This window comes from Pelophylax lessonae (genome assembly GCF_965119305.1).
Source record: "Pelophylax lessonae genome assembly, chromosome: 4".
NCBI lineage: Eukaryota > Metazoa > Chordata > Amphibia > Anura > Ranidae > Pelophylax > Pelophylax lessonae.
This window is the reverse complement of record NC_138771.1, coordinates 569533754-569605842: the sequence shown is the minus strand read 5'-3', so window position 1 is coordinate 569605842 and position 72089 is coordinate 569533754. Positions and strand designations below refer to the sequence as shown.

General features: G+C 44.9%; 1 protein-coding gene across 1 annotated transcript; it reads right to left on the bottom strand.

The window, feature by feature from the left end:
- Window positions 1-19505: 19505 nt before the first annotated feature.
- GPAT4 (glycerol-3-phosphate acyltransferase 4) lies at window positions 19506-66325 on the bottom strand. The gene is made up of 12 exons (XM_082255599.1): window positions 66094-66325; window positions 58172-58241; window positions 54675-54966; window positions 52937-53011; window positions 50468-50557; window positions 45169-45262; window positions 40543-40658; window positions 35427-35482; window positions 34201-34286; window positions 33990-34118; window positions 20594-20673; window positions 19506-20510 (listed from the first exon to the last, which is right to left on the bottom strand). Exons 1-12 carry the CDS (start codon window positions 66256-66258, stop codon window positions 20402-20404), a joined length of 1362 nt encoding a protein of 453 aa, XP_082111725.1. The 5' UTR covers window positions 66259-66325; the 3' UTR covers window positions 19506-20401.
- Window positions 66326-72089: the final 5764 nt, after the last annotated feature.

Genomic DNA, 72089 nt, shown 5'->3' with positions numbered 1-72089 from the left:
ATCAAAAATTATAAGTGAAAAAAAAAAAAAAGTTCATACAGTTGTGAAAAGTCCTGTGAATAAAAAGTGTCCATAAGATTCCACTCGTGGTCTTGCGGCTCCTTCTAGTGCTACCAGTGGGGCACCTTGTGTAATATTGTTACACTCAGGTGTAAATCACAACATGCAGTGATCCCCGGTATCTTCACTCGTGTCCCCCAACCAGTATCTCACTCACCCAGATATCCTACCCCTTGCAGCAGGGGTGTCTCGCTGTATAAAAGTGTGTCTGGTTGGTGTTACTTCTCCACAATCTCCTTATGCTCCCCCTCATATGCAGTGGTATAGGGACATCCTCCCAAGTGGGTCAATAAGATAAGAAAGATCTAGCCCCCATAGTGTAAAATTGTATGGGCAGGATTTATTAGTAAAAGTATTGCACTTACATAAGATAAACAGTCACTCTCGTTTAAAATCCAGGTGGTCTGGGACGCCGTGTGCTCCACGGACACAACCCACAAAACCGGAAGTTGCGCAATGACACTTGGCTCTGCCCTACGCGTTTCATCACTCTGACATCATCGGAAGCGGCGCCATGTTTTGCTTCCTCCAGCTTATATAGTGTAGGTATCCTGGCAACCTGGTATACATGACCCGTGGCCATATTGAAAACCAATTATAGTCACGCCAATAGAATTCGTCCCAATTTGCTTCTGTTGCTTTTTAACCCATTTTCTACCAAACCAGTGTTAAAAAAAAAAACCTGGATAAGGGGAAAACTAGTTTAAGAGGAAATCAAATTAATGGAAGAACAGGAAGAAAGAAACCCAGGTTATCATGTTACCCTTCTCATTATCAGACCTTTAAGAACCACTACAATATCTATACATATTGATACAGTTTACTAATGCAAAACCCATACACACTAGCAAATGAAGTGCCAGTTAGCCTATAACAGTTTGGCAAATATATGTGGATGTATAAAATAAAACAAAATTGTGCCCAAAACGAAAAATCAAAAAAAAAATCTAAATCCAAAAAATAAATGTAAAAATAAATATGTGTGTATTCCACAGGCCATAATGGGCCTAACTAGGAGAACCTCAAACACCGGGGGACATAAAAAACATAGAATCATATTTGACTCCACGTTTTCAATACTATACCCACACTTAATTATTAGAAATTAAACAGTTCAGGTCTATATCAATGTTAAGACCCTCAGGCTGGAGGGAATTCAAGAAAACCCATTTTGTTTTGTCCTGCAATGTTTTAATTCTCTTGTTATTCCCACTCCAGTGTCCTATAATTAAATCAATGCCATAAAAGGTAAATTAAAATATTGCAGATATGTATTTCCTGCTTGTGTGATTGGCTCACTGAGTTTCCCAGAAGTCTGCACTAAGATACAAGTCAGATTTCTGGCATTCCCTGCAACAAAAAAAACTGGATTTTTGTCTTACCGTAAAATCAATTTCTCTGATGTTCATTGACGGACTCAGCTCCTGATTCTTCCTAAAAATTGGGTTATAGTACCCCCTACAGGAGTAGTACACTAGGCAGGAAAAAGCTTGACTACGCCTATGGGAAGTCCCAGGGGTATCCACCCACTCTCAGCTATAGGCACTCAGCTTTGTTACAAGCAATGTCAGAAGAAAGCCAACTCCACGGAGGGGTGGGTGTTGTGTCCGTCAATGAACATCAGAGAAATAGATTTTACGGTAAGTCAAAAACCCCATTTTCTCTTTCGTTCATTAACAGACACAGCTTCTATTTCTTCTTAACCATTGGGACATCCCAAAGCAGTGTTAAAAACATCAAAAAAATTCCCAAGGCTAACCATAGGCAATCAGGTAACAGAGTTCTACCAAACTACTGGAGCATATCTGAAAAACAATACACCCTCAAAAAGGACCAGGTCCTCTAAACAGCAGCCTGCAAAACCTTGTGGCCAAAAGAATCATTCACAGATGCGAACACATCCACTTAAAGTGTGCACCGATGATCAGGTGGCTGCCTTGCAAACCTGCGTCACTGACGCATGATGACAGAAAGCCCAGGAGGCACTAGGCGCTCGAATAGAATGTGCCTTGACAGGGAATGGAGGAACCTGACCCTTGGTGGAATAGGCCTGAATCACCGTCTGTCTAATCCATCTGGAAATGGTCGCAGAGGAAGCGGACAACTCTGTGAGGTCCGTCCGTGAGCACAATAGAGTCTGACTTCCTAAAAGACTCTGTAGCTGCCAAGTACACCCTAATTGCCCAGACCACATCCAAGGCATACAAGACAATTTCCTTCAGATGTTTAGGCCTGGGACACAGGGAAGACAACACAATGTCTTCAGTCAAATGAAAGTCAGAGACCACCTTAGGAAGGATTGACGGACAGGGGCGAAGCATCACCTTATCCTTGTGAATCACCCTAAGGTGAATGACAGGATAACGCCGCCAGTTACGACACCCTGCGCGCAGAGGTGAAAGTCACCAAAAAAGATCCCAGGGTGGCAACGGAGCCCGCACTGAAGAAACCAAAATATCAGACGCCCTGAAGAAAGGTACGCACCAGGGAGTGTGTGGCCAAAGATTGTTGGAAAAAAAAACGCCAAAGCCGTTACCTGGCCCTTGATGGTACTCAAGGCCAATTGCTGTTTAACCTCCCGTGGAAGGAAGGTTAAGATCCGATCCACTGAGGAGCGAGGATGAACCGCAGAAGACTCACACCATGCAATGTACCTCTTCCACGTACAGCTGTGGATCTTCCTAGAAGTAGATTTCCTAGCTTTCCACAGCATAGGAATCACCGACTCAGACAGACTGGTGCTGTCCCCTGCTCCAGTTGCCCCCATAGCAAACCAGCTGCTGAGGGGGCACTCATGGAGGTGCACTCCCGAGCTGGGCTGTGTGTATCAAACGGCATCTCCTGTTAATACAGGACAAGGAAGCAGCACTGCACTCCATTTAAAAAGAAAAAAGAATTGCCAGGGCCAGATATTCCAGCAAGGAACTAGATCCTTACTCTTGACTAGGCAAAAACTGAGTGCCTATAGCAGAGTGGGTGTATACCCCCTGGGACTGCCCATAGGCGTAGTCAAGCTTTTTCTTGTCAGTGTCCTACTCCTGTAGGGGGCAGTATAACCCATTGGTTAAGAAGAATCGGGAGCTGTGTCCATCAATGAATGAAAAAGAAATATTATTTGTTGTGAGATACTCCCAATAGGAAAGAACATCTAAAGGGATGCCGACCCCGAAATTGTCCTCAGAGCTTTGCAGGTGCAGCAGCTGGTTCATAATTATGAAACCACTCCCATTAGACTCACTTCTGCACATGGGCACAGGCGCAAACAGGGATTTCTTCAGAACAACAAAAGGTAGGAATCTGCAACAGTTTGTCAAAATCCTTGTAATATACATAGATCACCAAGAGGGGATTTTTTTTTTTTTTTCAACAAAAGTGGAGTTATTCTTTAAGCAAGTGTAGGTTGCCACCCTCAACTCCTTGGCATATTTCTCACAGGGACTCCAGTGGTGAGATTTTTCCAGAGTTTGTTTCCGTTAACCTCCCACCATAACCATTGTGCCAGTTTCCTTACTTCCCAGTTCTTTGTGCTCTTCTGTAATCTGAGGAATCCACTAAGGAAATCATTTTGCTTTAAAAATGCGAAAGAAAATAAGGCAAGCATCCTGCCATATATATCTTTACTAGAAACTAGAAAACGATCTAATGTGTTACAATACAAACAAGGTATTTATTTTACCATATATATTTTAAAGGGCCCAAATACCGTGAGACAACTTAAAGCGAAACTAAAGGTTTAACCACTTTCAGACCGGAGGATTTGGTTGCTCAAAGACCAGGCCCCTTTTTTCAACTTGACACTGTGCGACTTTAACGGACAATTGCGCGGTCGCGCAATGCTGTACCCAAACAAAATTTACGTCCTTTTTTTCCCACAAACAGAGTTTTCTTTTGGTGGTATTTGATCACCTCTGCGCTTTTTATTTTTGCGATATTAATAAAAAAAGAGCGAAAATTTTGAGAAAAAATGACATTTTCAACTTTGTCTTTTAAAAAATATCCAATATACTCAATTTATGTCATATATTTTGGCCAAAATGTATTTAGCTACATATCTTTGACAAAAAAAATCTCAATGAGCATATTTTTTTTGGTTTGCGCAAAAGTTATACCGTCTACAAACTATGGTGTAAATACTGGAATTTATGCAGCTTTTACTTTCTGACTGCCTATCTCATTTCATGAAGTGCTAACATGGCAGGGCAGAACATCCCCCCCAAATTCCCTTTTTTTGTAAAGTAGACATCCTAAGGAATGTCCTGAGAGGCATGTTGAGCTCATTGAATATTACATTTTTTTGTCACAGGTGTTTGAAAAATGACTAAAAAAAAAAACGTTTTTTACACAAATCGAAATGATATATTGCTCACGCATGCCATGGGTATATGTGTAATTACACCCCAAAATATATTCTGCTGCTTCTCCTGAGTACAGGGATACCACATTTGTGAGACTTTTTAGGAGCCTAGCTGTGTACGGGACCCTGAAAACCAATCACCACCTTCAGAATTTCAAAGGGCGTAAATTTCTCATTGCATTTTCTCACTACCTATCGCAGTTTAGGAGGCCCTAAAATGTCAAGATACCACAACCCCCCCCAAATGACCGCATTTTCTAAAGTAGACACTCCAAGCTGTTTGCTGAGGGGCATGGTGAGTCCATGGAATATTTTTCTTTCAAATATTTTATTTTAATAATGCAAAAGCAAGAACATAAAGAAGATAACAATCGAAACATTTGCAATCTGGGTTACATAAGATTGTTGTACAATAAAGCAGATCCAACATTGATGACAATGCGTAGATGAGGCTAGAGTGAGAAATACAACAGAGATGTATCTGGGAGCTGTGATACCAAGTACGCACCAATTAAGTTAACAATAAGGAGAAGGACTGACTGCATAGAGTAATTACAGTCTAAGTTATGGCTAAAGAGTCCAAGCTCCCTCATAGCTGAGTAGGTGGGAGGAATCTACAGCATCGTCGGGTGGGTCAAGGACTGCATTGAAATATGGTACAAATTTGGACCTATCTAAGATAAAACTGACCCAGACTGCTGAACATAAGGAAGAAAAAAAGAACAGAGAGAGTGAAGCTAGAAAGGAAAGGTGAGGGAAGTAGAAAAAGGAAGAGAGAAAAGGGGGGAGGGGGAAGCAGCCGAACTCCAGAGAGGCACGCCCCAACCTCATGGCCTAAGTCAATCCCGGAACAAGGGATATTCCCACATAAGCAGCCCATGGTTCCCAAATCTTTTCAAACGTAGTTACCGTGTCTGTCAGGGATGCCACCATCTTTTCTTGGGACATAATCCACGTGATTTTGTTTCTGATTTGTCTCATGGGCACCTTTCGTTGCTTCCAGGCTGCGGCAATAGTCATTTTTGTGCCCAGAAAAATAAAAAATATTAGTTGTTGCAGGTGTTTAGAAATCTTGGGCACTCTAGATCCCAGCAGGGCATAAGCCGCTCGTCTGGGGATTCTAAGTTCGGTGACTTTGAATATCATGTGGTGTACTCTATTCCATGTGCTCCGTAACCTCGGGCAATCCCACCACACGTGGAGCATGTCGCCAGGAACCCGGCATCCTCGGAAACATAGTGGAGAGGAGGAGGGAAACATTTTATGGACTCGCGCGGGTACTAAGTACCAGCGAGTTAAAACTTTTATATTTGCTTCTATCAAGGATATGTTTCTGATGCCCCTGAAAGAGCGGAAAAACATGTTTCCCCACTCCTCCACCCCCCACGCCTCCGCCAGATCCCTTTCCCATGCTTCCATGTAGGGTAGTTTGGAGTCTTCCGACATTAATGCTAAGTATATCAGAGATATGCCACCCCTTTGTGCCGCTGAGTTTCCGCACCACGTCTCATAGGCCGTGAAAGTAAATGGGGGAGTCATCCCTGTAGAGATCGAGCGCAGAAAATTAGAAATTTGCAGAAACCTATATGCTTCCGAGGTGGGCATCTGCAGTTTATCGTGACAATGTTTCAGAGTGTATGGGCCATTAGTGGTGAAAAACTGCCCTATGCGGTAGAGGCCTTTGTCGAGCCACCATTGAAATGCTTTGATGTTCAGGCCCGGAGGGAATTGTGGATTGTTGAATATATGTGAGAGCGGTTGGAGAGAGGATGTCAGAGCCGGCAGGGTTCGCAGAGAATCCCAGAGTGCAAAAGACGCTGAGAGTGTGGGGGACAGTATGGGTGGTCTTTGTCTAGGGGAGGCCCAGAGGAGGAAGTCCAGAGTGTATGTCGGGACCGTCTGCCTCTCCATTTGAACCCAGTCCGGTTTTTCGTATCGGGAATATACTATTGAAAGTTGCGCTAGCCTCGCCGCCCGGTAATAAGCCCAAAAATTGGGTACGCCCAAACCCCCTTGTTTCCTAGGCCGGAACAAAACTTTGCGGTGCAGCCTATGCCCCGTTTTGCCCCAGATAAATTTAATTACTGTGTTTTGAAATTTTTTGAGCTGGTCCCTGATTATGGGAACAGGTAAAGCTCTAAATAGGTACAGGAGTCTGGGGAGTACATTCATCTTAATTGAGTTAATTCTGCCAAGCCAGGATAGGTTATAGGAAGACCAGTCCGTCAAGTCCCTCCCCAGGGATTGATAGATTGCTGTGTAGTTCAATTTGTGAAGGAGTTCAATTCTGGAAGGTAAATTTATGCCTAAATATTTAATGTGAGAGTTGCTCCACTTAAACTTAAATGAGGGCTGGAGTCGAAGAGCTTCTTGGGGATTGATGGATACATTAAGGATGGAAGATTTCGCGAAGTTCACCCGTAGGCCTGAGATTTTTGCAAATTTGTCTAATAAGGAACAAATGTTCGGAAGAGAAGTAGTGGGAGACGTAACGAATAGCAAGAGGTCATCTGCGAAAAGAGCGCACTTATGTTCTGAGGGTCCGCAGGAAACCCCTTTGATGTTGGGATCCGCTCGGATAGCCAACGCCAAAGTTTCTATTGCTATTGCAAAAAGTAATGGTGAGAGGGGACATCCCTGTCTCGTGCCTTTGGAAATAGGGAAGGGGTCAGAGTAGAACCCCTGGTACCTAATCTTGGCTGTGGGTGTAGAATACAGGGAGTGCATGATACCTATGAATTTGGGACCAAAGCCCCATTTGGACAGTATCGCAAAGAGGTAAGGCCACTCGACTGAGTCGAATGCCTTCTGTAGGTCCACTGAAAGAAGGAGTCCTTCCTGACTCCCCAAGCCGTCCCAGCCTGATCCAAGTAGGGAGACAATGTCTATCGCCCTTCTAATTTGATCCGGGCCTTGCCTGCCTGGCATAAAGCCAACCTGGTCCTTGTGAATGTACGTTGTGATAAAAGAAGCCATCCTATTAGCTAAAATTTTGGTTAGTATTTTCAAGTCATTGTTAATCAATGATATCGGTCTGTAATTGCTCACCTCTCCAGGATCTGTGTCGGGCTTGGGGAGCACTGAGATGAAGGCTGAGTTACTATCTTTATCCAGCGGGTTGCCTGAATGAATCATGTTGAAGTACCTGGCCAGGTGAGGAGTTAAAGATTCTCGGAAGGTTTTATAGTAGATATTAGAAAACCCATCCGGACCAGGAGCCGAGCCCAGCTTAAGTGATTTAATCACCAATGCAATCTCCGCCTCCGTGAAGGGTGCATCTAGTAAATCTTTATGTTCGGTGGCAATGGCAGGGATACGGAGATCACAGAGGAAACTTTCTAAATCAGGGTCAGCCTCTGTTCTGTCAGAAGTATATAGTTTTTTGAAGAAATCCGCAAAGGCCGGCAGTATGCGTTTGGGATTCTGTGATTTCTGGCCCCCCGCAATAGAAAATTTAGGAATGTGGATCGAGCGAAATTGGGGACGCAGTTTAGAGGCTAGCATGGAACCTATTTTATCCTTATGATGGTAAAATTTGGCTCCCTGCCATCTCAGGTACTTTTCGGCCGAGCCGGTGAGAGCCAGGTTAAGAGTAGCTCTAGCTTCGTCTAAGACGCGCAAGGAGACCAAGGTAGGATCAGCTTTGTGATTGGAGAGAAGGGTAGAGTACTCTTGTTCCAATTTAGCGATATGAGCCCGTCTATCTCGTTTAAGTTTGGAAGACATTTGAATTAGTTTACCCCTAATAGTGGATTTGTGAGCCGCCCAAATAACCTCTGGGGAAACATCTCCTGTGTCGTTAAGAAGAAAATATTCAGAGAGCGACTTTTCAATCTCTGAGACTCTGCAAGGTTCGCTAAGTAGAGATTCGTTGAGTTTCCAGTGGAAGGCTGTATTAGTGGTGTGGGGTCGAGTTATCGTGGCCGCCACCATCGAGTGGTCCGACCAGACCGTGTCTTTAATGGAAGCGGACTGAACATACGGGAGAATAGAAGAGGATACAAGGATGTGATCAATACGCGCATACGTCTGGTGTGGATGGGAGAAGTGAGTATAGTCTTTGGTCGTGGGATTCATTTCCCTCCAGCAATCTATCAATCCCGTTTGGTTAAGCAATTTTGCCAGTTTCACACTATGTGTTGGGGGTCTTAGTGACTGGGAACCTGGCGGTCTGGACTTGTCCAAGCTAAAGTCAAAGGCCGTGTTGGAGTCACCACCAAAGATTAAGTGGCCCTCTAGATGTGGGAGGAGCCGTTGGAACATGGATTGAAAAAATTTAACCTGATTGAGATTAGGGGCGTAATAAGATACAAAAGAGAATAGTTGCCCGTCGATCGTGCCTTTAACAAGCAGAAATCTACCGTCCGCATCTGCAAATTCCGAGATCAGGTTGAATCTACAAGATTTAGCGAATAAAACAGCCACGCCGCGTGTTTTGTTGTTTGCATTTGCTAAGAAGAATGTGGGAAACTTGGCATGGAGGAATTTGGGTCTATACGTCTTCGGGAAGTGCGTTTCCTGAAGCATAAGAACATCAATTTTCCTATGATGCATTTCCTGGAACGCTTTCCTGCGTTTCACAGGGGAATTAAGACCCTGAGCGTTATGAGTGGCTATGCGGAGACGTGGAGCGGGAACCTTAGAAGAAGACATCCTGTTTGGAGGAAGGAAGCCCATGGAACAGTAAACCACTTACCCCCAGCGTGTCCACAACATGAGAGACATTGGGAATCCGAAACGGAGTAGCTTTAGGGATGTTGAAAGATGTTGGCCCATCCCTCCGGAGCTCGGCTGCAATGGAAGAAGGGAAGAGGGAGATGAGAAAAAAGTGGAAAAGTGAAAGTAGAGGTGGCAGACCATCGTCCAAAAAGGACCTGAGTGAGCGGATTGTGGTCTGCATCAATCCGCTCCGAGGCATAGAAAAGTGCCCGACACCCAGTCCTGGGTGACGGGGAGCTGTCACGCAGGAGACAACCAATAAAGGGAATCTCCCGGCGACAGGTGGAGGCGGCACGAGACCACCCCGACAGGGCTCCCGCCCATCTGAAACATGCTGAAAAAGAAAAATAATACCAAAGTATGCATGCAAGGTGACCAACATTACATTAAAGTGAACTTGAAGGCAGTACAAACTTATAACAAGCCTGGAATGAAAACAATAACGGCTTAGCCAAAAATATGGTTACTGCGAAAATGTTAAAAGGCAGTAAGAAACTCGACGGGAACATTAGACGTTCCCGGCCCCTCATAAAAATTTGTGACCAAGGGAAAAAGAAGTCCAAAAACAGGAGTCTGTTTCCAAAAGGAAGGGGAAAAAAAAAAAAAAAATAAAAAAAAAAATAAAAAAAATAAAAAATAAAAAAAAGGGCGGGCAAGATAACCGGTATAGCAAGTCAATTGACTAATTGGGAAGTCAGGTGGGACCTGAATGATAACAAACTTCAGAGAGAAGTAACTGTAGAGAACCACGTCCTCGTGGATGGAAGATGTTGAGGAGTAGCTGGGGAGATCATGGAGGATTACAGTCTTTGGAGCGTTTGAACTTGGCCTGGGTCCACACAGGTGTCAGAGGGCTCGTCGGGATCGGGCGCTTAGATGAGCTTGAGCTGGTGGATGGACTCTGTCGTTCCGGCGGCTGTGGTAGAAGATTAAGGTGAAGGAGTAGCCTTTCACCCTCATGAAGACTGGAAAAGGAGTGGGTTTTGTTCTTGTGGGAGAACTTAAGAGCAAATGGGAAGGCCCACCAGTACTTTATTTCTTTTTGCGAAAGGACGGTTAGCATTGGTTTCAGTGCTCTTCGTCTTTGAATAGTGGATGGGGCTAGATCCGTAAAGATTTGGACTGAATGACCCATACAGGTAAGCTGAGGGGCATTCCTGGCCCTTTTGATGATCTCCTCCTTCACCGAGTAGAAGTGTGGTTTAACAACCACATCTTTAGGGCTGCCGTCCTTTCTGGGGGGGCCTAGGGCCCTGTGGGCTCTGTCCAGTTCTAGCTTGTGGTCCGGGATCCCCGGAATAAGGTCCTTGATCAGGCTGTGAATAGCTGCGGGAATGTCAGTGACCGTGTCGGGAAGACCCCTCAGTCTGAAATTTTCCCTACGCGATCTGTTTTCCAAGTCTTCAACTTTGAATAAGGCAGAGTCCAATTGTTCTTGGAGTGTTTGGATCAGACCGGTATGCTGGTTGGTCTTAGCTACAGTCATGTCTAATTTGTTTTCAATCAGCTCCATGCGCGACCCCAGGTTCTGGAGGTCTACCCTAAGGTCAGAAGTGATTTTGAAAGCTACCTGAGCTAGTCCTGAATCCAGAAGGGCCGCCATCCTGGAGAGGATATCATCTGGCAGTGGGGATGCAGACCTGGCAGCGTCACACAGGCCGGGGCGGTCCTGGCACGCAGTGGGTGAGACACAGGCCGGGGACAGTGAGTATTCTTCCGCCATCCGTCCCAACAGGGATTCTGTGGATGCTGGGGATGGGGTGAGGAGCAAGTGTGTACTCACTGTGCCCCGTGGAGTGAGGTGCTGAAAGCCTTCTGTGATCGGGACGGCCGGAGTCGGATCTCCCTCCTCCATGTCTGTCATCTGAGGCGCCGGATCCGCCATCTTGAGAGGAGCGGTCTCTGCTATTGCTGCCTGGTACTGTGGTCTGAGGTCCCTCTTGGCTCGGTTATGGGACATGTACTGGGTCCTTAAGTCTAGGGGCTGCCGATCCTGCGTTTCTCGGCGCTGGGAGTGGTTGGTCACCGGCTTGGGGCGGGAGACAATGTCGGGGTGCCACGCAGCTCCGGGCCTAGTCGGCCATCTTGGAGGGCTCCATCCCCTGGGTAAGTTTCAATGTCATGGGTGGGGCGGAGGTTGCATCGGCTGGCTGGCCTTTGGTGGTGTCTTGGGGTAGCCTAGAGTATATGTGAGAGGAGGCCTCACCAAATCCCCAACCTCGGCTGGCTGCTGCTCCGTGGAGGTCCGCGGCCGGACGCCGCTCTAAGCGAGACCCCGGCTTCTAGGCCCGACTAGGCCGCAGCCACCGATCCGCTCCTGGGGGTCCGTTTGGGAGGATTTTTGGCCAGGCAGGACCCTTAGGGCCTAGGGGTGCTTGGTAGCTGTCGATTCTTTGAGGGAAGCTACCGGGCCAGCCGCTTCTCAGACGTCCGCGGCCGGATGCCGCGCTAATCGAGGCCCCGGCTTCAGGTCGCGACTAGGCCGCAACCCGCCGATCCGCCCCCGCTGGTGTAATGTCAGAAATTTTTGGCCAGATAGTGTCCAACAGGGTTGGGGAAGCTCTGTGGGTAATGACAGCCCCCCAGATGCAGCCAAGACGGAGGATTGACGTCGATTAGAATGTGGAACCGGCGGAGCTCCTGTTCCACACGTCCGTCTTGGTTCCCTTCCGGACACGCCCCCCGTCCATGGAATATTTTATATTTTGCCACAAGGTTTGAGAAAATTACATTTTTTTTTTCAATGTTTTTTATTGAAAAATTTGCAGAATACAAATATATAGACAATAAAAGATGACATCAAACAGTGGTATAACATTGTCAATAGTCAGCTGTAACAGCCCTAGAGAGGCCAACAAAAGAAATACACCAAAGATCCATACTGCATTTAATAAGAAAATTGTTGAGTGTATAGTGCCGAAAGCTTCCATTCGAATGGAAATTCTAAAGCAGTGGTCCATAATACATTGCAACACTAGGTGCGAGCTCTAAGGCCAACTGCAGATCATCAATCTTACGGCCTGCTACTAGAGAATCATGCTGAAACCAGAACAAATGTATATGCAGCAGCGTGTTTCCACTGAGAAAACCTTAGGTAACATTTGTCAAGAAATGAAAGTTAGAAAAAAAAGAAAGCATAGAGAGAAAAAGAAGGAAAAGCAAGAGAAAGCAGAAGTGGACCCAACCCCACGCCCCGCCCCCAGACCCATTCGGATCCCTCAAGCGTTCCCAGTTAGGTAGCTGAGCCATGGTTCCCACACTTTATCGAACTTGTGCATCTTGTCGTCCAATTGAGCCGACAACTGTTCATTCACCATGATCCGGGTCAATTTATGCCTAAGCTGCTCAAACGGTAGAGTAGGAGACCTCCAGGACCTAGCAATTGTAATTTTTGCTGCAGTAAAAATAAATGTGACGAGCTGCCTTCTGTGCCTTCGTGGCCGTGTCCACCTTCCTGCCCAGTAGGGCCTGCTGAGGGGACTTTGTCAGGTTTACTTGCGTAAGGGTGTATATGAAGTTATACACTCTAATCCAAAAGCGTCTCACCTTGGGGCATTGCCACCAAATGTGGAGCATTGTACCGTCCTGACCGCAACCACGAAAACACCGGGGAGACGCCCCAGGCACAAAGGGTGCAATCCTGGCCGGCACCATATACCGACGCAGTAGTACCTTGTAATTTGCTTCTATGATTGGGGTGTTGATTAGTGATCTGGAGGCCTCCTGAGCCATGGCATGCCAGTCCACCAAGTCAGTGGTTTCCTGGACATCAGCTTCCCAACGCTCCATATAAGGAAGTTTCAGAGGCGAATCAGAAAGCATATTATAAATCATGGAAATATAGCCCTGTTTGTCATGTTTGCGGCACAGAAATTCCATAGAAGTCATAGTGGTCAGATCAGAGAGGCGAGATAGGGACCACAGATAATGTTCGATTTGTGTGAACCAAAAATATTCCGATATAGGCAATGCATATTTATCAATCAACTGCTGTCGCTTCAGGATACCCCTATGATCACAAAAGTCAGCTATGCGAATCAGTCCCTTATTCGTCCACCACTGAAAAGATCTGGGGGAGAGACCCGGGGGGGAACCCGCTGTTGGTGAGAATGGGGGCCAAGGGGGCATGCAGAGACCTAAAGCCATGTGATTTGGACAAACGATCCCATATGGCCAGGGAGTGGGACAAGGCCGGGCAGAGAATGGAAGGGCGATCTCTAGGCGGCAACCACATAATATTGGAGACTACCTGACGAGGAACGGAGCTCGCCTCCATCCTCATCCAGGCCGTAGGGGACTGATGAGTATGAAATCTTACCAACTGGGCCAGCTGTGCAGCATAATAATATTTCATCAAGTCCGGCACCCCCAGACCACCCCTGGTTTTAGGAGTATAGAGCGTTCGCTTGTTCACCCTAGGTCTCTTGTTCCCCCAGACGAATGAAAGGACATGACCCTGGAATTTAAGCACGTCAGACCTTCTCAGAGCAACAGGCAGAGTGCGAAATAGATACAACACTCTCGGAAGGACGTTCATCTTGACCGAGTGCAATCTACCAAACCATGAGGGGGGATGTATCGACCACCTGTCCATGTCAGCCTTCAGACGGGCAAAAAAAGGCGGATAATTTTTTGTATATAATGTGAGCAGGGATGGGGTCAAATGAAAGTACGATAGTGATTCAGTGTGCCAAACAAATTTATAGGACTGCTGTAGCGTAGTTACTGTCTGACTATCAAGGGAAATATTCATTGCTTGGGATTTCGCTTGATTAGCATGCAACCCTGATATGTGTGAGAAGGTATCTAACAACGCAAACAAATTGGGTAAGGTTGTGATAGGTGAGGAAACTATAGCTAAAAGGTCGTCCGCAAAAAGGACGCACTTATGTTCGATGCCCCCGCATACCACCCCCCGGATGTCCCGCGATGCGCGAATTTTGATCACCAGTGGTTCTAGCGCTAAGACAATACATATTTTTTTAACACAAAGTTGTCACTAAAAGATACATTTCTCACACTTGACATGGGTATATGTGGAATGACACCCCAAAATACATTCTGCTGCTTCTCCTGAGTACAGGGATACCACATGTGAGACTTTTTGGGAGCCAAGCTGTGTACGGGATCCCGAAATCCAATCACCACCTTCAGGTTTTCTAATGGCGTAAATTTTTGATTTCACTCCGAACTACCTATCACAGTTTCGGAGGCCCTGAAATTTCAAGATAGCACAACCCCCCCCCCCCCCAAATGACCCTATTTTGCAAAGTAGATACTCCAAGCTATTTGCTGAGAGGCATTGTGAGTCCATGGAATATTTTATATTTTGCCACAAGTTCCAGGAACATTATTTGTTTTTTCTTTTTTTACACAAAGTTGTCACTAAATGATATATTGCTCACGCATGCCATGGGTATATGTGAAATGGACCCCCAAAATACATTCTGCTGCTTCTCCTGAGTATGGGAATACCCCATGTCTGAGACTTTTTTGCAGTCTAGCCATGTATAGGACCCCGAAAACCAATCACCACCTTCAGGCTTTTCAAGGGCGTAAATTGTTAATTTCACTCCTCCCTACCTATCACAGTTTCGGAGGCCATGAAATGCCAAGACAGCACAAAGCCCCCCCCCCCAAATGACCCCTTTTCGGAAAGTAGACTCTAATCTATTTGCAGAGAGGCATGTTGAGTGTTTTGCAGATCTCACTTTTTGAAATTTGGAAAATAAATGAGAGCTGCAAAATACTCACCATGCATCTTAGCAAATACTCTGGGGTGTCTACTTTTCGAAAAGTGGTCATTTGGGGGGGTTTTGTGCTATCTTGGCATTTCATGGCCTTCAAATCTGTGATAGGTAGTAAGGAGTAAAATCAACAATTTACGCCCTTTCCAGGTTAGGGTCTCTCAAAATGTCGATAGCCATCGAACATCTTTCGAGACCCTGTGTTAGTGTGCTCTACCTTCATTGTGTTGCGCTGTACCCTACGCTAATACTCCACTAATGTGTGATAGCGTTGGAAACAGTCCCCGATGCAAAGACCAGGTTGGTCAGGACAGAAGGGACAATAAAAACGGTGTCACGCTTAAATGCCTCTCATGCAGCCGGCTCACTGCATCTGGTAGGGGAAGTTGGGCAGGAGCACCTCCTGGATACAGGTAGGCTCCGATGATCTCTTCCTGGAATTCTAGGAAGGATCCGGTTCGTCCTGACGCCCTGTATAGCACAAAGGTGTTCAGCATAGCCAATTGGAATAAATAAACATACACTTTTTTGTACCAGCGTCGGACTTTACAGGCAATTAAGTACGGCGCTAAAAGCTGGTCGTTGAGATCCACCCCTCCTACATTAAGGTTTTATTCGTGGACAAAGAGGGGTTTCTCCAAAACGCCAGTTGCTGTGGGAATTTGGACCATCGTGTCTGCGTGAAGGGAGGACAGAACGAAAACATTCCTTGTATCCCTCCACTTCACTGCAAGCAATTTGTCAGTTTTAAAGCAGGCTCTCTACCCCCCACTAACGCGGGAATTTGCAAGCCATTGGGGGAAGCCCCAGCGATTAGGTCGCATGGTGCCACATGCGCCAATTTGTAATTCAAGCAAGTGACTAAAAAGTGTCACGCTTGTATAAAAATTGTCCACGTACGAATGGTACCCCTTTCCAAATAAGGGTGACACCAAGTCCCAAACTATCTTGCTGCTGTTCCCTATGTAGTCTGGGCAGTTGGAGGGCTCCACAGTGCTATCTTTTCCCTCGTAAACCTGGAAACTAACTGTATAGCCTTTGGCCCTGTCACACATACAGCTTGACCCCCCGTATCTGGCACGCTTGCTGGGGAGAGATTGCTTGATAGCAAGGCGGCCAGTAAACTTAATCAGGGACTCATCAATGCAGACAACTTGTTGGGGGGTAAACAAGGCTGCATACCGCTGATTGAAGTGGTTTACGAGGGTCATATTCAGTGTCTCCCCGAGGACGACAGATTTCATTGTCGTTGAAGTGCATGAACCGCAGAATTTGCTCGTATCTCGCCCTGGACATGGAAGCAGAGTACACGCGCGTATGGTGAATTAGGTTAGTGGACCAATATAACCGCAACTCACTCCTTTTGGTTATGGGAAAGGCCCAGTAAGGTTTTAAACTGGGAAACCGTTCTAGGTTTCTAGCTGAATTGTCTGGCAAGGGACAAAATTTGGCTGGCGGCGATGTATTGACCAGCGTATAAATTGCTTTGGTTCACAATAGATCTGAAAAGATCTTCCGTGAAAAACAGCTCATAAAAATTCAGGGGAGTAAAATTGGCTGTTTCCACATGAATTCCAGGTTGGGCAGTGAATGGTGGTGGGGGGGGGGGGGGGGGGGGGAGTACGGGCGCTGTAGTATAAGTGGGCTGCCAATTAGGATATGCCAGCGCATCTGGGAGGGCAACTATGGGCTCTTCAAATTTGCGATGGCTGCGGGCCAGTACTTGTGCTAGCCACCGCACCAGCTTCAACTGCACTTATGGGACTCGCCAGGTCACCAAGTGATACTGCAGTGCTGTTTTTTCTAGGTCCAGGGTGTACTAGGCCGCTGGGGCTTGCCAGTTCACCAGAAGCGTGAGCAGCACTAGTACTACATACAAGCACCCTGCGATTCCTGCAGCTCAGCAACTCCAGAATGGGGTCGGGTACGCCTGATCTTAACAGGGACCCAGCCGTCGTCAGAGCTATCTGTCAGGGAGCCACTGTTCCCTAAAGGTTCGTATACTGACCCTGATTCTGCCAGTGAGGCTTCCCCATCGCTCTCATCTGACATGGTCAGTATACTGTAGGCCTCTGCAATACTGTACCACCGTTTTGACATTTTAGCAACTAAATTTACAGGTACAGTAGTGTGACTCACAGGTTAAAAAAAGCACCTGGTTGTCAAGGACTATTTCAACCGCTACCAAAAAACTGCTAGTACTAGCAGAGATCAGGCCTGACTCTGCTAACACGGTTTTGTGTGTTTTGGAGGTGACAGTAATCTATTGATTACTGCACTTGCCTGGGTGGGGTGGGCTGGGCAGAGGGGCTAAATGCAGGTGCTGATCGTGGAAACACCGCGTTTTGGGAACACTAAACTATTGGGGACGCTAGTATAGTTCTGATCAGATATTGATCTGTTCAAACACTATACTAGTAATGGAGGTGTATGTGGTAATCAAGGGGTTAATTAATATTTCTAACTATGCGCCCGGGAATCTGCGCTGTCCTAGACTGACGCTAACTAATGTCACCTGTGACACTAATAGTGATAAAAAAAAAACTGTACACTAAAAAAGTGACAGGGCAATGAAGAGGTTAACTGGGGGGTGATCGGGGGGCGGGTATCCTAAGCCTAAAAGTAATGGTCGCAAGCACTAAACCAAGCCACACTAATACAGAAATATAGGCAAATGCTATATACAGTGTGCGATGTGATAGGGGGTGTAGGGGTTAACTGGGGGGGGTGATCGGGGGTTAAGTGTGCCTAGCTAGGTGTGTGCAGTACTCACAGTTTTGATCCTCTCTCTTCTCTCGATTAATCCAAAAAGGATTTTCGGAGGAGAGAGCAGGTCATTTCTGTGCCTGTGTTTACATTACTGAGGCACAGGTCAGTTTCTGATTGGGCAGGACCGATCAACAGGTCCAGGCCAAAAATCATTGGCCTGGACCTGATGACTGATCGGTTCTGAACCCAATCAGATCATCAGCGGGGCCGGGGCGCGCCCCAGAGCGAGTGACGTTATATTACGTCGCTTTGCCCAGCAACGGCTGCCCGCGGCAGCGGTCGGTATGTGGTTAAACACTCACCTTTCCCATTGTCCTTTGTCAGCATCTTCCGTGTGCCAGTTTTTGCCCATCTATATTGGCCAGCAAAAGATGACTTCACTCCTGCACATGTGCACGTCATTCTGGCACACAGGGGTTGAGCAGCTGCTGTAATGTGTAGCTCAATTTACAATCCTGTGAGCAGGCAGGTAGGTGTAGTTTATTGCATGTCTTTTCAGGAATAAAAAAGTCTGCCTGGTCACAATAGGTAACTGCAGAACTTTAGTTTAAAGTGACACTAAACTCAATTTTTTTTTTATATTGTGCACAGGACAAAAGATATTAAAATATTAGGTATACCATGGCTTTAGGTGCGTGTTTATTTTGTTTGTTCAATACATCTGTTACCATTGTTTTCAGTCTTTTGTCCTGTACAGGCTCCCTATCCTCCACTGATGCACCTCTTAAGTTACTAGTGTAGAGCAAGCAGTGCTGTTATCTATGGTTACATGATCTGCTCTATGCATGCAACAATTTCCATAGAGCTGAATGAGCCTGCATGTAGCAGTATAGTCCATCTTGGGGCAAGCAAGAAAAGGATGGCCACGTTCATATACACAGGGAGGCCTGGAAAATAAACGTAGCCACTCTAGAACAGAAAGTCTGAAAATGGCAGAAAATGCTTGCATTTAAGAGATGAGACACCGTAAGAAAGAGCTAATACTTATATTTAAATATTTTGCATTTATTTTATTAAAAAATGTCAGTTAAGTGTCACTATAATATTTCCTGTTCTTTTCACTGTGCAGCTCAATACAGCTAATTGGTTTGAATTAGCAGTGCAAGTCTTAAAGTGAACCTGTCAGTAACAAGATATGGATGCAGCTGTTGCTGACTTAAGACACTTGTTTTGAGGATGTATGGAGACTGCCATTGAAGACCTCACCTTTAAAAAAAAAGTTTCCAGTTTGCGTGCTGATCCGAGAGCTTCAGTACTTTGATTCTCTGATCTCAAACAAGTATGTAGCTCTGATTTCACCAACTTTCCTGATCTGAATGTCTGTTCCAAGTCAGTATTTTAGGTTCCATAAGTACCTAAAGTACGTTAATGTGGTTGTAAATTCAGAAGGTTTTTTATCTTCAAGCATTATATACATTAAAACAAAAAGCCTTCTGAGTGCAGCAGCTCTCCTAATACTTACCTAAGCCCCATCTCTATCCAGCGATGTCCACGAATGCCTCGGCTGTCCGGGACTCTCCCTCCTGATTGCAAAGACAAAGCAGCGGCGCTATTGGCTCCCGCTGCTGTCATACTCAGTTAGCCAATGATGAGAGAGAGGGGGCGGGGCAGAACCATGGCAAGCTGCTTGCTGTTGGGTACTCAACAGGAGGGAGGGGCCAGGAGCTCCAGCCAGTGCCCCGAGAAAAGGAGGATCCGGGGGAGCAGGCAAGTATGACATGTTTGTTATTTTAATAGAAAAAAAAAAAAAAGACAAGACTTTACAATCAATTTAAAATAAGTCATTACCGACTCTTACATCAGTGCAAACATATTGGTATTCAGATAATTCACCAAAAGAAAGCAAAACGTTTTTTGTTTTTTTTTTGCCAAGATGTTTATTTCATTAAGTTATAAAAACAAAATGGGCTGTGGCCAGTGGCCCATGCAGGACAGTGTGTAACAGATAAAAAGGGAGGCACATGTTTCAGTATGGGATAGGAGAGGGTCTCAAACATTGTGCCATCATTAACCCCCATTTTTGGCTTGTTGAAGACCGCCACCTTTTTGCCTGCAAATGCAGAGTTGGAGGTCATTTAAAAGCAGCAAATGGAAAAAAAAAAAAAAAAACTAAGAAAATCCTAAACTGGGTATGTCTGTCTGGAGAAAAAAAAATGTTGGTTTGCAGAGGTCCAAGCATTGCTGGCTTTGTATGAATTCCTGCAGGTGATTGGGGCCTGTAACCTGATCTGATGGAAGCTATACGGACTAAACAGCTTGAACCAGAGGTCTGTCCTGTCTAGTCTTTGGTAGAGCCAACCTTGATATCAGATATCTGGTTATCAGCAGCAGTGTATAGTTTAGAAAATGTAACATATGTTCTGTATGACCTTTCAGATTCTATAGAACAAGTTCTGTGGATCTGTAACATTCAAAAGACATTCTGGCCAAATGTGGATTTGCAAACACAAGATTATCATCACACATCTCATTAGGTGGGTGCATGGTTCTACAACAGTGACTATTCCTGAACTTGTGAGCCTGTGGTACAGGTCCAGTGGTGGCAGGTACTTGTCCTTAGAAGGACTTGCTGCTCACCATGGCTCTCACAGTATATGTTCCTCAAGTATAAAGAAATCCAGAGTGGCTCCAAGTTCTGGTGTTCCCTCATTTCCCGCTCCATGGCTTATATTCCTGCGGCTCAGAGTCTTCTTCCTGTGGATTTGGAGCAGCGGCTTGGCTTAGGGCAGAGCTTGCTCCCCCGTTCTGGAGTTCAAGAGCGACTCCGATTCTCCTGGTTGCCAGAGATGATGCGGCTGTACAATTTCTGCTGCTCTTCCTTGAACGCGTCTTTGACCTTTTCTCGTTTTAGTCCTCCATCCCTGCAGAACAACAGAATCAGCAGTGTGATACAAAAGGTAAATGTGTGACTGATGTAAAGAAAAACAAGCACTGCAAGGCTTACCAAAGCAGATCAACAAGACCCCCTTGCCGAGCAATGGCAGACTTCACTCGGTTTGCAAATTGCACTGCGTCTTCATCCTCCTGTAAGTTGTAGATAAGACATGGTGTTTATACAAAATATTATGAAGGTTTGAGGCAATAACAAATAACTGGCTGCCAAGAATGTAATACTCCACCACTTTTTCTACTTTATCTGTAGAATAATACAGGCCCTTCCTAGGGAAAAAAAACTGGACTTGTAAAACACACGTCAAGGGAATCCCTCTGTATTGATGCTTACCCTGTATTTTGATGGGGACAGATGATGTTCAACAGTTCAACGTTCTTTACTTAAAAGTACGTTTTTACGTGTGCATGGGGGAGCCACACAGGATCACATCAACTCAGAGCTTTGAAAACCACCATACATTTCTTACAACCCAAAGCAGAAAGTCAACGTGAAAAAAAAAAAAAAAAACAGGTCCAAAGTGCTCAATGCTCAGTCTGTCTTAATTGGGGGGGGGGGGGGCGCAAATAGGGTGTACTTTAAGACTCTGCTGTATAATGCCTCTTTCTGAATCATGTCCAAACTTTCCCCATGGACCCTGTTGATTTGTTGTTGGCTTGGTATTTTGAGAATTGGTAAGGTGTGGTAAATGAGATATACCTCTGCAGCATTGGATGAGGAAGCCAGTGGCCTTGGACCCTGGTAATTTGTTGTTGGCTTGGTATGTTGAGAATTGGTAAGGTGTGGTAAATGAGAATTATCTCTGCAACATTGGATGAGGAAGCCAGTGGCCTTGGACCCTGGTAATTTGTTGTTGGCTTGGTATGTTGAGAATTGGTAAGGTGTGGTAAATGAGAATTATCTCTGCAACATTGGATGAGGAAGCCAGTGGCCTTGGACCCTGGAAATTTGTTGTTGGCTTGGTGTGTCGTGAATTGCTAAGGTTTGGTAAATGAGAATTATCTCTGCAACATTGGATGAGGAAGCCAGTGGCCTTGGACCCTGGTAATTTGTTGTTGGCTTGGTATGTCGAGAATTGGTAAGGTATAGTAAATGAGAATTATCTCTGCAACATTGGATAAGGAAGCCAGTGGCCTTGGACCCTGGTAATTTGTTGTTGGCTTGGTATGTTGAGAATTGGTAAGGTGTGGTAAATGAGAATTATCTCTGCAACATTGGATGAGGAAGCCAGTGGCCTTGGACCCTGGTAATTTGTTGATGGCTTGGTATGTTGAGAATTGGTAAGGTGTGGTAAATGAGAATTATCTCTGCAACATTGGATGAGGAATCCAGTGGCCTTGGACCCTGGTAATTTGTTGTTGGCTTGGTATGTTGAGAATTGGTAAGGTGTGGTAAATGAGAATTATCTCTGCAACATTGGATGAGGAAGCCAGTGGCCTTGATAACAGCAGCTTCTGAAACTTGACCTAAGTGGAATCTTAGTGGCCAATACAAACACATGACACTGAGCTAAGAGACAGCAGTGTAGCTAAGGGGTCATAGCTAGGACATTAGGGACTGCCAGTAGGGTGCACCTGAACTTATGGGATAAGGTAAATATGTTTTTTTTCTCAAGCATACAATTAATCATGTGAGTGACTTTTGTAACTTTAGAACCTTGCACAATGTGAAAAACAGCTGGTTGACTACTAGGTTTGCAGATAATGAATGCATGCTTCATGTATAATTTATATTAAATTCCCTTGCTGCTTCATTTGCCCAATTACATATAAAATACAAAGTGGTATTTTTAGTACTGAGCTTGTATAAACTTGAATTACCTATTCATTCTCAACCATTTAATGTAACTCCTTACAAAGAGAATCAAATTACCCCTCCCTATTGTATCAAACAACAAAGATGCAGCAAGGTGTAGACAGCATTGCAGCAGGCAGATGAGTGCCAGAAATAGCTCTGACATATGCTAACTGTTCAGGTTCTGAGGCCACCAGTGCGCGCAGGACTGAAAAAGTGCACATGCACCTGGTGTTCTTTTTTTAAATAATTTCTGTGCTAGGCAAGCTTAAACATTTATTTATTTTTTTCTGCACATATATACAGTATAAATACACATTACTTACCAAAGATACAATAACATGATACAAGTCATACTTCCTGTTGGGTCTCACTGCATAGAAGCCATGGTTTCTGCACATTGCACTGAGGATGGTCTAAAAGCTTGAATCAGCTGTCTGCAATTTGTATTCAATGTACCTATTATATTGGGTTGTATTTTCACTATTAGAAGTTCTAGATGTGCATTTGGCTTTGGGGTGTAAAGAAATGGTTTGCATTGCTCTGCCCACTGAAATGAGGAATCATACTCTTTATTTTTGGGATATGTAATCAAATGAGACATGTAAATGCCTTCTGTTTTAAGAAGGCTTTATTGGGCTTTTTATTACTATTTCTTTCCTGAATGCAAAGACCCCATATAATAAAGAAAACATGGTAGTCTCATTCTTTTTATGCTGCATAATATTCGCAAATATTTATAATAAGTGGTTGTAAGGGTCAGTTCAGACCACGTGAAGTCCAAAATGCATCAAAAATACAAATAAAGTAGCATATATGGTTTCCAATGGCATAGTTCACACCAGTGTGGTCATTCCAGGATGTTCCAATTCCACAAAAAAAAAAACCTGCTGCATTTTTCCTGCACTGGAACACAGTAAAATGCACTAGAAGGCATCAAAATGCACCGAAAACCCAGTACAGTAAACAAAAACACACGGGAAAACTAAAAAAAAAAAACGCACGGGTTAAAACCGCACATGCAGAAACGCATCGGGAAGAATCTGGAGTGTGTTTCTTGTGGTGTGAACCAGCCCTAAAGATAAAAATATTTGTTTACCTTAATGCATTCTCTGCATTAAGGTAAAAAAACCTCCTGTGTTCAGCTCTCTCCCAAATACTTACCTGAGCCTGATCTCGATCCAGCACTGTGCCAAAGGAGGAGGAGGATTGCACAGAGCAGGTAAGTATGACATGTTTATTATTTTAAAAAATGAACTTGCAATTACTTTTAGACTCGGTTCACATTGATGTGATCCGAAATTCATAGATTCGCATGTCATCTGAAAACACATTGCTTAAGAAGGCCGTTCACATCGATGTGGTTCGATTCTGATCCGGTTAAAAAAAAAAAGGTCCTGTGCGAGTTTAGTGCGGGTGTGGTGTGAATTTAATCTCCAGCTATGCCCAGTCCCCTCAGAAATCGCATTAAATTTGCACCTGTCAAAACACAAAATCACACTGTGAAATCGCATCAATTCGCACTGCATCAGTGTGAACCGGGCCTATATTTATATTTTCAGTACCAAAAAAACTCAAATACCTGAATTTCACAAAGAAACATTTATTACAGTGTGCACCCATGTCAAATGTCACAGTGCACCATGTGGGAAAAGCACTTTTGGACTGCCTCTCTTTACACCCATTGAACCCATTTGTTGGGGGAGTGCATGCCAATGAATGTGCCTTTCATTTTGGCACCAACACATGGCCACCGCAGCACAACACAAGCACTGCCTCAGAAAAAAAAAATGCATGCTCATCCTGCATTGTGGTGCATCAGCAGCCCGCTCTAACGAAGCAAGGGAGAATGAATCACTCCTTTTACTCTTCACCTTTGTGCAAGTATAAAATACAGAGCCCTGGTAACAGGCTCCTATCAGTAAAATATGTGAAAGTGCCTAAAGCTTCACCTGTTCCCTATTACTCGTAAATGTCAAATGTCCATACCTACCCACCTTATCCACTTAACAAACGCCTGCCCACGTTGTACTGTGGACAGGCGGCCGCTGTAGGCAAAGCAACGTACTGGTACGTCGCTGCCTACTTCCGGGTTAAACGGCCGGCTCCCACTGTCATTGTACACAGCGGGAGCCTGTCAGCAAGTCCTGCCCAATGATTCACAGCCGGGACCTGCTGAACAGCTGTGTACATTCACAGCTGACAGCTCTGTGTTGACATTCAACACAGGGAGCTTTGTACACAGGGAGCAATCTTGTCAGTTTCTCAGAAACAAAGATCATTAGTAAAAAGCAGCACACTTTACACACACTACACATAGGAACATATTTAACCCCTTGCTCACCCTAGATGTAACCCCTTCCCAGCCAGTATCATAAGTACAGTGACAGTGTATATTTTTAACACTGATCACTGTATTAATGGCATTGGTGAGGTCAGTGGCCGTCAGTCCCCCTCCCCCCAGCGTCAGTTATATTCAGATTGCCAGCCACACTATCGCAGTACCTGTATAGGTCATTGATCATTGTCATTAGAAGTATAAAAAAAAAAAAAATCCAGTATTTATACCATAGTTTGTAGGCACTATAACTTTCATGCAAACCAATCAATATGCACTTATTAGGATTTTATCAAAAATATGTAGCAGAAGAAATTTGATTTTCTTCATTTTTTTATGGGATAGGTTTTATAGCAGAGAGTAAAAAAAATGTTTTTTTTTTTTTTCAAAATTACCACCAAAAGAAAGCTCTATGTGTGGAAATAAATGATATACATTTTTTTGGGGTACAGTGTTGCATGACACTTGTCAGGTAAAGTAGCGCAATGCCAAATAGCACAAAAAGGCCTGGTGATGAAGGCGGTAAAATCTTCTAGAGCTGAGATGGTTATTAAAAAAAGCAAAAAAAAAAAAAAGGTATTTTAGTCTTATCATAAATTCCTTTTCTCTGATATTCACCGACGGACACAGCTCCATATCTTCTTTGACCCTTGGGTTATGCTACTCTCCTTAGGAGTAGGACACTAGGCGGAAAAGAGTTAAAAAAGCTTGACTACACCCCTGGAGAAGTCCCAGGGTGTATATTCCCACTTCCTGCTATAGGATCTAAGTTTAGTAACAAGCAGTGTCAGAAGAATACATAACCCAACTTCACCGAGGGGTGGGTGCTGTGTCCGTCAATGAACATCAGAGAAAAATATTTTACGGCAAGACAAAAATAATTCATCGTTCATTGATGGACACCACTCCATATCTTCTTTGACCCTTGGGATGTCCCAAAGCAGTGTCATTGTTAGGGGTGGGAAACACAGCAAAAAACTGAATTCCCAAAAAGGGCCAACCAGGTAACCAAAGAACCCAACCAGGAACAACTGGAGCTCATCTAAAAGGAAAAAAACACACCATCAAGAGGTTGTAACCTCTGCAACAGTGGCCTGCAAAACCTTGCGGCCAAAAGCAGCATCTGCAGATGCCAGGACATCCACCTTTTAAAACTTTGTGAATGTGTGCACAGGCGACCAGGTGGCCGCCTTGCAAACCTGGACTACTGACACCTGATGAAGGAAGGCCCAGGAGGCACTAAGCGGCCTTGTGGAATGCGCCTCAACAGGGAAAGGAGGAACCTGAGCCTTAATGATTTAGACCTGCACTACCATCTGCCTGATCCATCTGGAAACAGTCACAGCAGATGCAGGCTGCCCCTTACGAGAACCATCCGTAAGGACAAATAAGGAATCTGATTTGCGAATCGACTCGCGAATCGTCGCTGCCAGGTTCGAACAACATCCAGGGAATGTAAGGCAATCTCTTTTGGCTTAGGACACGCGAAGGCAACACAATTGTCCTCATTCAAGTGGAAACCCGAGACGACCTTAGGAAGAACAAGTGATAGGGACAGAGAACCACTTTGTCCCTATGAACCACCAGGTAAGTTGACCAACAGGACAATGCAGCCAGTTCTGAAACCCTGCATGCAGAAGCAATAGCCACCAAGAAGGCCACCTTCTGTGATAGTCAGTAGAGGAATCTCACAAATATTTTCAAATGGAGGTTTTTGAAGAACCGACAGCACCAAATTAAGATCCCAAGGAGGTACCGGAGACCTTACCGGAGGAGCCAAATGGAGAACCCCCCTGCACGAAGGTGTGCACCAAGGAATTTGTGGCTAACGGGCATTGAAAAAAAAATTGCCAAGGCTGAAAAACTGGCCCTTGATAGTGCCCAGGGCCAAACGCTGATCTACACCACTTTGTAGAAACTCCAGCAGATGTGATACCGAAAACGAACGGGGGAAACCCTGCGAGACTCACACCAAGTAATGTATGCCTTCCAAACTCGATGATAAACCTTCCAAGTAGTAGATTTTTTAGCTCTTAACAGAGTAGGAATCACCAAATCCGACAATCCTCTATCCTTCAGTACCTGGCTTTCAATAGCCATGCCATTAAAGCCAGTGACTGTAAAGCAGGATGGAAGATCGGTCCTTGAGACAAAAGACCATCTTTGAGAGGGAGTCGCCAAGGAGCATAGGTGACCAGTCTTACTAGGCCCGCATACCAGGACCGTTGAGGCCAGTCCGGGGCCATCAGAATGACTTTAATGCAGAAATCTTAGCAGAAGCTGTAACAGAGAAAAGGCATATATTAGATGATACTGGCCCCAAGGGGCCACCAGAGCATCTGCCAGAGGATCTCGAGACCTTGCCACAAACCTCTGAACCTTCCGGTTGAGGCGAGAGGCAAGTAGGTCCACATCAAGTGCCCCCCACTGGGGAAACAGTTGTTGAAACACCGCCGAGTGAAGGGACCATTGGCCCGGACTCAGGGCCTGCCGACTGAGGTAGTCTGCCTACCAATTTTCCACCCCTGGAATGTGCAAAGCAGAGAGGGCTGGAACGTAGCGTTCTGCCCACCATAGAATGCCATCCGATTCTTTGGCCGCAAGAACAATCTTTGTGTCCCCTTAATGATTGACACATGCCATAGCTGTGGCGTTGTCCAATTGAATCCTTACCGGACACCCCTGTAGACGATCCGTTCACTGTGACAGGAAAAGCTGGATCGCCAGAATTTTTAGGATGTTGATCGGCAGACTGTACTCCTCCCGAGTCCAAACATCCTGGGCCGATTTTGAGCCCAAGTTAAATCCCCATCCTGACAAGCTGACATCCGTGGAGATCACCGTCCAATACAGGGGAAGAAAAGATTTCCCCTGCCGAAGCGCCGGGGAGCGGAGCCACCATGGCAAGGCACTCCCCGTACTCCGGTTCAACCAAATCAGATTGTCCAGGGGCCGAGGGTTCTTGTCCCATTTGGCCAGAATTTTCCTTTGCAGAGGTCTGGTGTAAAACTAAGCAAACTGAACCACCTTGAAGGTGGAGACCATCAAACCCAGCACTTGCATGCAAGTCCTGAGAGATGAGTGGCAGTTGGACAACAGGAGCCGAATCTCATGCTGCAATTTTGGCAGTTTCGCCTCCGGAACAAACACCCGAGCCGAGGCTGAATCCAAAGTCAGACATAGGTAATCCAATCTGTTAGATGTAGTCAAAGCGGATTTCTGAAATTCAGCATCCAGCCGAACTCTTGTAAAGTTTGCACAGTGATGTCCAAATCATCTTGTAGGACAGATTGAGACTGCTCGCAAAAGGAGATCGTCCCGGTACCCCAGTACAGCAATCCCCCGCTGTCTGAGCAATGCAAGCACCGGGGCCAACACTTTTGTGAACACCCGAGGTGCTGAAGCGAGACAAAAGGATAACGCCACAAATTGATAGTGCTCGTCGCCCATGGCGGAGCGAAGAAAACGCTGATGCCAGACATAGATTAAGATATGAAGGCAAGCGTCCTTAATAACGGTAGAGGCTAGAAAAACTGATTTTTGACTAACCGTAAAATCCTTTTCTCTGAAGTTCTCTGAAGTTCATTGACAGACGCAGCTTCATATCTTCTTGACCATTGGGTTATGCTGCCCCCTACAGGAGTAGGGCACTAGGCAGTAAAAGGTATTACCATGACTATGGGGCAGTCCCTACAGGCATAACCCCACCCACTCTGCTATAGCTCTCGGTTTGCAGTCCGCTATGGGAAAATGGCGGCACCAGCAGGCACGCGGCTCACTGGACCTTAGGAACCCATCAGGTACCTCATCCAGCAAGGGGGGGGGGGGGGTCTAGCTAAGGACCCCTCCCAGGGCAATATGGCACATAGTAACAGCAAATGGAGCTGCCGCAGCGAGCTCCCATCCCCCCTCCACCCACAGCTCCCACACCCATCAGTACAGGCACCCAAGCCGGGGGGCGGGGGGCTAGGGGGACTGGGGTTGTAGCTAGCACAGGTAAACCCAATAATGAAGAGGAGGTGCCATTAGGGTAGGAAGGGCACAGGAAGGACTGACCAACCCGGGGAGGGGCCCACATCCACCCTGAAATTTCTCAGAGGATAGGGGGGACACTACTCACCATACCTTCGGAATCGGGCGGGCACCACTACAGGCAGATCACCTCCCAATCTTGGAATGGGGGCTGCTGCGGGCCAGAGGTACGCTGCGATTCAGGCCACGACCCGGTCATGTGCACCCTCGGGAGGTGTTTCACTCGCCGGCCAGCTCCCGTCCTGTGGGGCTAGGTCCCAGCCGACCTAGCGTGCAGCTGCGGTGTGCACGTGCTTGCTGGGAAGACTGGGGAGACCGTAAGGATCTAGGGTATCTGTGTCACCCAGTCTAGCAGTTGGTTGTAGTTCTCAAAGGCTTGATTGAAGAAAGAAAAAACAATAAAAGTAAAAAAAGTTCAGTTTAAAAAAGGAAAAAAATGCTTGCACCAAAGATCCCAGCAAGGAGCTAGGTCCTTACTCCTGACTAGGCAGAGAAAAACAGATCCTATAGCAGGAAATAGGAGTATACCCCCTGGGAATACCCTAGGGGTGTAGTCAAGCTTTAACTCTTTCCTGCCTAGTGTCCCACTACTAAGAAGAGTAGCATAACCCAAAGGACAAGGAAGATATGGAGCTGTGTCCATCAATGAACGAAAGTTGTTTTTTTTTTTTCTTCTTTAAACTGAACAAAATATACACAAAAACAAGAAATATTCCCCTCCCATAAAGATATGGCTATACACAAAAACAAGAAATATTCCCCTCCCATAAAGATATGGCTGGTGGTCCACAGAAGCTGTTTGCCAACCCAGGACCTTTCCTGACAATTAAGTGTGCCCTTTTGTCCTGGATTGTTTCAGGGCTCAAACCTGCAATTTTTTGATGTCAGCTAACACAGACCCTCGTACATTTGCAGTGCATTTCACTATGTATATTTAACACAGCCTCTTTCCTTTTTCTGTAAAGACATTGTCTTTAGTTTTGAAAATCACCAATAAAACTTTATTAAACGAAAAACAAATAAATATATATATATATATATATATATATATATATATATATATATATATATATATATATATATATATATTTTTTTTTTTTTTTTTTTTACTGCTCTGGAGAGAGGCCCCCTTAAAGAAGTTAAGCAAAAAAAAAAAAAAAAAATGCGTAGATTGCAGTATGGTTTACCACAAATGAGCTGTGTCATCAGACTCCAGTTACAGCAATCATTATGATGACACTGTACAGTCTGCAAACAGCAAATCTTCTGCTTGCAAGGTCAACTAGTCACAGATTACTTATCTTCCCAGAATACTGTAAGAGACAGTAAATTTACCATCAGCCCCAAAATTAGGCCGTTGCAGCTTTTCTTTTTATTTCTCCAATGTAATATGGAAAAAAAAAATAAAAGATCTGTAAGCCAAACCTTTTCAAGTGTCCTAAGGTCAGCAAAACAAGCATGTCTGGGTACACGAATGTCTGGACATGAGTGTATCAGACAATGGGTTTGTGCAATACTGCCTTACTGACCGTGAACCAGCCGTCACTGACTGTAATTGGGAATAGACACTACATTTCAAACACTGCTCTTATGTAATAGCTCACTCTTCTGTCCTTCCCAAGTTTCATGAATTATTCATATTATCAGACTATATACAACCTATAGTAGTGGCTTTTAATGTTTTCACCAGGCCTCAATTGCTACTCACAAGTGACACCTGGGCCTTGGCTAGGTATTTTATACATTATGACAAACGCAAAATGTGACATCTGGTAAAATAACTAACTTCAATGAGTACCATTTTTATGAAGAGGACTCGGGCAGAAAATCAGGACCAATTGGCTACTAATGTTATTTAGAAAATTCTGTGAATATGCTAAGTAACAAATTAAATTACATTTGCTATTATTTGATCTTTCTGTAATCCAATGTAGCTAGAATCCAACAGCACTCCAAGGCGTCAAGACAAGTGTGTTACCTGAATAATTTGATATAGTATATAAAAGTGTATTACCTGAATAATTTGATATAGTATATAAAAGTGTATTACCTGAATAATTTGATATAGTATATAAAAGTGTATTACCTGAATAATTTGATACAGTATATAGTGGTCCTCAAAATGCCCAGGGATGGGATCCAGTCCTATGCATGCATTTAACTAGCCCTTTACTCCTACGGATACCAACTATGGCACCAAATACCAAAAATGGGGCACTATTCCGTCTACCGAGACCAACAATCGGCACTATTTCTTCCGCTGACACCAATAATGGGGCACCATTTCTCCCACTGAGACCAAGGATGGTGTACTATTCCTTCTAATAAAACTAACAATGGGGCACCATTCCTCCCCCTGACACCAATGAAGGGCGTAGTACACCTCTCACTGACACCAACAATGGAGCATTATTCCTCCCACTGAAACCAATATGGGACACTAATCCTCCCATTGATACCAACAATAGTGTACTATTCCTCCCATTGATACCAACAATGGGGCACTATTCCTCCCGTTGATAGCAACAATGGGGCACTATTCCTTCCATTGATACCAACAATGGGGCACTATTTCTCCCATTGACATTGGTGAGACACTATTCCTTCCACTGACACCAATGATGGGGTACTATTCTTCTGACTGATACAAACAATGGGGCACTATTCATTTTATTGACCGAAAATAAGGCGTTATTGCTCCCCTAACTACACGTACTAGGTATTTTCTTACTACGATTGCCAAAAACGCCTTGGGCATTTTTAACTTTTATTAACACTAGTACATTATCTACTCCTACTAACCACAGTTTGAGGGCCCCTAGCATATAACATACTCCTCCCAGCATCAACAACTATGTTCAAACCCGAATGGTAACTTTTACATCTCTCAGTGTTGACATTTTTCTTGCACCTTACATTTTGATTTGAAAGAGATTGCAAGGAGCTAGGAAAAAAAAGAGCACCTAGGAGTTGTTCTTCTGTATGACAAATTGACAAACATGTATCATCAGATCAGTGATGAAAGATGGTGAACTAGCACTCTTCAGTAATGACTGGCTAAAAAACTGGACAAATCGACTGTGCTACATGTATAGATATCTGAGCCTTATTTTCAGTACTATACAGAGTGTACCTTTAATGTCCGGACCTATGACCAGTAAGACACTCCCCTTTATCCAATGAATGATAGACGAATTCCAAAGAGTGTACTTTTATCGGCTGGAATTAGCTAGAAGACCAAATATGCTCTTCTAGCTAATCCCTAATATATGTTAAAAAATTGAGCAGTTGCTGCATTTCTTTTCTTTAATGTAGTACTTATAAAAAAAAAAAAAAATCTTTCCAAATTTTCTGAGCCACTAAACCAAGCATATCTGGGTAGCCTTATGAATGGACGTAGGTGCATTAGACAACGGGTTTGTGCAATACTGCCCTACTGACCGTGAACGGTTATCAACTGATTGGGAACAGTCACTACATTTCAAACACTGATCTTATGTAACAGTTCACAAGCTTCCAGTCCTCCCTAGTTTCATAAATTATTCATATGACTAGACTATATACAACCTAGAGCAGTGGCTTTTAAAGTTTTCCTTAAAGGATAGGTTCACCTTAAATAAATAAATAAATGCCCATTTTTTGTAGATAAAAAAAAATAAAATAGAAAAAAATGTGTATTTGTTATTTTTTTTTCTAAGGATCAGCAGATCACAGGTGCAATGTCCAGCTCCTGCAGACTCTCAGCATCGCTGTGTGCCCATACCTATACCAGACAGGTTCCTGGGAGCAGGAAGATCGATGGACTTCAAGGACACTCACCGGCACCCTCCCATCCTCTTAAAAACTACAAGCCGTCCGCAGCAATGGCTGACGGTACTTGTAGGCATGCATATACAAGAAAATTGGGAATGATGTGGCCATGTGGGCGGAGCCCTACTAACCTGTTCCAAAAGTGAACTTATCCTTTAAAGCTAAACTTCAGCTTTTAGTGATCTATAAATATTAATTTTGAACCAACAAACCTTTCACTTTACTAATACATGCACCTACTGGGAGCGCTGTTTACACTTTATGTAGCATCAACTACATGTAACGGGGTTTTGAGGGCGCCCCCTAGTGTCACATATAGTATACAATGCTGTTTTTCGGCAGCACAATGGGATTGTTACATCATCTGCTTTCCTTTACAACTCAGTCAGAGGAAGCTTTGTATTAAATCAAAAAATTCAAAGCTCCCTTTGAATGGCTGAGCATTAAATAGTTATTTTGGACCTGCTTGGTCTGAATTAAATATTTTAACGTTCACTAAAAACTGGAGATCAGCTTCAAGGCTTAATTTTTACTATAAGAGAAAAAAAAATTAAATTTGCCATTATAGGGGTTTTATGTAATCCAATGCAGTCAGAATCTAAAAAACACTTTGTAGGGGTCAATAGCTTTGCGCATGTTATAGGCTAAGTTACATTATAGAACAGTGGTCCTTAAACTGGTGTGCTGGTGGGATGCAGAGCTTTGCTTGCAAACGATGGGGCATTATTCCTCCCACAGACACTAACAATGGGGCACTGTTCCTCCCACAGACACCAACAATGGGGCACTATTCCACACACTGACACCAAGGAAGGGACAATATTACTGCCAATGACTTCAATGATGGAGCATTATTTCTCCCACTGACACCAATGACAGGGTACTATTTCTTCCACTGATAGAAACAAGGGGGAATTAAACCTCATCAGATCAGTTGAAAAAGAGGGTTTAGTGGGCTAAAGCCTGGTTTAAAAAAATATGGACAAACGAGCTGTGCTAAATGTATGGACATCAAAGCTTGATTTTCAGTTTTAACTGGAATGTACCTTTAATGACTGGAGTTAGTGTTGAAGCCACAGCCAGCCAATCAGTCAGTTATCTATTGGTTGTAAGAGATCATTTTTATATTATAACAAGCAAACATGTTCTACTTACCGGCTCTGTGCAGTGATATTGCCAGAGCAGCCCCGCTCCTTCCTCATAGGGTTTTATTGACAGCAGAAGAAGTATAATGCCTCCTGCTGCTATTGCTGCAGCCTGTGATGAAAGGAGCATAGGCAAGCACCACTGCAGAGGGGAACGACGCTGGATCAAGATAGAGCTCAGGAAAGTATAAAGAGTGGTGAGGGGGCAATACAGCTAGTGGGACATTTTTTACCTTAATGCAAGGAATGCATTAAGGTAAAACATGTCTAGGCTTTAGAACCAGTTTAGGAATATGCAAGCAGTAATAAGTTCTGAGTGATAAATGCTCACCTGTCGTGTCATAGGTGGAAGGTACCAGACACTGCACACTATGGCCCAACTGGTCATCATTCGCAGGAGGTAGGTGATCATTCCATATTTACTGCTGTTCCAGAAGGCATCGCCAAAGCGTGGGTCATACTACCAAGCAGAAAAGAACAGTTGGTGATGTCCCATTTCATTCCCTGCAAACCCACACATATCACAAGCCTCCTCAGCTTACCTTGATAGCCACAGGATATACTGTGGCTCCTATTTCAAAGCTTCCCTTCTTGAACATCATGACAGATGTGTTATTAATGCAGGTGCCTAGTAGAAGATAGGGACAATGAACAGAACAATTTACTTCTTATGTCTAATCTGTATACAGAAACTGAGGTAGCTTTATACTGTATATTTGGTGCTTATTCTGGATTCTGCAAAATTTACCAGCCCCTTTCACTCAACAGGGTCAGCAGACTGCAATTCTTTGTTACAGTACATGCAAGTTCCAGTCTGAGTGACCTAAAATAGCTAAAACTTGCAGCACAGTCTTCCTGGAAGTGAAATACTTCCAGATTTTCATAAGACTGACAGCAAATAAGATAAAGACTAAGTCACACCCCATAGTTAGGACTGGGTCTTCTAATGCCAGATAAAATATTTCATCTATTACAACCCTTTCTCTGCTTTTTCATTTCGTAAAAACTTGCCCATCGTGATGTACAAACTACATGCTGAAAGACTCAGTGTTATCTTTTAAAATTTATATTCTGCTCTATTTTTTCACAAAAGCATTTATTTTCTAAACTGCAGCAATGTGATTTTTTTGGAGCATATTCAAAGACAGAAATTGTATCCAAAATCTGATGTTGGGTCATCTATTGCAACTGCTTAATGTGGATTAAGAAAGGTTTGAGTATTTGAGTATGTGTTATACTAGTCTATAAATGCAACATAAAAAATATATATGACAGTTAATAAACACAACAAAGGAGGTTTAAATGCCATAATGTGCTAGCATGCACTCCATACAAGCACATTATGGCAGATTTACATGTCAAACAGTGCCCTCCAGCACTGCAGTGTCAGTGCTATAGCTGGTCCTGGGAGCTTCCCCCTTTACCCAGTTTCCTTCTGGGTTCACTCTGTTCAGCCACTTCAATTTTCAGGCTATGATGACATCAGACTTGAGCATGCACGTGGGAATCACTTCATCATGACACAGACCTGTGCCGTAAATGTACTCTGAGCTATGTGTGTGCTACGGCAGACAGGCAGGGAGAAGCATGTATACCAGAAAAGACCACTAGGGTCTCTGCTGTTATAAAAAAAACCTGATAGAGTTTTTTCAAATTTTTAAGTTGAATTCAGCTTTAAATGACAGAAGCCTTACACCTAATAAGCATCTGTCATGTACTTTCTGACTTCTGTAAAGACATAGGAGAAAGGCCTGAGAAAGGCTCTTACCTTCAGGGAATATAAGGATTGGCAGTTTACTCTCATCTTTCACATGATCAGTTAGCCTGAGGAAAGAAAAGGGAGTATGAAGACATACGTGGATATATAGAAAGACAAAATATTAAGTGTAATTAGAACCATTGAATTATCAATGAACACATCCAAACTTAGCTTGTCACTGAACAATCATGCATACAACTTACTGCGATCTCTATTTTAGACATGGGTGACGTTGCCATTACCCGATATAGTGTAAAGGACTGTTCTCTTTTCTATAGGGGGATCGCTAATCTATCTTCCATGATGCTCAGATTATTAATCATGTGACTAATGAAAAAACAACCATTTAAAAAGGACAACATTTTAACGCATACGTCACATTACTCACTATCAACAAACATGGTCTTATTTATTAAAGTGGCTGTAAAATGGGATTTTTGACTTACCATAAATCCATTTCTCTGACGTTCATTGACGGACACAGCTCTAAATCGTCATGACCATAGGGTTATACTGCCCTCTACAGGAGGAGGACACTAGGCACAGAAAAAAGCCTGAGCATGCCTATAGGGCAGTCCCTGGGGGTATACTCCCACTGCCTGCTATAGGTATTCAGTTTTGTAAAAAGCAGTGTCAGAAGAAAAAAACCCAACTCCAAAGAGGGGGAGGTGCTGTGTCTGTCAATGAACATCATAGAAATGGACCAACCAGGTAAACAGGAACTCAACCGAAACAACTGGAGCTCACCTGAAAAAAAAAACAATAAACCCTCAAAGAGGACCAGGCCCTCTTCCAGAGTCCAGACTCCCTGAGCATACACTGTGCTGAAGACGCCTCCCCACCCGGATAGGCAGGCATCGGTGGTTAACAACCATCCAGTACAGGGGAAGAAATGGTTTTCCCAGAAATAGTGCTGGATAACGAAGCCACCAAACCAGGGCCCCCTCGTGTACCAGCTCAGCAGGATTAGATTGTCTGGAGACGGAGGATCCTTGTTCCAACTCACCAGAATCTCCTTTTGTAGAGATCTTGTGTGAAACTGTGCAAACAGAACCGCCTTGAAGGTAGACACCATCAGGCCCAGCACCCACATGCAAGTCCACAAAGATGACTGGCTGCTGGACAAGAGAAGCCGAAAAGCCTCCTGCAACTTGAGAAGTTTTTCCAGAGGAAGAAACACTCTGGTCGAGCCCAGAGTCAGACCCAGGCTTGTGAACGGGACCAGAGCAGACTTCACAAGATTCAGAATTCAACCAAACTCCCTCAGTGTGTCTGCAGAGTAATCTCCAAGTTGGTCAACAAAGCAGTCGAAGACTCTGCTCGCAAAGCAGATCATCCAGGTACCACAGTATTGCGATCCCCCGCTGACGCAGTAATGCTAGAACCGGGGCCAACACTTTTGTTAAGACCGAGAAGCGGAGGTGAGACCAAAGGGTAACGCCACAAATTGAGAATAGTCCTTGCCCACGGCAAAGTGGAGAAAGCGCTGATGTGCAACATAAGGGGATGTGAAGGTAGGCGTCCTTGATATCGATGGAGGCAGGAAAATCCCCCTGATGTAAGGACGCCACCCCTGTGCGAATGGATTCCATTCGGAACTTCTGTACCCGCACAAAGCAGTTTAGCGCCTTGAGGTCCAGAATTGGACGTACCTTGCCCTCCTTCCTGGGAACAGTAAACAGGTTTGAGTAGAAACTTTGAAAACGTTCCGACGTCGAAACCAGAGAAATCACCCCTTGAATTAACAAGCCTTGTACTGCCCCATAGAGATTCTTCAAGCAATCAAGGGTTAAGTGCAGGTTGGAAAGGAAGAACCTTTCCGGAAGATATGATCGAAACTCGATCTTGTAGCCGGAGCAAATGACTTTGTGGACCCACTTTTCCTAGATCAGGAAGGTCCACAGTCTAGAAAACAGCCAAGATACCCCCACCCCCGATACGGGTGAGGGGCCCTTCATACTGAGGAATTTTTATCCGCAGGTCTGGCAGAACCCACACTTGGTCTGCCCAATCAAGACTTCTTGGAACTCCCAGTGAAGACCCTGAAGGGTTTTGATCGCCTGTCTTGAGACACCGAGGGACGAAAAGGGAGCTTGTGAGCCGAAAAGGAAGGTCCCCATCTGCCACGGGACTTCTTACCCTTGGATGCCTGAGGAAGAAGAGTACTCTTTCCCCCCCTAGAGGCCTTTGATGATGTCATCCAAGGAAGCTCCAAACAGGCGATCCCCACGAATGAAAGATCGGACAAAGCCTTCTTAGAAGCCTGGTCTGCAGACCAGAATTTCAGCCATATTTTGCGCCGCAGGATCACTGCTGAGACAGACAGTCTAGAAATTAAGATAGCGGCATCCAAAGAGGCGTCACAGATGAACTGGAGCCCTTGGACCAACTGATCAGCCAGCTCCACAAAAGCAAGGGGGATCAGTTTGTTCTCCAGGTCCCAGCGTAAAATTTTGGCCCATTCAGTCCTAGCTTGTGACACCATGGTGATGGTAAACACCGGCCTAAGTGTCGACCCAGCCACAGTGATCATATGGCGGGTCAAGGCCTCCGACCCCCTATCAGCTGGATCTGGGAAGACCGGGGAGTCCTCAACCGGTATTACAGTGGCTTTATTAAACCTGGAAACCGGGGAGTCCACTAAAGGAGGTACCAACCATTTTTTAAAGGAGGGACTCCTCATAAGAGTACTGCATTGCAAACCGCTTAGGGATTGCAAAAGGTGCGTTTTTGGGACCCCCACTGTGTTGAGACAATATCATCAAAAAGGCGGGAAAGGGGAACACCCTCGCCGCTTTGGAGGACCTGTGGGGGCCAAAGGTGACCCGCGCCTCTGATGCTGCGTTAGTGGCATCTTTCATATGCAAGGTTTCCCACGCCAATACAATCAGCGCATCTACTAGCGCCTTTTCATGTGCGGCTAGATTACGGTGGGAAACGTGCAGTCCGCAAAATCATTTGCTCCGGCCCTCTATTTATGTGGAGGAGGACCGTGGAAGCGCACAGTGTCACGTGTTCCGCCTTCACCAGACATCCCAAGTCTCCAGCGAGGTACGGAATGCTCTTGCATGTGGCCTACGACTTCCTGACACCCACAAGTGCCGCGCGATATCCTGGCGATATCCACGCAATGTCAGCTGAGCTGTCAAAACAGAGCCGATGCTTCCTGTATAGTTCTGGCTCCATCCTGATAGTCAGGGTCACAGACGGAGTGATATCAAATGCAGCAGTAACGGCCAGCAGCAGAAACTCAGTCTCCTCACAGGCGGAGTGCATTTGATATCACTCTGCCTGTGACTCGGACTGTCGGGACTGACCGAGAGAGGAAGCATCAGCTCTGCAGCATGGTTCCTCCAGTGCAGCGTTGCTCCTCACGCTCTCACTCTGTTGATGTCATGTGTTTTTCGAGCCATCATTTACCGCCAGCAGTGAGTACTACCCACAGCAGTACCAGCCAGCTGTACCCACTAGCAGTGCCAGCCAGCAGAACCGACCAGCTGTACCCGCCAGCATTTCCCACCAGCAATACCAGTCATCAGTAGCCAGCATTTCCCGCCAGCAGTAACCGCCAGCTGTACCCACCAGCAGTACCAGCCAGCTGTACCCAGCAGCAGTACCAGCCAGCTGTACCCACCAGCAGTACCAGCCAGCTGTACCCACCAGCAAAAAGTCGACTGCGCTCCCAGACTGACCGACGCAAACCTGGAAAACCAGTTGCGAGTAGCAACATCATCTATACCAGCTAACATCACACACCTCACCAAAGAGAAGCTGTTCCAGCCATCACATTAGGGGTGGGTTAATTAAATGTTTGACCAAATATAACTGGCTAATTAGCCCTTTATAGTACAAAAAGAACAGATAATCGCTACTATAAGGGGTTCATTTACACTGTGAAACCGTGAAAGTAATACTATATATCTATCCAGGGCTTTTTTTCTCAGAGAATAGGTGCAGGAACTCCCCCTTTCTGGGTTGATTCTTGTCTCTGCCCCTACCTTCCCCTGAGCACCGTTTCTTGATTCGATCCCCCTCCCCCCCCCCCGCAACCTCTTAGTGCCGCCCTCTTTACAGAATACAGAGCCAGGTGTCATTTTGTGGTGCTAAGTAATTTGTTTGGAATTTGGTAATGATAGCAAGAAAAGCAGTAAAATAGATCCCCTGCATCCACCAGCAATAGACGCTCCCCAGCAACTACAGATCGCCCAGCAGCCAGCATCAACAGACCCCCTTCATCAACAGCAAGTCCTATCCAGCAGCAATTGACTCCCCAGCATCATAAGCCCCCTTCCAGCAAACCAGCAACAATTGACCTCCCCAGAAACAATAAACAACCATGCAAAAATAGATCCCCTCCAGCAACAAGAGATTCCCCCAGCAGCCATTATCAATAGACCCTCCAGCACACCCAAGCACCCCTTGCCATTAAATACAGTACCATTCAGTACTGAAGGTGCCGGAACTGCGTTCCCCCGCGTTCCCACTGAAAAAAAGCCCTGTATCTATCTATATATATTTTAATAAATACACCCAGAAGTAGGGCATTTTAACTAGGAGTCAGACATGAAGCTATATGAAGGGTGGAAGGGAGATATACATGTTTTATATTAATGTAGCACTAAAAGCTAAGATACTTTTTTTTTTTTTATGGATAGGATAATTTTAAATGTATTGTACAATATTGGTAAAAGTTTACTTAAATGTAATTGCAATGCCTTCTATTGCCTTCAGTCTATCAGCCTCCACCTTCTCTGGGTTCAGATGCTGATCTTCCCTGCACAGTGATTTTTTTTTTTTTTACACAACAAACATGTTTTACTTACCCGCTCTGTGTAATGGTTTTGCACAGAGCAGCCCTCTTCCGGGGTTCCCCCACCGAAGCTTCTGGTTCCTTCTGCCCTCAGAGTGCCCCACATGAAAGCTGCAAAGTATAGTGTAGTGTGCCCCTATAGCAAGGTAAAACCACTTCTGCCTTTAGAACTACTCACTTCCTTCCCAGGACTACATGTCCCATGAGGCATCGCTCCACACACATTCACAAGTTCTCAGGCACCTACTGACATGTATGGACTGTGTACTGAGCTGTATGTGTACTGAGCTGATTATTAGCTTCCATGTACATTACCTTTTAGCAACAAGATGTCTATCTTTGACTTCTGAACGCTCAAACCAGATATGTGGACAGGCCTTTACCATGGCCCTTTGAATTATTCCCATCAGACCACCATGTACTTGTCCTACCTATGAGAAAAAGAATAATACAGAATAATATTGAGCTTGGTTACAAATGGCAATGGTAAGACTAAGCCAATGCAGCATTTTTATAGTAAATGCATTTGGAAAAGCCATAAAATGAAACACTGAAATGAAAAAAGGTTCTCTAACATGTCTGAAGCTTGTTCACAAGTGCGGTAAGTGGCATTTTCTGCATTGGATAAGCTCCAGTCACCGATACGGTACATCGAAAAATGGGATTTTCGACTTACCGTAAAATCCATTTCTCTGATGTCCATTGACGGACATAGCTCCTGATCTTCATTACCATTGGGTTATACTGCTCCCTACAGGAAAAGGACACTAGGTAGAAAAAGAATATGGCTACGCCTATGGGCAATCCCAAGGGGTATACTCCCTCGCTCTGCTATAGGTACTCAGTTTAGTTACAAGCAGTGTCAGAAGAATTACAACTCCACAGAGGGATGAGTGCTGTGTCCGTCAATGAACGTCAGAGAAATGGATTACGGTAAGTCAAAAATCCCATCTTCTCTTTCGTTCATTGACAGGCGCAGCTCCTTATCTTCATAACCATGGGAACGTCCCAAAGCAGTGTTAAACATGAGAGGTGGGAACAGCAAAAAAACCAAAACAGGAGCCCATCTGAAAAAAAACAAAAAACAATACACCCTCCAAAGAGGATCAGGTCCTCTAAACATCAGCCTGCAAAACCTTGCGGCCAAAAGAAGCATCCGCAGATGCCAACACATCCACTTTATAAAACTTTCTGAAAGTGTGCACCGACGACCAGGTGGCCGCCTTGCAAACCTGCATCACTGACGCCTGATGATGGTAGGCCCAGGAGGGACTAAGCGCCCCAGTAGAGTGCGCCTTCACAGGGAAATGAGAAACCTGACCCCTGATGGAACAGGCCTGAATAACTGTATCTGATTCATCTGGAAATGGTCGCAGCGGAAGCGAACAACCCTTTCTGAGGCCCATCTGTGAGCACAAATAGGGAGTCTGACTTCCTAAAAGACTCCTTAGCTGCCAAGTACACCCTAATTGCCTGGACCACATCCAAAGCATGCAAAGCAATTTCCTTTGGATGTTTAGGCCAGGGACAAAGGGAAGGCAACACAATGTCTTCATTCAAATAAAAATCAGGAGATAACCTTTGGGAGGAATGACAGACAGGGGCAAAGAACCACCTTATCTCTGAATCACCAGTAAAGGTGAAAGACAGGATAACGCTGCCAGTTCTGACACCCTGCACACAGAGGTAATAGCCACCAAAAAAGCCACCTTCTGAGACAATGTAAGCAAGGGAATCTCCCGAAGATTCTCAAAGGGAGGTTTCTGGAGGACTGAAAGCACCAAATTGAGGTACCAAGGGAGCCAGGGAGACCGCACTGGAGAAGCCAAATGTCGGGCACCCTGAAAAAGGTATGCACCAGGGAGTGTGTGGCCAAGGGTCGTTGGAAGAAGCCAACACCTAGCCCTTGATGGTACTCAAGGCCAATTTCTGTTCAACCCCTTCCCCCCCTTGAAGGAAGGTTAAGATCCGAGCCACCGAGAAGGAGCGAGAATGAACTTCAAAAGACTCACACCACGCAATGTACGTCTTCCACGTACGATGGTAGATCTTCGTAGAAGTAGATTTCCTAGCTTTTAACAGCGTAGGAATTACCGACTTAGATAAACCTCTTATCCTTCAGCACCTTGCATTCAACAGATGAGCCGTCAAAGCCAACAACTGTAAAGCAGGATGGAGGATTGGTCCTTGGGACAGCAGATCCTCCCTGAGAGGAAGCCTTCAAAGAACTTCGGCGACCAGCCAAACCAGATTGGCGTATCAAGCCCCACAAGGTCAGTCCAGAGCCACTAAGATGACCGGAAACCCTTTTGCCTCAATCCTGCGTAGAAGTCTTGGCAGAAGCTTGAGAGGAGGGGCGTAAATCAGAGGATTCTGACCCCAAGGGGCCACCAGTACATCTGTGGCATCTGCCAGAGCATCCCGTGATGGAGCCACAAACCTCTGCACCTTTCTGTGTAGCCGAGACGCCAACAGATCCACCTCGGGGATTCTCCACCGGAGACAGAACTAATGAAACACCTCCGGATGAAGGGACCACTCCCCTTGGTCTAACGCCTGCCAAAAGAGGTAATCCGCCTGTCAGTTTTCCACCCCAGGAATGTGTACGGTGGAGAGGGCAGACTCCTCATAGGAGTAACGCCAAGAAAATTGCTTAGGGACCCCAAGGAGACGCTTTTGGTTGTCCCCAATCTTTAGCGACAATTTTGGCAAAATAGGCGGGCAAAGGAAACACCCTTTGCCTCTCTGGATGGTTTGCGAGTGCCAAAAGGGAACCTGCGCCTCAGTCGCAGCTGCGTCCATCTTCAAGGTCTCACGCACAGATACAACCAGTGCTTCCACCAGAGCCTTTTCGTGCACAGTTGCAGATGTGGAGGAATCATCCTCACTATCAGAGGATTCCAGGCGCGTGATTGCAGACCCAGCAGGGTGACCCACATCCGTGGCGGCCGAATCAGATTCAGGATCTGATGAGACAGATGAGGCAGGGGAAGGTGGGGGGCAATTTTGCTAGCCTGTTGCCCAAAAGCCACCTCCACCCAGGACAAAAAGGGCTCCAGGACCGCCGTCAGTGCATCAATGGATGGTTGGGCCCCCCCAGGCACAAGCACCAAGCGATCCTCAGCAGAGAGGGAGAGAACCCCACCAGACTCACCACCCAGCAGATCAGGCACCAGGAAAATCTGCACTCCTAGTGCGGCGATCAGGAAGTGAAAAGATCCAGGAGTAAGCACCAGGGAGTGAGGAGGGGCTCATACCGCCAAAATCTCTGCCCACAGGGCTCTACTGTCATGGTTGCCGCTATTTTCAATTGCAAACCACCGCAAATTGGCCACCTGACTACACAAACATGGCCGCCGTGCATAGAAACACACAGGCTACAGCAAAATGGCAGCCCCGCGCAGCCTCCTGAGACCACAAGGACAGGCCCGGGAAGGACAGAGGGGCCCTGGCAGGAGCTCCGCCCGGTACAACCCCCCACCCCTCGTAGAGCCGATCATCTGGTCACTGGTGGCGCATCCCCCCCAGACCCCATCGTCAGCATTGCGCCCTGCCCCCACCCCAGAAGGTGGACCAGACAGCCCCAGCATATGTGGAAGGGGGGATAGGATGGGGGACAGATGAGAGGGGTATGCCTGATGGGAAGGAGGGGAACCCAAGGGGTCTGACCGGCAGTTTATTGTAGCTCTCACAGGAAAAGCCAGGAGAGAAAAAAAAAGTTTGATCTAAAAAGAAAAAAATTGCCAGGAAGAGAGATCCCAGTTAGGGACTAGGCCCTTACTCCTAACTAGGCAGAAAAAAACGGAGTACCTATAGCAGAGAGAGGGAGTATACCCCCTGGGACTGCCCATAGGCATAGCAAGATTCTTTTTCTGCCTAGTGTCCCACTCCTGTAGGGAACAGTATAACCCAATGGTTATGAAGATCAGGAGCTGTCCGTCTATGCATGAAAGAGAAACAACTGTTTTCTATGTGCGCAATTCGCACTGCATGCAGCTTGGAGGTGTGGTGCAGTGAGCTGCAGGAAAATGCAGATATGCTGTATTTTATCACAGTGCAAGGGAAGGCATCATGCTTCTGTGTGGAGACATGAATGAAATGCCACTTTGTGTACTTTAGTTAAATTGATGCACCAAAACTTGCATCACACTGCTCCCTACTAAACTCACTGCAGCCCAAAACTGACAGCTGCCTGAATGCTACAATAGAGAGTTTGGCTGGTTTCACATGGGCGGTCAGATCAGGTCAACCTGTCAGTTTTTCAGGCCAACCTGAACGGACCAGCCATTGTTCTCTATAGGGTGGCACCTGCCGGCATCGGATCTGATCCTGTCTGCTAAAAACAGAAGGATGGGGGATCAATTCCCCATCCATCCATCCAGCAGATCAGATAACAGTCGGATGGATATGGACAGAAGGCCCATTTCCATCGGACCGGCCCATAGAGAACAGTAGGGCTGTGTTCATTTCTGCTCTGCAACTCTGACCTGTCATCTACCTGCACAGCGGGAATCAGCGGAGAGATCGCCTGCCGAGCAGGTCGATGCGCATTAGAGAGTCTGCCCCATGTGAAAGGGGCCTTTAGCACTAGGCAGTGTAAACAGGCCCTGGATGTATCTTTTATAGCATTATTTGTGCTCCCAACACCTGCATCGTTGTACCAATAGAAATGTTAACTTTTGGAAAAACAAAATAACCCTCCTGCCTTCCGCATGAAAAAGCCCTGGACTGCTGAAGTGCCACATTTTGCAATGTTTTATATGGTTAGGGACTTGCCTATCATTCCACAGCCTAAATGGCTCCAGAGTACTATAATGGAACAAAGTGCTTTAAAAAGTCTAGGGATCTAGTTATGATGTCTACTCTAAATCTGTCTTTTAATTTATATTTTTCTTGTTACAAATATTCCTGTTACAAGTACAGTTTAACCTTTTAACATACCATAGCATAATATCCATCGCTGGCAAGAATGATAACATCGATGGGAGAGGTGTGATTGGCCACACAGATGCCGCCATTTCTGGGACGATTCTCACTATTGAGAACAAAGTATTGTGTATAAAGCATACAGCAACAAAAAAATTCTTTCACTTTTTATTGGAGACAAAAGATTTATATTTGCATACCACAGATAAGCTATACGGTAGAACAAACAGATAGAGCATAATTGTTATTGTTATAAAAAAAAAGGCCACGTAAAGAGAACATATAAAGGGAGATTCCCTCCACAGATATAAAACATCAAGCAATGTTCATATATAAGAAGTGGCCAGTCTGAACAACGCTGAAATGTTAGGTAATCAAATAGAAGAGCGATGCTTGAAATTGCAACATGCACTCATGTTTCAAAAGGATAAAACAAAAAACTTTCCCAACTGGAGGTCCGAGGAAGATAAAATATAAGTGCAGCGATGCAGTCATTCACAAGACTAAACAGATATAGCTAGTACACATGGACAAAAAGGCACTCAAGGCAGAGAGTCATAGAAGAGAAATGAGAAAGTAGAAAAGTAGAGTAACAAAGCGAGGGGAAGGGGGGAGGAATCCATCTCAATTGCGGAGGCTCACTCCGAATACATTAATTTGCTGCATTAGCTTACAATTCTATGAAAAGCGCAAATGGTTGTGTAGATGGAAATGGTCCAGCAAGGGTCGCCAAATAAGCAAAAATGGGATTTTTGACTTACCATAAAATCCATTTCTCTGATGTTCATTTATGGCAGAACTCCTGATTTTCTTAACCATTCGGACATCCCATAGCAGTGACCATGAGGGGTGGGAACAGCGAAAAAAATTCCCAAGGCTAACTATAGCCAACCAGGTAAACAGGAGCTCAACCAAAACAACTGGAGCTCACCTGAAAAAAAAACAATATACCCTCAAAGAGGACCAGGCCCTCTAAACAGCAGCCAAATTCATTCAAATGAAAATCAGAGACAATCTTTGGAAGGGACGACGGGTAGGGGCGAAGAAGCACCTTATCTCGGTGAACCACCAAGTAAGGGGAACGATAGGATAACGTCGCCAATTCCGGCACCCTGCGCGCAGAGGTGATAGCCACCAAAAAGGCCACCTTCTGGGACAGCGTAAGCAGGGGAATCTTCTGAAGATTCTCAAAGGGAGGCTTCCGGAGGAAAGAGCACCAAATTGAGGGCTCAAAGCGGTAGCGGAGACCGCACTGGAAGAGCGAAGTGCCGAACTCCCTGAAGAAAAGTACGAACCAGGGAGTGTGCCGCCAAAGGCTGTTGAAGAACACCGCTAAGGCCAACACCTTGCCCTTCATGGTACCCAAGGCCAGTTTCTGCTCAACCCCCCGTTGAAGGAAGGTCCAGATCCGAGCCACAGAAAAAGAACGAGGATGAACCCAAAGAGACTTATACCACGCAATGTACGTCTTCCACGTACAATGGTAGATCTTTCTAGAAGTAGATTTCCTAGCTTTTAACAGTCTTGGAATCATCGACGCGGACAAACCTCTATCCATCAGCACCTGGCATTCAACAGCCAAGCTGTCAAAGCCACCGACTGTAAAGCAGGATGAAAGATCGCTCCTTGAGACAGCAGATCCTCCCTGAGTGGAAGCTTCCAAGGAATGTCGGCGACCAGCTGCACCAAATCAGCGTACCAAGCCCAGTGAGGCCAGTCCGGGGCCACTAAGATGACCGGAATCCCTTCTGCCTCAATCCTGCATAGAAGTCATGGTAGAAGCCTGAGAGGGAAGGCGTAAATCAGACAATACGGACCCCACTGAGTTTACCAGAGCTTCTGTGGCGTCCGCCAGAGGATCACATGACCAAGCCACAAACCTCTGCTCCTTTCTGTGGAGCTGGGACGCTAACGGATCCACCTCGGGGATGGCCCACCGGAGACACAACTGATGAAACACCTCTCGATGAAGGGTCTACTTCCCTTTGGTATAACGCCTGCTGACTGAGGTAATCCACCTGCCAGTTTTCCACCCCAGGAATGTGTACAGCGGAGAGAGCTGTAACGAACCGTTCTGCCCACCTACCTCCAGAGCTGCCAGGACACTTCTTATGCCCCCTTGGTCATTGACATAAGCCACGGCTGTGGCATTGTCTGATTAAATGCACACTGGACATCCCTGAAGACGATCCCTGCGCACTGGACATCCCTGAAACGAAACTCGATCTTGTAGCCGGACCATACGACTTAGTGGAACCACTTGTCTTGTACCAGGGAAGACATCCCCTCACCCCTGATACGGGTGAGGGCGCACCTTCAGGCTGAAGGAACCTTGTCTGAGGGTCTGGATAAGCCCGCTCTCGACTTGCCAGACCAGGTTTGCTTGGATCCACCAGAGGAGGCCCTGAACGGTTTTGATCCTTTGTCAGTCACACCCGAGGGAAGAAAAACTTCTTATGAGCCGAGAAGGAAAGCCCACGTCTGCGATGAGGGTCCTTGCCCTTAGTAGCCTGTGGAAGAAAGGTACTCTTCCCCCCTGTGAGACCCTTAATGATGTCATCCAGGGTAGTTCCAAACAGGCGATCTCCTTGAAAAGGAAGATAAGTCAAGGCCTTCTTTGAAGTCTAGTCTGCATACCAGCATTTGAGCCAAAAAATGCGCCGAATGACCACTGCTGAAACAGAGAGCTAAGCGACTAGGGAAGCCGCATCCAAAGAGGCATCACAGATAAACTGCAGCCCCTGACCAACTTGTTTGCCAGCTCAGCAAAGGCTGGGGGGAATCTGCTCCCCCTTCAGGTCACAGTCTAAAAGCTTAGCCTACTCGGTCAGAGTTTGTGACACCAGTGCAATAGTAAATAGCGGCCTCAGTGCCGAACCAGCTAGGATGTACATATTGCGGGCCACGGCCTCTGCCTTCCTATCAGGAAGGCGGTTGAAGAGATCCCTTAAAGGTCAGGCACTCTTCAACCGGAATCATGGTTGCTTTGTTCAATCTGGAGATCGGGGGAGTCCACCACCGGTGGAACAGTCCACTTTTTAAGAAGGGACTCCTAAGAAGGGACTCCTCATAGGTGTACCGCATAGCGAATCGCTTAGGGACCACAAGGGGACGTTTTGGCTGTTCCCATTCTTTAGCGACAATTCTGTCAAAATAGGCGGGGAAAGGAAACACCTTTGCCGCTCTGGATGGCTTGTGAGTGCCAGAGGGAACAGACACCTCAGTTGCAGAAATGGAGGAATCATCCTCACTATCTGAGAACTCAGGGCGCGTGGTCGCAGACCCAGCAGAGTGTCTCATGTCTGCGGCGGCCGAACCAGATTCAGGCTCTGAGGAGACAGATGCGGCAGGAAGCTTAAGGGAGGGAAGGTAGGGGGTGCTTTTTGCAAGCCCGTTGCCCAAAGCCACCTCTACCCGGGACACAATGGACTCCAGGACCGCCGTCAGTGCATCGATGGATGGTTGGGGCCCGGAGGGCCCCGCAGCCTGTGAGAGGGGATCAGGTGGGGAGATGTGCTCTAAAGACTCCATGATTCACCAGGGGGAATTCACAAAAAGTGTTAACACTGCAAAGGGAAAACCACCACCTCCCTGGCAGCGCCACCCGGTCGCCAGGCACAAGCACCAAGCAATCCTCAGCAGAGGGGGAGAACCCCACCAGACTGACCACCCAGCAGAAACAGGCACCTGCAGCCACCAGGAAAATCTGCACTCTAAGTGCAGCGATCAGGAAGTGAAAAGATCCAGGAGTCAGCACCAGGGGATGAGGAGGGGCTCACACTACCGAAATCTCCGCCCTCTACTGTCATGGCCGCTGCTATTTTCAAAGGCAAACCACCGCAAATTGGCCATCGGAATACACAAACATGGCCGCCGTGCATTGAGCAAAATGGCGGCTCCAAGAGGCTCCCAGGAGGGGTCCCTAGGCCTCAGAAAAATGGGACAGGCAGAAAGGGGGGCCACTGGTAGGGGCCCCCACTGGGTACAGCCCACCCCCACAGCCGATCGCCCGGCCAGCACAGCACTCTGTCCCATACCAGGAGGCGGACGATCGCCCAGCCAGCACAGCACCCTGCCCCACCCCAGGCGGTGGACCGGGCCACCCCACAGCCCCAGCTTCAGTAAAAGGGGGAGGGCAGATGGGGGCAATATTGTCCATAGGGACCACCAGACCAATGAGGGGGAGGGGTGCCTAACGGGAAGGAAAGGAACCTAGAAGTCCGACTACCCCATCCACCCCAAAACTCTCCAGGAGGAGAGGGGGGGAAAGTAACTTACCATACCAGGAGGGCACCGCTTTAGACAGAACCTCCTTCTCCATCGAAATGGGAGGCTGTCAGACATGAGGAACGCTGCGACTGGGGACGAGACCCAGTCATATGCTACCTCGCAAGCTGTTTAACTTGCAGGCCAGCCCCCATCCAGTGGGGCTAGGTCGCGGCCGACCTAGCAGGGAGCTGAAGTCTGCGAGCACTCGCTGGCTAGAATGGGGGTGACCACTGGATCTAGATTATCCAACCCGTCGCCCAGTCCGGCAGTTGATTGTAGATCTCATAGGAAAAAAAACAGGAGAAAAAAAATTCTATCTAAAAGTAAAAATTGCCAGTACCACGGATCTCAGCAAGGAACTAGGTCCTTACTCCTGACTAGGCAGAAATAAAAAAAACTGAGTACCTATAGCAGAGAGAGGGAGTATACCCTCTGGGACTGCCTATAGGCGTAGCCAAACATTTTTTCTGCCTAGTGTCCTACTCCTGTAGGGAGCAGTATAAACCAATGGTTAAGAAGATCAGGAGTGTCCGTCAATGAACGAAAGAGAAATATACTGTGCATGTTGTTTAGTATTGCCGTCAGTTTTTCTGCAGCGTAACATGCACCCCGACTTTTCACTTTGTCGAAGCTGAGGGTCAGCATTTTCCACGCTTTTGCAATCATCTGTTTTGTGCCCAAGAATATGTGGGTCACTAAGGTGCCAGGTAGTACGATCTATTGGTTCGTGCAAAAGTGCCTCCCAGGGAACCTTGCGCAGATTGAGGCACAATACCAAACTGACCATGTTATAAACCCATATACACAGCCGTTTAACTTTGGGGCATGTCCACCATATAGGTTTCATGTCACTTAGGTCAGAGCATCCCCTAAAACATGCAGAAGGATAGTCAGGGAGGCATTTAGCAATTCTAACTGGGGTGAAATACCAGTAGGACAGGACTTTGAAAAAGTTTTTCAGGGTAACAAACATATTTTACAAAAGCCATATCAAAACAGAGTCCATCAGATGGAAAAGCCCCATAGATGACTGAAATCAACCTACCTGCCATGATAAGTTATGATTGCTGTGAGGGCACGCACACAGATTCGGTAACACATAAGATGTATATGTTTACTGAGGAACTCCTTAAACCTGAAAAAGTAATAAATATAACAATTAACTCATTGCTAAAGGGTGCATAATATTACTGTATTGTTCAGAATGCTGGTGGCTGTTTGATTACATCTAATACATATGTGGAATAGAATAGGGCTGAAACTAATCGATTAATCGACAACTAATCGATTATGAAAATAGTTGTCAACTATTGTCATAATCGATTAGTTGGTCAGCCGATTAGTTGGCCTGCATACAGAATGCATTATTTGTTTACATATCAGAAAATGCAGTGCAGTACACATACAGCTCAGTACACCCTCTATACATGTCAGTATACACAGTGCAGAAAACATACTACTCAGTACACCCTCCATACATGTCAGTATACACAGTGCAGCCCAACTACAGCTCAGTACACCCTCCATTAGAGATGGATTTTGGTGTGTTTGGGATCCCACCTGCCCAATCCCACCAGGAAGCCGACACTGCACACGGCTAAATAACAGGCAGTGAGACATTTCCTGCTCTGTGCAGCTGCGGATTGGGAAATGTTTCACTGCCTGTGATTAGCCGTGTGCAGTGCCGGCATCCTGGCAGGATCCTGAACACGCCTGAGCCCATTCCTACCCTCCATACATGCCAGTAAGCTTGTGAATGTGTGAGGAGCAATGCCTTATGGGACATGTAGTCCTGGCAAGGAAAAAGAAGTGATTTGAAGTGATTCTTAAGGCAGTTTTTTTTTTTTTTACCTTGCTATAGGGGAACTTTATATTATACTTTGTGGCTTGCTATAGGGGCACTCTTAAGACAAGAGGAGCAAAAAGCGCCGACAGGGCACCCAAGAAGAGGAAGTACAAGTACTAATACTTTTTTTTCAAGTATTACCCCGATATCACCGATACCTATTTTTAATGTTGTGGTAGTTTTTTTTTTTAGAATAATAAATTATTACTGTTTCTTTATAATTATGAATAGTTCTTCTGTGGCTTTGAAATTGCGCTCTTCAGCGTGATTTCAAAGCCGCAGATCAGTGCAATTTGGATCTCCGATTTCATTGCGGCTTGCGACTTCATTTAACAAAACTCAATGCAAGTCAATGAAATTGCAAAAAAGGTATCGGTTTTAGTATCAGAGCATGCTTTCCAGCAAACTATACAATGAAAAAAAGGGATATTTAGTTCACATATAGTCCATCCAGAATTTGTAGTGTTAATTATGTGGTTGTTAGTTGCAGCCCTAGAATAAGATTTACCTCCTTTCCATGCAAAGGTAAAGAAGCTATTATGGAAATCTAAATTTTTTTTTTTTTTTACCGTACCCATCACTAAAACAGGCCGACTTACAGCAGGAGCAGAGCTGCAAAAGCTACAGCAAAGTAGAAGCTCAGCTTTTTACTTGTTCCTTGCTTTAGATCAGGGATGCTCAATTTGTGGCCAATGGAGCCATCTTATGTGGCCTGTGACCTCAAACCAGGGAAGCACTTTCCTTTTCTCTGGGATGGCGGTCGGCAAGCCCAGATTGCAATCAATGGGTTGTCAACCCACCATCTCAGAGCATCAGAATGCATGGAGCCGGCAGCAGAGGAAACTGGACCTGCATAAGCTGATGTGGCGCCAGCTCCTTTCCCAGGCAGAGAGCTACCAAGTGCACTTTGCCTGGGACTTTTCTAGCAGCCCAGAGAGCAAAGCCAGCAGAAGCTGGAAGAGGAAAAGGTCACTGTATTAAACATCACATACACTGCAGGTTAGCAATGGGCATATTAGCACTTATAAAAAAGTGATATTAGGCTGCTTTTACACTGATCCAAAGGTGCAGTGCAGTGGTGGCTCCTACGGGTTAGCTGCACTGAGCCATAGACTTCTATTATATCCTTTCTGAAAGCGCAACAAAAATCCTGAATGCAAGAGTTTTGATGCACTTGCAGAAAGTGCATCACACCCACAAGATGTAATAGAAGTCTATGGCAAAGCGCAGCAAACTTGCAAAAAAGCCACAGGTGCACTGTCCTGCACCCGCAGTGTGAGTAAACCGCAGTGCATTAGTGTGACAGCCGCAATTACAGGGGGCTAAGGACAGTAAAAGCATGGTTACATTTGCACTTGGGGGGCGGTACAACCCGTAGTTTATTGTGGCTCGTGACTGGTTACCAAATGACCTAGGTGGCCCTTGCTCTTCAAAAGAATGAACACCCCTGATTTAGATAAATCCTAGAGAAGAGAGAGAGAGAGAGAGAGAGTAGCCATTGGAGTAAAATTTCGAAATTCCGCACACACCTGACTGAGGCACACCATGATTTTCTCATAAGATACAAGGGATTTTGTTTATGAAAAATGAAACAGTTATTTTAATAGTGTTCTTTCCAGGACAGTTGAGCACCACACATAACAATGATAAATACATGAGGACACTTACCAGCCATTTGGTAGGTATCCTACTACAGTTGTTCCAAACACCAGAAGGCTGACCCCTGTGATAGCCAAAGCAATCCTACAGAGAGAGAAACAAGGACAGTCATATATATATATATATATATATATATATATATATATACACACATACATATACATATACACACACACACACACACATATACACACATCCTGTAGGCCAAAGCAGGAGGCCACAATGATCTAAGATTATTTTTACTAAACAGGATTTTTATGAAGGGAGACAATAAAGCAACAATACAATTTGATACAAGGGGTGCTTCTAAGAGTTTACAATCTAACAAAGGAGGGGCTAGTGGTACAAAAAGGTAATAACTGTGAGGGATGAATTGATGGGAGAAATAAAATAATCATTTATTAGCTGAAGGCAAGATAGGCTTCCCTTAAGAGAAGAGTTTTCAGGAACCGCTTAAAAATGGAGTAGAAGAAAGCTGGACAGATCGGGGTAGGGAGTTCCAAAGGATGAGAGAGACTCTGCTTAGAATGAAAATCACGATTCTTGGCGTAACATCTTTCACATTATACAAAATAATTGGGCTAACTTTACTGTTTAGTTCTTTTTTTTTTTAATTCATTGAAGTGTATTTTTTCCCCCCAAAAACCTGCATTTGAAAGACATACACATATAAAATATTTTTTTTTTTAAGGGGGGGGGGGGGAGCGGGTACCTAGTTTTGAAAGGTACCCAGCTCCCACTTTCGCTCCGCTTGCCTAGGCGGCTCGAGCGGAAGGTCTCCTCTCCCCCACTCTTCACAGAAGATTGCCCGTCCATTCAGGACACGCAGTGCGACTTGTATGCGCAGCTGGCTGTGAGGCCACAAGCTGTCACAGCCGGGTGCCTACCCACATTAGTGATGCCGGCGCCACGGGGAGAAGACGGAGAGAACCAAGGCTCCCCCCAGCCGCATCGCTGGACCGTGGGACAGGTGTGTGTTTATTAAATGTCAGCAGCTACACTTTTTGTAGCTGCTGTCTTTTAATAAACACAAAAGCCAGACCGAAGTTCATCCCTTTGATCTCTAAAAGAACAGAAGATACAATGTTTCTTTTGATCTCTTATTTTTTTCTCTCTCTTTCAGTGCATGTTGTTGATAAACAATGCCTGCTGCTTTTTTTTTTTTTTTTTTGACAGCTGTGAGCAGGGAAAGGCTCTGCACTTGTTACATGAATCGTGGAAATGGTGGATTAAGATCGTGAGGGGGGTTGAATCGAGATTGCAATTTTTTTAACAATTAATCGTGCAGCTCTACAAGACCATATGTTATTGTTAATGTATTGAATTTCATTCATTAAGCAATGGGAAGCCAGTGGAGGGGTGGCAGACACTTAACGGTTGGTTGGTAAGCTAGATGAGTCTGGCAGTACCATTCATAAAAGAATGAAGAGAGGATAGCCTGCAAAGAGGTAGGCTAATGAGGAAGGAGTTACAATAGTTAAGGAGAGAGATAACAAGGGAGTGAATAAGTTGCTTAGTGGTTTTTAATGGTTAAAAGGGGTGAATTTTGGAGATGTTACAGAGGTGAAGTCTACAAGATTTGAACAGGGATTGTATTTGGGGCTGAAATGACAGGTTAGAGTCTAGGATTACACGAAGGGAGGGGCTGATAGTTGTATTATTGATCTTGATGGAAACGTTGGGGCAGGAAGGAATATTATCAGCTCAGTTTTAGAAAGATTGAGTTTGAATAAGTGGTGCGACAAACCTGAGCGGAAGTAGAAAGGTGTAGCGAACCAACATGCCCAGCCCCCACAGCACAGTGAGCCGCAAACTGATATGCTGGAAGTTGTAGTTGGTTCTGCTCAAAAGGTTCCACGTCTCTAGCTCCTCTGCAGAGAAGCGCTTGGTCACCTCATCGTCCATGATGCTCTCCATGCCCTGCCGACAAAAGTAAAATATATCTGACAGCTCGAACTCTGGACCATGGTGGGAGTGCGCACTTCCTCGCATCTCACAGATTCCTTTCTCTAGGGATGTGCTCCCTTTAGCAATAATCCCTGTAAAGAAAAAAATAAAAGAAAAAATCTTGTTTGAAACAGAAGTGCTGACACAGGGAAAAGATGGGAGAGAAAACTACAGAGAGACAAGAAGACATGGTCAGAGAAGCCAACAAAAACAAACAGAGCTGATATGAGCAGGACAGTAGCAGGGGTGTACAGAATAATATAGATTTTAGGAACTGGCAGCTAATTATGTGCCACAGAGCATGTGCTTTTATTTTATTTGCAACAAGAAATATACAGTTAGGTCCATATGTATTTGGACACAGGCACAAGTTTATTTTTTTTCAGGTATTTACTAAATCATATTCAAGCTATACTTATAAAAAGGATATGGGCTGAAAATGCACACTCGCAGGTTTATTTGAGGGTATGTACATCCAAACTGGAGGAAGGGTTTAGGAATTACAGCTCTTAAGAATAGCCATTCCCGCTTTATCAAGGGACCTAAAGTAACTGGACAATTGAATCAAAAGTAGTTTCGTGGCCGGGTGTGGGCTACTCCATTATTTTTTCATCAAGAAGGCAGGTAAAAGGTCTGGAATTGATCCTAAGTGTGGTATTTGCATTTGGAATCGATTTTTGTGAACCTACATCATGTGTTCAAAGGAGCTGTCCACGCAAGTGAAACAGGCCATTGTAAGGCTTCAATAACTAAACGAATCCATTACAGAGATAGCAGCAATATTAGGAGCGGCCAAATCAACAGTTTGGTACATTTTGAGGAAAGAAGAACGCACTAGTGAGTTTGGCAACATAAAAAGGCCTGGACGTCCACAGAAGACAACAGTGGTGGATGTTCACAGGATCCTCTCTATGGTAAAAAAAAAACCCATTCACAACAAGTAAAGGACACTCTCCAGGAAATGAGCATATCTTTGTCAGTCTACAATCAAGAGAAGACTTCACGAGAGCAAATACAGAGGGTTCACAAGGAGCAAACCACCCATAAGCCTGAAGAAAAGAAAAGCCAGATTAGACTTTGCCAAAAAAACATCTAAAAAAAGCCAGACCAGTTCTGGAAAATAATTCTTTGGACGGATGAAACTAAGTTTAATCTGTACCACGGGAAGAAAAATGTGCAGAGAAGGCTTAGAACAGCTCATGAGCCAAAAGCACACAACGTCATCTGTAAAACATTGTGGAGGCAGTGAGATGGCATGGGCATGCATGGCTTCCAGTGGCACTGGGTCATTGGTGTTTATTGATGATGAACCACCCATATGAATTCTGTAGTGTTTAGAGATATATGGTCAGCCCAGATTCAGCCAAATGCAGCAAAGTTGATTGGACGGCGCTTCACAGTATAGATGGACAATGATCCAAAACACACTGCAAAAGCAACCCAGGAACTTTTGAAGGAAAAGAAGTGGAACATTCTGCAATGGCGGGAGTCAATCACCTGATTTCAACCCAAGTGAGCATGCATTTCACTTCCTGAAGGCAAAAAAAAAAGGCAGAAAGACTCACAAAAAAGAACTGAAGACAGCTGCAGTTAGAGTCTAGCAAAGCATCAGAAAGGAGGAAACCCAGTTTGGTAATGTCCATGGGTTCCAGACTTCAGGCAGTCATTGCCAGTAAAGGATTCTCAACAAAATATTAAACATGAACATTTTATGATTATATTCATTTGTCCAATTTCATTTGAGCCCCTGAAAATGGGGGACTGTGTATAAAAATGGTTGCAGTACCTAAAATTTGTACTTGATATTTATGTTCAACCCCTTGAATTAAAGCTGAAAGTCTGCACTTCAAATTAATTTTTTTTTTTCTCAGGCGTCTCAGGCGATTCTCGATGTCATCTGTCTTGTCTCTATCGCCTGGGCTTGTCTGGCGTTAGCTCTGGTTTCCGTAAGCAGAGCAGGGACTTGGTCTTCCAAGTCGCAGATGCGACTCTCTGCAGCCGTGGTACGCTCACAAATTTTCTGTAAGTCCTGTCTGAGGAGAGCAACCTCCTCAGTGAGGCCCCGAGTCTGTCTTTCACCGTATTCACCGAGGCAGTACAGCGATGCACAGCTTCTAAGATTTGACCCAGGGTGGGTTGGTCAGATACAGGAATGTCTCCCTCCAGTTCCATATCCAGAGCAGGCTGCTCTGGGATCCCGTCCTCCCCCAGGCCACATGTTATGTCCTCTGGTACCTGTGTATCAGCAGAATGTGCAGAATCAGCATCGCCGGTTCCCTGGATGTCACAGAGCCACTTGGCATACAGAAGAATGTCCCCTGCATTGTCCTTGCCCCCAGTGCGAGCCGATTTGGACTTGGTGCCAGTGTCCTTGTTCTTCTCCAGCCCGCGGGAGGCAGGCTGCGGTGTCCCAGGGCCGGCGCCATCTTGGCTGGCAGGGACAGCACCGCTGCCTTCTTTCTGTTTGCTCCCCCTGGTCATGGCGGCCGGATCGCAGCATGCAAGATACCGCTGCGTGCAGAGGAGTTTTAGGAATCCGAATCCGGTGGTCAGGATAAGGTAGCCGGCCGGGGCAAGTGTGAAATTACTGGAGTATCAGAGGGAGCTTCATGAGATGCGACTTCTCACATGCCCGTGCGGCCACGCCCCACTTCAAATTAATTTGGATTGTTTTGTATTAATTTTATTCTGGGGACATACAGAGCCAAAAGTATGAAAATTGTGCCTGCGTCCAAATATATATGGACCTAACTGTAAAACAGGTGCTGGCTGGAAGGTTTTAGGTGCATATCCTTACTAGTTCTGGGTAACCGTCTAGAAAAAAGGAGTGGGACAAGGGCATGTGCAATAGAGTGGACAGTCAGGACCTGTTTGTGGCACAATTCATTCTTCAAAGCACGTCTGTCAGAAATATGTTTAAGTGCGATTCAGAGTGAAAGCAATTAATTTGTGCTGCAGTAAAGCGTGGGGTAACGCACACATAACTACAATGCCATAGGATGGAAAACTAGATAAAATGTGAAGGGTTATCCTAGCCACACAAGGTACAACCTGACTGGATGAAAGAAATTACATTTCCTAAAACCAACAAGCAAGAAAAACTAAAAAAAATGATCTAATGAAAAACATTTCCAGCCCTTCCAATCACTATTTTAAAACCTCATCCATATTTTATAAATTGATTCGTCCACACACAAATTTCTATACAATTTTATAGAAACTTGGCAAATTGCAAAATAGAGAGCCTAATAAAAAGATGAAGCAGGAAGAAATATATAGTTCTTAAAACATGCATACCATTACTTAAAGGTTTGTACAGGGCATGACTGTTTTCCTTTACGCCTCTCTCAATTCGCAAGGTTGCCCACTGCAGAAGATAAAAATGTGTTATATATCATATAGCAAAGGATGATCTGTGTTATCAATATACAATATATAAAAAGGCATAAATGTTTGTAGAAAAGATTAATAGATGACATAAGCATACATACAGTCAGTCTTAAAGGGTACTTACATAAAAATACAATGTCATGAATTCAAAAAAAGTTGGGGTTAAAAAAAACTAAGCGATGCAAAGGCCATGACAACATGAGGCCTGGTTTAGACTATTGGTTGTGGGGCATTAGGAACATGTAGCTGAGCTGCAATTTCTACACCCCTCTTAAAGAGATCGTAAACCTCAGCAAAATAAGAAAAACCTGAAAGACAAAAAGGCATAATGAGCTAGTGTGCATCGCATACTAGCTCATTATGAAATACTTACCTTAGAACGAAGCCCCCGCAGTGCCGCCTGCTCACCAGTGACACGGTCGACATGTTCGGCCGTCCTGCTTCCTGGTTCGCATCCTCCGGCCATCTGCGCGCGGGAGCAGTTGTTCAAGGCACAGGGCTCTGAAGGAATGGCACGGGTGGCCGTTACTTCAGAGCGCATGCACCGATGACGTCATCGGCTGCATGAAATGTAAATATCTCCTAAAACCGGTGCAAGTTTAGGAGATATTTACAGTACCTATATGTAAGTCTTTAATAAGGCTTCCTATAGGTACAAGTTATAAGAGTGGGTTTACAACCTCTTTAAGCTGCAATTGCAGCGAACCGGGGGTGGTTCACATGCTGTGGACATGATGCTTTGCGCTCACCGCAAGAATTTTCCAACAATTTGTGATCGGTGCGTGACAAATCTGCAGAAAGCGACCCGTTTATGCGAAAGGGGAAGTGCAAGTGCCTCCCAACTGAGTGCAATGCAAGCGGTCGGGGAATGTTTGTTCAACAAAAATGGTTAAAACAGGCGGTGAAGAGGCATCACATTGCCTCCTTAACGCCTCCAAAAAGCATTCCAATCATGGATCACTTTTTAGAGGAGTGGCAATTTAAGACCTACGTCTATACATAGCCTGAGGGGTTTATGCATAAGAAATTCACCATGCAGATATCTTAAGCATTCCCACTGGCACAACATATAATCCCCGTATCGCTTGCAATCTGATTTTCTCCTACGACCGTCAGCTTCATCTAGAGGCCATAATGGTGGTTCGTTTTTTTATTGAGGCATTTCAGGAAAATACCACATTACGACTACTAAATGGAGCAGATAATCATAGGCGATAATCAGATTACAAATAATATTTGGGTATTTTGTTATTCTAGAGAATATGCTTAAGAAATGTGCGTTGTAAACTTTTTATACAGAGACTCCTTTAGTAAACAAACCTTCCCGGCTCAGTCACACTCAGGTATCGTTATGTCTTTCTATATCAGAAGGGTTGTAAAACTTTAGGGTTGTAAACTGTAGCTTGAAAACTGATCGTTCTTCTAAAAGTGAAACTCTTGACAAAGAAAAAGAATCCTGTAGGTGAACTGTATACACTGCAAGCCATTTTGGAAACATAATTGTAGCTCTCTACCTGCATGTTTTGTAGGTGTGGAGATTATCATCAACTTGTGCACAACCAGCCTGTCAGGATTTTTCCCAAGAACACGACACAGCGGGAACGTGTGGATGAGGAAAATCTGACCTTTTTTTTTTTTTAAATTCAAAAAAAGATCAATGAATGAGCTGTCTTAGGCACTCTTTACAAATATAGCACTTTCTTCGCTGCATGCACTACTTTTAGGAAACGCAACTGAATCGCATTGTACAGAAGGACCATGCAATCCGGTGCAGGCAAACTCACTGCGTTTATGACCTGCATTTGGGGTGTCATTAACATTGACACCAGCGGCAGATTCCAACTGCAGCGTGTTTGAATGTGGTGTGGGAAACGCGGGTTCTAGTGTGAGCTTCCACCTCCGTAGGTCACATGACAGCTGCTTTAAGCAGCCGGGATGTCATGTGATCGCTATCTCAGTGTCAACAAAACTGTTATGAATGGCTTTCATTTATAACAGTTGTGCTTAGTATTTTGATGCTAGGATTGGCCCACAGCTATCACATGGTACGGTGGGCCAATCACAGCACCCTGTACCATGTGATCACAATACTAAACACAACTGTTATGAATGAAACCCCATCATGACAATTCAAAGCAAAGCATGGCTTTCAAAGCAAGGCAAATGTATATTCAGTACAGTACATTTAAGACTTTTTGAATTTGCAGTTATATAACAGCAAAATATTTGCAAATCTTTTTTTTTTTTTAGTCCGCAATGTAAACTATTGCATAAATCAGTGCCATTAAATTCAGTATATTCCAGGTAGTAACACTAACAATTGTGAAAGGATGAGTAATGACTGTAAAAAATTCTCTACAAATTAAGCTGGCCATAGATGGATCCAAAATCAGCCGGCTCAGCAGAAACTGTCTGAATTTCGATCTATTGATGGGCAGGCTGGTTGTACTAAAGTCAATTTATAGGTGGCAGATAGAGGAGGTTCCTGTATCTGCCACAGCAGCAGTCTATTGACAATTCCACAAACTCTCTAAATTAAAAGCCCTACCACAGTATGGACATAGAGCTGGAGGAAGAGTCTGCAGGATCCTGGCAATGCTTTGCAGAATCGTTTGAAAAAAAAAAAATGTATATTATTTGCAAAAGGTGGTCTTTAAAGAGCTGTACACAAGCTTCCACGTGAGGGTATAACCTTACATCTTCATATCAGAGATCTTGCACAGCTCCCACAGGACGGATCAAAGGCAAACAACTGTGAGGAGGGGTATGGGGGGGGATGTGAGCGACACCACTGGGAACTTGGTGTCGCTAGAAACAGATGGCAGCTTCAAAAGAAACACGGATGGCACTCAAACTTGCAGGGATGTATTTGTAAATGTACAGGATTTCTTTGCTTTAACCCAGTTAACATGTACAGGGTGAACTTCCTCTTAAAAGAAAATCAGTCTTTTTTCTATTCAGGACAAAGCAGCAGGATTGCTTTAGGGCAGATCACTGCACTGCGTTAACGCAGTAAGCATAGTGCAATTTGTTACAGTGCCAATATATGTCTATGAAGAGCACCCCCACACATGTACAGTACACACCTGCACCACAAAGTGCTTTGTGGTGTGCTGCAGCGAAAAAAATAAGGGATGTACTGAAATTTTGTCTGCCGAATATAGGGTTTTGAGCATTGTGCCGAAAGTAAAAAAGATGCCGATAATAGCTGCCGAAAACGCCCGTGGTTTTACCATGCTTTTAGTGTGTTTTTCATAGGTCACGTGGCTCAAAAAATGCAGAAAAAACAACAGGGGTGCATTTTCTATGTGCTCTTGATGCGTCTTCAACGCATTTCAATGGGGAGGTGCTGACCAAATATGTACCAAAAATGAAGCAAGCAGGTGGCAATAATGGCCAACAATAAATTCATATTCATTTAAGTTGATATTAAAAAGTCAAATATAATACAGTTATAAAAATGTATATACAGTGCATTTTAAAAAACATCAATTTCAGTTTTGGTTCAGTGCATCCTAAATTTTTGGTTTTGGCACCGGAAATTTCATTTTGGTGCACCACTAGGGCAAAGTTAATTTCTCCTCTGTTGGGGCTCATTCAAAAAGAACATGCCGATCTAATGCAGCGCACACAATACTGTAACGCACATTGGTGCAAACAGCTACTTTATCCCCCGTAGACTCCCAGCATATATTTACCATTCACTTACTCCCCTGCTGTATTGTTCAATGCCAAGAGCCATCCAGGTATGGTGGCACATCTGAGAGTGCTGGCCTATTCGGGGAGGTCCCATGGAAAGCATATAGCCCTGTGTAAGCTATGAATCCAGCAATTCATATCTTACACAGGCTTTTCTTTGCTTCCAGGAGTATAAAGGAAAGTATATTTTTGTATAGGTGTCATAAGAGCAGTGAGTGAGCAGTTTGGTTGCAAGGAAGAGGAATTTGATTTTTTTGTGGAGAATGCCAGCTGGAATGAAGAAACAGCTTTGCAAATGACAAAAGGTCTTCTGTAGCAAGTATCTGATATAATTTAATCAAAGCTGCAGTCTTTGTTATAAAAGATTCTATTGTTATCACAGTTTGCGAGATTCAGCAGGCCTGGATAAAATGACATCAGACAGGGGCTGCCATGCATCAAAGGTTTTCTAGCTTACCCTTAAGAGCAGTGTGGTCCCCAGCACTGAGGTGAAGGGAACCCCATTGAAGTGTCTTGCATTGTGTAGAATGCATCACTGAAGAGCCCGTTTAAAAAGATATTTGCACTTTGTGACAAAGCTCTAGGATACAAAGTGCACTTATTCTTTTTGCTCCTGAGCCCTGACCTAAACTAAACTCCACAGAAGTCTACAGGGCTGTAGGTGCAGCCAGGATCTCAAACACTGAAGGCCTTGGCTGTCAGATCTAGGAAAGTATACATCTGTGGAGGAGGAAAAGTGTGGGATGGTTTAGGTCAGGGAAAAAATGATAAGTGAACTTAAAGTGGTTGTAAGCCTTTAGACATGAAATATGAAGAAAGCATATCCCTCTACAGTATGTCAATGCCAATCTGCATTTGTTTTTCTCTTAGGAGCCTGTAAAGCATTACACCCACGAACAGCAGATTACAGATACAAAGCCAGGCTCCTGCAGACTCTTGAGCTAATATGGGCAGGCAGTTACTAAAATCCAGAAAGTTCAATGAACTCATTGTTTGAGAACTACAAGCCGTCTGCAGCAATGGAAGAACTCTGTGAATGAATGACGCGGCCGTGTGGGTGGAACCCCTCAGAGCTGCGCTGTATTTCAACTGCGACAGCAAGTGAGGGAAGATCTCCTGCCCACTGTCACAACTGAGGATCAGGCTGAGGTGATGGCAAGTGATTTAGTAACATGTTACACCCTAAATATGGGTGTAATATGTAACATGTTACTAAAGGTGAACTTATTCTTTCAGTTAAGAGCCAACACTAGTAAAGCCTTGTACACAGGGACTGTATGTCATCCGGCATCAGCTGGTTCAAAAGAAACCGCCCGAAATTTGGCTCAGGTGTATGGCAGGCAGTCCGACAGTTCGGCAGACTTCTGTCGAAGGCTCATTACCAACAAAGGTCTGCCAATCAGTACTGTCAGCCGATGGCCACATGTCAGAATACAATAGCTCAGCAGGGGAGATTGCTGTACTAACATCAGATTGTTAGTACAACCTGAGCTGTCAATTTTTTTTCAGTACAACCCACTGGGTTTAAAAGAAAAGAAATCTAGTGGTGTATACAAGGCTTTACTGGGAGCCTCAGTTCACATATATGTGAATTGGATGAGTTTTGAAATGCATCTGATTCGCATAACATATGAACCAGACCGGCTTTCAATGGAGCCGGTTGAAATATATGCAGGCCGGTTGTGGTGCTAATTTATAAAGTGTCATGTGCGTTTTTCAGTCCGGTTCAGGTGCGATTTTAGTGTCAAATTCGCACCTGAACCGCTGAATGGAAACTGGACCCGCATATATGTGAACCCTGCCTAATAATTTTAATTACTATTGAAGGCATGCCCTAAATATAAATGTTTTAGGAAACCGTTAAATTAGTGGGTTTAGTTTAGCTTTAAGTACTGTATGTTCAAACTGGAGCATTCCAGATGAACTGGTTAGGCAACATATACACTCCTCAGTAATGCTTCTCATTCTAGAATCAGGAATGTCTGATAATTGCTATAGGCCCAATGACATAAAAGACATTGGTAATACAAACAATATGTTTAACATTCCTAAAGAAAACAAAATGTTCCTAGTAGATAGCAAGCTTTCATGAGCAGGGTCCTCCTAACCCTCTTGAATTGTAGTGTTACTGTAATGTCCCTCTTTACATTGTACTGTGATGCACTATATAAATCCTGTATAATAAAAATTAGAGGTGTACCAAATGGAAATTTTGGTACCGAAACAGAAAATACAGGATGCATGATTACTGCTAGTGGCTATAGCCAGTACAAACAGCCTGCGCACAGATGGATCGAATGTCTGTCAGTCCTCTGCTGAATCAACTGCGATTTGATCCATCTAAGGCCAACTTAACCGCCTTTATGACCGCCCACCGCAGATATACTGCGGCAGGCAGCCGCTCCTGGGCAAAGTGACGTAGGTATACGTCACTCGCTCTCAGGAGGCTAGGGGGCGAGCGCTCGTCAGCAGGGGGAAGCCGATGCGTGTGTCAGGCGGCTCCAACTGCTGCCTGACACCCGCGATCGTTCCCCGCTGAGAAGAACTTCTCCCAGCAATGATCATAGAGCCCATGTGATCCTTCTATATAAGACCACATGTCTCTATGGTCATTTCAGAAGCCCCGATCCCCCCACAGTTAGAATCACTCCCCTAGGCTCACATTTAACCCCTTGATCATCCATAATGTTAACCCCTTCGCTGCCAGTTTCATTATTACAGTAACAGTGCATATGTATAGCACTGATTACTGTAGTAATGTTAGTGGTCCCCCCAAAAGTGTCAAAAATAGTCAGGGGTCCGATCTGTCTGCCGCAATGTTGCAGTCCTGCAAAAAAAAAAAAAAAAAAAAAAAAAATCGCATAAATATTTCCCGTAGTTATTAAACGCAATAACTTTTGCGCAACTCAATCAAAATATGCTTATTGCGATATTTTTACCAAAAATATATAGCAAAAAAACAAATTGGCCTTAAATGTTAAAAAATTGAGATTTTTACATTTTTTTTTGAGAATGTCATATAGCAGAATGTGAAATATATATATATATATATATATATATATATATATATATATATATATATATATATTTTTTTTTTTTTTTTTTTTCAAAATTGTCGCTTTTTTTTTGTTTATAGTGCAAAAAATAAAAAAATCGCACAGGTGATCAAATACCACCAAGAGAAAGCTCTATTTGTGGGAAAAAAAGAACATCAATTTTATTTGGGTACAGTGTCGCATGACTGCGCAACTGTCCATTAAAGTAACGCAGTGGCGAATCGCAACATAGGGCCTGGTCATTAAGGGGGCAAATCCTTCTGGTCTTAAATTGGTTAAAGGTGACTAAAGCCACAAAGAACTAACATTTTCAGAAGAAGAGGACAGCAATAATGGCAGCCTATTTAGCACGAAAAAACTATTTGTCTTAAAAATGGTTACAACAACCAAAAACAAGCAATGTTAGAGAAGTTGAGGAAGTCAGGCTCCCAGAGCAATGGAAGACCTTAGCTGTACATTAATCCATTCAGCAAGCCAGTTTAAATTTCCTTTACTACTTATATCTCCATATGCTCACTGCCACTATCAGAGAGAAAATGGAGCATATTAATACATGCAATGTACATTTTATGGCTTTTTCTTACTAAAGATTGTAAGCTCTAAGAGCAGGGCCCTCTAGTTCCTCCTGTATTGAACTGTATTGTGACTGTACTGTCTTCCCTCACATTGTAAAGCGCTGCGCAAACTGTTGCCGCTATATAAATCCTGTATAATAATAATAAATGTATGCAGTTTAGTACAATCTGCTTCTGACATGCATTCATCAAATGCAGACAAAGAACCCAATTACTGCTGCCGATACGGTCTGTCCCTGGAGGAAAGTATGGGTAACTTATCTAGCTAGTACAAGACTAGGTGTACATGGAAAATAATGCTAAGTGGATTGTTTTCCTAGCAGCACTGGAAGCAGTTACACAGATCAGCTGTAGATAGCTGGAGGCTCTCTGCTTTAATAAAGTGTTAACTGCAGGCTGGCAGGGAGGGCATGCTGGAAAAACCTCTTCACAGCTGAGACACAACAGGCTGCACTGCCTCCTATTTAACATGAAAAGAAATCAACACAAGGCGACTTACCGTGAAAACTCGGAGCAAGGTTTTCATGTACAGCCGGCGGATGCCAAATGAGACCCCAAAGATGGCAGGAACGATGATGAAGACAATGAGGAGGGTGAACCAGAGTGTAACAGACAGGCCCAGGAGATTACATAGCACGTTGTCAAAAGGCAACAGGGAGCTCATGGTGTGGGAGAAGAAAAAACTGGATGTAACCAACAGGGTTTGCCAAGGGGGAAGACAAATTATAAATAAGGTGCTTCTTTAGAAAAGTAGACGAAGAGAGGCTATACCATAGCCATACGGCAATATCCACAAACTAAGATTTTGACTTTAGCAGACGGAGGGGGTTCAGATTTAGTTGGGGTTACAGCAGGATAATCAAACGATGCAAACTTTCCCAACGTCTTCTGATGGCAGTGACCTTTTCCACATACGTATGAATGGCAGATGTCTATGGCCTCTTGGACCAACCTAGTACAGGTTTGTAATGCCAGTATTCAAGTCTTTCCTTTCTGGAGATCATTGACAAAGTTTGCCCTCATCTGTGATGCCCACTGAACATGTTCAATCCAGTCTTTACCCGTGGTGCCCACATTCAGAGTCCATTCTCCAGTCCAGTAATATATGAGCTCGTCCTGGTACAGGCATGACTTGTTGGTCAGAGTTTGGGGGTGTGGTACTCCTCTCACCAGGCATATGCTGACCGCCTCATCCTCCTCCTGGGCAGGAATGCTAGTGCCAGCCTGTAGGAGACAAACACAGACAGCTGGCTAAGGGAGAGCAGCCAAGGCTCAGGGTCAAAAGGAGAAAAAAGGGAGGAAGTACAAAGAGGCAGAGGGCATGAACAAGTGGAAAAGTAGGGGAGAGTGCAGAAGAAATCTGTACTGGAAAACATGAGCCAGCACACAACATGATGCCCCTGCATGTTATGACAGCAGGGGAAAGTCACGCTGATCCATGTCATCCAGTTACTCCAACTTGTTTGTCTCGTAACACACACGTGTGAACACAAATAATACAGCGGCTGGAAATTCAGGACAGAGATCTCCAAAGCACTCAATCACATCACTGCTAAATACAAGGGCACAGTTGAAAACTTCTACTATATATATATATATATATATATATATATATATATATATATATATATATATATATATATATATATATATACACACACATATACATACACACATACATACATACATACATACAGTGGGTACGGAAAGTATTCAGACCCCCTTAAATGTTTCACTCTTTTTTATATTGCAGCCATTTGCTAAAATCATTTAAGTTCATTCTTCGTGTGTATGAATGTACACATAGCACCCCATACTGACAGAAAAACACAGAATTGTTGACATTGTTGCAGATTTATTAAAAAAGAAAAACTGAAATATCACATGGTCCTAAGTATTCAGACCCTTTGCTGTGACACTCATATATTTAACTCAGGTGCTTTCCATTTCTTCTGATCATCCTTGAGATGGTTCTACGCCTTCATTTGAGTCCAGCTGTGTTTGATTATACTGATTGGACTTGATTAGGAAAGCCACACACCTGTCTATATAAGACCTTCCAGATCACAATGCATGTCAGAGCAAATGAGAATCATGAGGTCAAAGGAACTGCCTGAAGAGCTCAGAGACTGTGGCAAGGCACAGATCTGGCCAAGGTTACAAAAAGATTTCTGCTGCACTTAAAGCGGTTGTAAACCCAAAGAACAAAAAAAAAAAAAAAAAAAAACCTGCAAGACAAAGGCATAATGAGCTAGTATGCATCGCATACTAGCCCATTATGTGTAACTTACCTTAGAACGAAGCCCCGACACGGACCCCCGGACATCGCTGCGGGCGCTGCCATGATCCCTCGCCGTCTCTTCCGGGTTCGGCGGCTCCGGCGCGATGATTGGCCGGAGCCGCGATGACGTCACTCCCGCGCATGCGGGCGGGAGTGATTTTCCGGCAAGCTCCCGGCAAATAGATTGAAGGTCCCCCCGGACCTTCAGAGCGCTCGCGCGAGCGGCTGCATGCACTGTAAATATCTCCTAAACCATGCCGGTTTAGGAGATATTATTTGTACCTACAGGTAAGCCTTATTATAGGCTTACCTGTAGGTAAAAGTGTCAAAAAGTGGGATACTACCGCTTTAAGGTTCCTAAAAGCACAGTGGCCTCCATAATCCTCAAATGGAAGACGTTTGGGATGACCAGAACCCTTCCTAGAGCTGGCCGTCCGGCCAAACTGAGCTATCGGGGGAGAAGAGCCTTGGTGAGAGAGGTAAAGAAGAACCCAAAGATCACTGTGGCTGAGCTCCAGAGATGCAGTCAGGAGATGGGAGAAAGTTGTAGAAAGTCAACCATCACTGCAGCCCTCCACCAGTCGGGGCTTTATGGCAGAGTGGCCCGACGGAAGCCTCTCCTCAGTGTAAAGCCCCGTACACACGTACCGATCGTCGGCGAACGATCGGCCGTCTTTTGTCCCCGGGCTGTCGGTGTCTGTTGAAAAGTGCAAAGACAGCACAAGCATTTTGTCTGCTGACTACAGCCGACTGCAGAAGTGATGTCATGTAATGGTTAACTTTCCCTGTGTTTTTTCTTTTCTGAGCATGCCCAGTCTTGCTAATCTGTGGTCTGTCGGCCAAATTCTGTACTGACTGGCGAACAATCGGCCGCTCTGGTGTCGGCATACAAAAATTTTAATGCTTGCATGACAGATTCTTGTCGGCAGAATGTGCGCTGATGGCTGTCGGAGGCATCATACTAACAAGCCTACAATCGGCAGATCAGTCGTCGGCCGACGCTTTTCGGCCGACGATCGGTACGTGTGTACGGGCCTTTAGACACATGAAAGCCCGCATGGAGTTTGCTAAAAAACACCTGAAGGACTCCAAGATGGTGAGAAATAAGATTCTCTGGTCTGATGAGACCAAAATAGAACTTTTTGGCCTTAATTCTAAGCGGTATGTGTGGAGAAAAACAGGCACTGCTCATCACCTGTCCAATACAGTCCCAACAGTGAAGCATGGTGGTGGCAGCATCATGCTGTGGGGGTGTTTTTCAGCTGCAGGGACAGGACGACTGATTGCAATCGAGGGAAAGATGAATGCGGCCAAGTACAGGGATATCCTGGACAAAAACCTTCTCCAGAGTGCTCTGGACCTCAGACTGGGCCGAAGGTTTACCTTCCAACAAGACAATGACCCTAAGCACACAGCTAAAATAACGAAGGAGTGGCTTCACAACAACTTCGTGACTGTTCTTGAATGGCCCAGCCAGAGCCCTGACTTAAACCCAATTGAGCATCTCTGGAGAGACCTAAAAATGGCTGTCCACCAACGTTTACCATCCAACCTGACAGAACTGGAGAGGATCTGCAAGGAGGAATGGCAGAGGATCCCCAAATCCAGGTGTGAAAGACTTGTTGCATCTTTCCCAAAAAGACTCCTGGCTGTATTAGATCAAAAGGGGGCTTCTACTAAATACTGAGCAAAGGGTCTGAATACTTAGGACCATGTGATATTTCAGTTTTTCTTTTTTTAATAAATCTGCAACAATGTCAACAATTCTGTGTTTTTCTGTCAGTATGGGGTGCTATGTGTACATTCATGAGGAAGAAGAATGAACTTAAATTATTTTAGCAAATGGCTGCAATATAACAAAGAGTGAAAAATTTAAGGGGGTCTGAATACTTTCCGTACCCACTGTATATTATATATATATACATATATATATATATATATATATATATATGTATGAGAAACACATCAGGCAGTAATTTCCTCAGAGCAAAAAAAAAAAAAAAAAAAAAAAAAAAGCATTCCTCGATTAATCAGTAAAGTGGACATAGAAGTTTATTTCTTTTAATAGTAAGCCAGTCCACAATACAGTACCAGTTTGTTGCCTTTATACTAAAAATGTTTGCACATCTCAGATAAACATTCTATCTCCAAGGAAAGAGAAAAAGTGAAGTGCCATGACACCGCTTGTGGTTTTTATAGAATGACATAATTTCCGCCAAAAATGTTGCATCAAAAGCCAGCCTGAGGGAGGCGATGGCCTATTTAAAAGTGATTCAGTTAGTAAGTACACCTTGAGAAAGGGGTCTGGGCACCGCAAAATGTCCGTCTCTGACATAAATTAACCTGCTTGACTTCTTTGGTCAATATCTATACTCTCTGCTCTGCTGACTATTATCTATTTACATAGGACATATTGATGTGCTTATACTGTTTTAACCAGTTTTTTCACTCTCCCCAATCCATCTCCTGATAATAAAGAGCCTCATAGGACAGTCAGAGTAGAATGAAAACTCCTCCACCAAACTTTAACCAGGCACTGATAGAAGTCACAACACTGCTATATACTGCTAAAGAGAAAAAAGGTATTGTAAAGTCTCATTTTTTTTTTCTTTTAAAATAACAAACATGTTATACTTACCTGCTCTGTGCAGTGGTTTGTACAGAGCAGCCCAGATCCTCCTTTTCTCTGGTCCCTGGCTGGAGCTCCTGGCTCCTCCCACCTGTTGAGTGCCCCCACAGCAAGCAGCTTGCTATGGGGGCACCCGAGCCAAGCTGCAGCTGCGTGTATTCATTCAGACACGGCCCTGCCATTCGGCCCTTCCCCCTCTCTCTCCTGACTTGCTGAGTTTGATTGACAGCAGCAGGAGCCAATGGTGTCGCTGCTGTGTCTTAGCCAATCAGGAGAGAGTCCTGGACAGCTGAGGCATTTGTGGACATCATTAGATAGAGATGGGGCTCAAGTAAGTATTAGGGGGCTGAAGGGAGCTGCTGCACACAGAAGGCTTTTTATCTTAATGCATAGAATAAAAAACCTTATGCCTTTACAACCTCTTTAAAGCTGAAATTCCACCCTTTTTTGCGTTTGTTAAAAGTCAGCAGCTACAAATAGTGCAGCTGCTGACATTTAATAAACACACTCACCTGTCCCATGATACAGCGTTGCGGCTGGTGGGAGCCTCGGTTCTCTCCCTCTTCTCCCTGCGGGCGCCGGCATCAGTAGTGTGGGCACCCGGCTGTAACAGCTTGCGGCTTCAGATGATTGCAGGGAGGGGGAAGTGGAAGTGGGAGCGGGTACCTGTCAAATCTAGGTACCCGCTCCCCCCCCAAAACAAAATTACATGCCAAATGTGGCATGTCAGGGGGTCAGGAGGTCTTAAAGCAGAAGTTCCACTTTTAGGTGGAACTCCACTTTACCTAAAATAATTCTATTTTAATGCTCTGTGTACTGTGGGAGACCAGATATCGTGAATGCAGGGTCCTGGGTTAACACTTTAACCACTGCTCACTGTGCTGCTACACAGTGGCTCGTTATCGTCTGGCGACGTAGACCTACGTCACCACACATTCCCCTCTCTCGGCGGCGTGCGCGCGCCGCCGGAAGCTTGCTCCCGCTGTATTCAGTCACAGTGGGAGTTGGGCCAGGGGAGGAGCGGCGGTGATCACTGCCGCTCTTCCCCGATCGCCGGGGATCAAGTGTGGAGATCCGCCCGCTTGTGTAAACAAAGCGGGCGGATGTCCTAAGTGACAGGGAGTGACAGATTGCAGGGTTCAGCATAGCTGAACCTGCGATCTGTCCCTGTGTCACATAGTCCCCTCCCCCCACACACGTTAGTAAGCACCAGGCATACATTAACCCCTTGATCACCAATAAAAGTTAACCCCTTCCCTGCCAGTGTCATTTTTACAGTAACAGTGCATATTTATAGCACCGATTACTGTAGTAATGTCACTGGTACCCCCAAAAGTGTCAAAAATGTCAGTCAAGGGTCCGATCTGTCCGCCGCAATGTCGTAGTCCTGTAAAAAAAAAAAAAATCCCAGATCGCCGCCATTACTGGTTAAAAAAAAAAAAAAAAAAAAAAAAAAACAATAAAAATGACATACATTTCCCATAGTTAGTAGCTGCAATAACTTTTGCGCAAACCAATCAAAATACGCTTATGCAATTTTTTTTTACCAAAAATATGTAGCAGAAAACAAATTGGCCTAAAATGT

Excerpts from the sequence above, each read along its gene's own strand:
- GPAT4 (XM_082255599.1), bottom strand. The coding sequence starts at position 66,258 with ATGAGCTCCCTGTTGCCTTTTGACAACGTGCTATGTAATCTCCTGGGC. Across the intron at positions 45,263-50,467 it reads ATCATAACTTATCATGGCAG|TGAGAATCGTCCCAGAAATG; the intron begins GTAGGTTGATTT and ends TGTTCTCAATAG. Across the intron at positions 34,119-34,200 it reads TATATCCTGTGGCTATCAAG|TATGACCCACGCTTTGGCGA; the intron begins GTAAGCTGAGGA and ends TCTGCTTGGTAG.